The sequence below is a fragment of the Amphibalanus amphitrite genome, unplaced genomic scaffold (genome assembly GCF_019059575.1).
Source record: "Amphibalanus amphitrite isolate SeventyFive unplaced genomic scaffold, NRLGWU_Aamphi_draft 002054F_arrow, whole genome shotgun sequence".
In the NCBI taxonomy this organism is placed as follows: domain Eukaryota; kingdom Metazoa; phylum Arthropoda; class Thecostraca; order Balanomorpha; family Balanidae; genus Amphibalanus; species Amphibalanus amphitrite.
Window position 1 is genome coordinate 1 of NW_024883547.1, and position 70,877 is coordinate 70,877.

General features: G+C 48.7%; 3 protein-coding genes and 1 long non-coding RNA gene across 5 annotated transcripts; 2 read left to right on the forward strand and 2 right to left on the reverse strand.

Annotated features, from left to right (window-relative positions):
* Positions 1-4,158: 4,158 nt before the first annotated feature.
* LOC122376214 lies at positions 4,159-7,687 on the forward strand. The gene is made up of 4 exons (XR_006255554.1): positions 4,159-4,629; positions 5,719-5,882; positions 6,228-6,305; positions 7,032-7,687. It is a non-coding gene; the product is annotated as an uncharacterized LOC122376214 (long non-coding RNA).
* Positions 7,688-7,847: 160 nt separating this feature from the next.
* Positions 7,848-14,989, reverse strand: LOC122376212. The gene is made up of 5 exons (XM_043355993.1): positions 14,706-14,989; positions 13,808-14,157; positions 9,435-9,488; positions 8,766-8,899; positions 7,848-7,857 (listed from the first exon to the last, which is right to left on the reverse strand). Exons 1-5 carry the CDS (start codon positions 14,905-14,907, stop codon positions 7,848-7,850), a joined length of 750 nt encoding a protein of 249 aa, XP_043211928.1. The 5' UTR covers positions 14,908-14,989.
* A 455-nt stretch (positions 14,990-15,444) lies between these two features.
* On the reverse strand, positions 15,445-20,230 carry LOC122376213 (phosphate carrier protein, mitochondrial-like). The gene is made up of 6 exons (XM_043355994.1): positions 19,983-20,230; positions 18,233-18,377; positions 17,346-17,515; positions 16,727-16,963; positions 16,292-16,470; positions 15,445-15,932 (listed from the first exon to the last, which is right to left on the reverse strand). Exons 2-6 carry the CDS (start codon positions 18,366-18,368, stop codon positions 15,581-15,583), a joined length of 1,074 nt encoding a protein of 357 aa, XP_043211929.1. The 5' UTR covers positions 18,369-18,377; positions 19,983-20,230; the 3' UTR covers positions 15,445-15,580.
* An 18,695-nt stretch (positions 20,231-38,925) lies between these two features.
* Positions 38,926-68,516, forward strand: LOC122376215. Of its 2 annotated transcripts, none has more exons than XM_043355997.1 (4): positions 38,926-39,124; positions 54,893-55,075; positions 55,844-56,446; positions 66,767-68,516. In XM_043355997.1, exons 2-4 carry the CDS (start codon positions 54,952-54,954, stop codon positions 67,828-67,830), a joined length of 1,791 nt encoding a protein of 596 aa, XP_043211932.1. In that variant the 5' UTR covers positions 38,926-39,124; positions 54,893-54,951; the 3' UTR covers positions 67,831-68,516. The 2 variants fall into 2 exon arrangements, with proteins under 2 accessions (XP_043211932.1, XP_043211933.1); XM_043355998.1 differs by lacking the exon at positions 38,926-39,124 and adding an exon at positions 43,677-43,841.
* The last annotated feature ends 2,361 nt before the right edge of the window (positions 68,517-70,877 follow it).

A 70,877-nucleotide genomic window follows, 5' to 3' on the forward strand; every position in this document is an offset into this window, starting at 1 on the left:
AAAGAGTAGCAGGAGCTTGGCTGAAGGTATGAGAGGCAGTGAGTGAGGGAGTGAGCGAGTGAGTGAGTGAGTCAGTCAGGCAGTCAGTCAGTCAGTGTGCGCATGAGAGGAGAGGAGAGAGAGAGAGAGAGAGAGAGGAGAGAAGAGAGAGAGAGAGAGAGGAGGAGAGAGAGAGGAGGAGAGAGAGAGAGAGAGAGAGAGAGAGAGAGAGAGAGAGAGAGAGAGAGAGGAGAGAGAGGAAGGAGAGAGAGGAGAGAGAGAGAGGCGTTTGTCGGCGGGAGTGAGAAGAAGGAAGACAGAGACGTATAATATAGGTCTACCGATACGCGCCATGGACCCCATTACAGTCATTGATCGTATGTTATGCAATAGGCAATGAATGATGCATTAATTACATCAGATACCATATTCGCGACGATGTACATGCGTAGCTAGGAGATCGGAGAATGCACATGATTTTTTATGTATTTCTTCAGCTTATCGCTTAGCTTAGCTCGCTCCACCATGCCAAACTGCCCCTAACGCCACGCAGTTAGGATTCGTCATAGTGTTGGTTTGCGATGAATGTCTCGTCATTTTATACGGTAGGTATATCCAAGATTCTTACAGATAGGTATATCCTGTAGTGTATTGCTCTGCCTTGATGCTCTATTGCTCTGTCACGGATCGGTGAGGTCACGGCTTGCCGTGACGTCAGCGCGTATGTGTACTGCCGCCGCGTCTGCCCTGGGGCACGGTGGGGTCGGCCGCGGGCCGGTTGGGGCCGCGGGCCGGCAGGGTGCTGGGTGAGCCAATACAGTACAGACCAGTTCGTTACAGTGGCGACGAGAATCACTGGACTTGAAGAGGAGGTGGAACATTTGGCACAAGTATGGTACATGGAGCGTTGGGTGAGTTTGATCCGGGCAATGAAGGAATCGGAAGTTACTTGGAACGGTTTGATTTTTACTGTGAGGCAAATGGGATCTCAGCAGCGGAACGGAAGAAGGCTGTTTTTCTGTCAACTGTAGGCCATGGCACGTTTGATATAATTAAGGATCTGTTACACCCAGTGGGGCTTTCTGATGCGTCCTTGGCCGAAATAAGAGACAGTTTACTTCGGCATTTCAAGCCTCAAAGCGTGGAAATAGCGGAACGGTTCAAATTTTTCAAGCGGACACAACAGTCGAATGAGTCTGTGAGTGAGTATATTGCTACGCTGAGGAAAATGGCCAAGGAATGTAATTTCGGTGACTATTTGAATACGGCGCTCAGGGACCAGCTCGTATGTGGAATGAAAGATGTCAAGTGTCAGCGAGAGCTGTTGAGCAAGTCTGATCTGACATTGGAATCTGCCCTGCAGCAGGCCAAGGCCATGGAGGCGGTGCAGAGAGAGGCTTCTTGTTTCAGCGGAGAGGTGGCCGCGGCTGCTAACCGGGTGGCCAGTGGGCCGCAGCGGACCATCAGAAGCGCCCAGCCCGGGCACAGGGACGCGCCGACATCAGCTGACTCAGCTAAGTACGGCCGATCGTGCTGGCGCTGTGGCAATCGGCATGGTGGGAAATGCCGATTCGAGTCCGCCAAATGTTACGCATGTGGTCGTCAGGGTCACATTTCAAGATGCTGCCGGCAGCAGGCGTCTTCAGTTCACCACCAGGGAGTGTCTGGAGAGCAGCCTGATGATGACAGCGGCGCGGTGGAGCCGGTCCTGCTGGAGAACTTGTCGACTCCGAGTCAGCCGGTGTATGTGGTTAACCGCGCCCAGGTGAGCTCGCCACCTATTTGGTGCCCTGTTCAGATTTGTAGCACGCAGGTTAACATGGAGTTAGACACGGGCGCTGGTGTCACATTGATTGATGAACACACATACCGTCGTTTTCAAAAGCGTCCGAAGTTGAATAGCAGCCCCGTTAAACTGAGATCGTTTACTGGCAACACAATACCTGTACTGGGTGAATTCAGCACTGACGTGACGTACAATGGTCGGCTGTACAGGCAACTCCCGATCGTGGTCGTCCATGGATCGGCTCCATGCCTCCTGGGTCGGAACTGGCTGGAGAAGATGCAGATCTGCTGGTCTGACGTGCACGCGCTGAGGACTTCACATCTACAACGACTCAAAAGCAAGTATGGCTCTGTGTTTCGTGAGGGGCTGGGCACATTGAAAGGTGTAGAAGTCAGGCTTGATATCGACAGAAGTGTTGTTCCTAAGTTTTTCAAAGCTCGCTCTTTACCATTTGCGTACAAACAGAAGGTTGAGGATCAGTTAGACGCAGACATTGCTAGTGGTGTGCTGGTCCCAGTTAGGAACAGCCGCTGGGCAGCGCCCATTGTACCAGTCGTGCGGCCTGACGGGCGCATTCGTGTCTGTGCGAATTTTAAACTGACTGCAAACAGAGCTGTGAAACTTGACAAGTACCCACTGCCCAAGACAGAAGAAATGTTTGCAAAGCTAGGATCGAAGAAAGTCTGGTCCAAAATTGATTTAGCACAGGCCTACAATCAGGTTAAGATACATAAAGACTCACGAGATATTCTCACCATCAACACTTCTCGTGGGCTCCTGCAGTACACCAGGATGCCATTTGGAGTAAACTGTGCTGTAGGAGTTTTCCAGAGGGAGATAGAGCGCGTTTTGAGCGGCATTCCAGATGTGGTTGTTTACCTTGATGATGTGCTCGTTGGCAGCCAGTCAGAGGAAGAACACTGGAAGGTGCTGGGATCGATCTTCAGTCGACTGGAGGCTGCTGGACTCCGAGTTCGGGAGACCAAGTGCGCGTTCTTTCAAGACAGCGTGGAGTATCTGGGACATCACATGAGCAGGGATGGAATTCGGCCGACGTCAGACAAGGTGAAGGCTATCGTGGATGCCCCCCGCCCCGCTAATGTGACTGAGCTCAAGTCTTTCCTCGGACTTGTTACATACTACTCGCGATTTATAGCGCAGCGTGCCGAGGTCTTGTCTCCCCTGTATGACCTTTTAAGGGCAGGGGCCAGCTGGACATGGGGGCCTTCACAAGAGAAGAGTTTTAATTCTGTGAAAGACGCTCTGGCCTCCCACACTTTGTTGGTTCATTTTGATCCAGAAAAACAGCTGATTCTTACCACCGATGCATCATGCAGGGGGGTCGCTGCAGTATTGGCTCATCTCGATGATAATGGTGTAGAGGCGCCGATCGCTTTCGCCTCTAGAAGATTGTCTGTAGCAGAGCAAAAGTACAGTCAAATTGAGCGTGAGGGCTTGGCGGTCATCATGGGAGTAACCAAGTTCCACCAGTATCTGTGCGGGGTAACTCGACCATTCTTCCTCGTCACGGATCATAAGCCGCTCTTCAAGTTGTTTGGGCAGCATGAGGCGTTGCCTGAGATGGCGTCTGGGCGAATCAGGCGCTGGGCTCTCAAACTGTCTGGTTATAATTACCGCATTCAGTTCAAGCGAACACATGAGATTGCCAATGCCGATGCGCTGAGCAGGCTGCCCAGTCCTTACATTGAAGGAGCGCAGCCGGAGGAACTGGTTCTTCATGCAGATGAGGACTGGTCTGGTGCTGAGGTCGGGGAAGCAGGTCCTCAGCCTGAAGAGACCTCTGTACATACACCGTAGGGTGTACAGACAGAGGTCGAAGGTATACCTAATTTGGTTCTGATGATCCCATCAACCGCATGTCGATAGGGCGAACAATTGTTGTGGACTGTGAACTTGTGGAACATACAGCTTATTTTGAAATAGCATTATTCAGGACGTTTTAATCGGTCTTTGTATAATATGCATGTGTTAGCACTAATTGTTCAAGTCGGTGTATGAAATACACATAAAATGCGTCAACTAACGGCTTTTGTGCAGCAAATAAAACGAAACCATTACTGCCGGATGCATATGAATATTTAGGCAAAAGTCTATAAAATCTATACGTCATCAAAATATAGATTTAAACCACACAATGCGAAGTGTGTACCTATCAAGTAACAAGCAACACATTACTTGATACAACGGTTTGATAACAGTGCTTAAAGGAAAAGGGCCACCTTTAACATGGGGATTGAAACTGAGATAGCCATCTTGTAGCCCGTGTCCGAAAACCTCTCTGTCTACCTCCTTACGGCCGATTTCGGCCTCCATTCGTAGTTATCGGCAATTTTAAAAGAAAATATGCCAGGAATGCGTTCTTATCCCAGGAATGCGTTCTTATCCGACAATACAGCCACCCGCGGCGAGGCTTTGGTTTTTAACCAATCAGCTTGCAGCAGTACTGATCAGGCACGGATCCCTGTACTAGCGAGCAGACCACGAGCAGTTGCGTTATTTTTCGTTGTCTGTTCTGGCAATCGGCCGGCGGATGAACATCCGCAATCGAATCTTGAAATCCGTCGCGCTGATTGGTGATGAGTTTCATGAGCTACTTTTATGAGGTCTATGAAAGTAAACCTATGCTATGCCCTGAACAGATGACATCTCGTTTGGTAGCCAATTGCTAAAATGCATTTTTATCTTATGCAAGGCAGTATACCATATTTTATACCGTGGCTCTGATCCGAAATCAGGGCATTTTTGTTCGAACAAATACCTATAATAACGATGAAGAAGTGCGTGATCCGCGGAGCAAACGACCTACGTCGGGTCGGGACTGATATGCGTGTGACTGTGCACAAGTAAGTACCTAGGTACCTAGGTAGGTACCTAAATTCTTATTTATTGCAATGGCTCTTTTATTACTTTTGTTTTCACAGAACTCTCCCCTGGATTAGCAAACCCTTTTGAACTGTTCAGGCTTTCACAACTGAAATGCCAGACTGGATAAAAAAACGCAAGTTATGCCGAATATGTCATGCGAAGTGGCGTGATTGCGGCGTTGCCCCGAAAATTTCATCGCACATCCAGCATAATTTTGCATGCGTCAAATTCAGCGCATGGTGGCAGCTGAATTTTTAGGCGCAGGGTGACCGCATGGCGCATAATGTTTATGCAAATGGCTGTCACCGAATTTTTTGACACGCTGTGGTCAATCTAGCAGCAGACTTGCCCTGCGGGCGCTGGCAGGTCTGAAGAGAGTCGGAACTTCCGGCCTGGGCCTTGTTTCACCTTAAGATTCTACAGTGTGCCACACAAATTGTGGTATTGGGTTTTCATGGGAACATTAACTAATTCAGACGCTCAGAAAGGGAAGAGCGTCTGACTCCGAGGCCCCGGAACGATCTGTCTGGTTGATATAGCCTTGGTCGGTAGATATGCACATGTGCTTTATGTAAAAGTGGCTTAATTTTGGTGCAAACAGGCACCCAACTTTCAGTGGAAATCATGCACTGGAATTTCAGCTCAAAATTGCTTGCTTCAAATTTTGGCGCATGAGGGGCTCACGGGCATCCGGCGTAGTGTATGGATGTTTTCCAGTCTGGCTGAAAGGCAGAACTCAGACACATTTATCCAGCCCTTCAAATCCCATTTCCTGGTTGTGGTAACACCTACCTTTCCATGGGGGTTTGGTTCATCTCTTGTCTACACAGTTTTCTTTCACTTATGTGCTGACAAGAAAAGGAAACTCACCAGAGCCCAGTTTCACCAAGTGCAGTAAACTCAATTTGGGGTAAACTACCAAACTACCCCACTACTTAACTACAAAAACTACCCCAAAATTTAGTTTACCGCACTTGGTGAAACTGGGCTCAGTGGAGCTATTCAGCTTAATACACAGAGTATGTGTTGCATGGACTAAGCATGTGTTGACCCTTTTTTACTTTTAGGTTCCCGCTAAAAAAAGAAGTACAGAGAAAAGTGGATGAGGGTGTGTGGCATGACCAATGAGCCAAGACCACATGACCACTTAAACTTAACAAGAAGTGCGCACCATGATAAGCACAGTCAAAAACGTTTGCGTCTAAAGAACAGTGCTGTGCCGGATCAGAATGTAAGTATTTTTTAAAAGTGATGAAAATGCCTGCAAAGTTATCAAAAGACTTTGAATATTGTTTTTGTAACACTTCACTCTAAAGTTATTCCTAGTACCAGACATCACAGCTTTAGTGCAGAGTCTTTATTTGTGATATTTTTAGCCAAAAATTATTACTAGTACCGAGCCCTTACAGCTTTACAGCCCTAGTACCTTGCCCTTATTTTTTATATTTTTTAGCCATTTCAACCTAACCGAATATCTGTATGTTTGTATGTTATTGTTTTGATCTGTATTTTATGCTACCTCCCTATAGGTAAGTTTTATTAAAACATGTGGTAACGGTGTGCTGATTTTTTACAGATTCCGTATACGCCTTGGGTTGCTGTCGCTGCTCGGTCACCCACAGATGAAAGTGATCAAGAAATGGACATCACTCAGGTAAGATTCAAGCGTCCTTTATTTTACACATAATACACTAAGCAGTAGCACCCTAACCGCAACATATGGGAATGCATTGCCTGGTGGGTGCCTACTGCCTACCTGTATGCCAAGTTTCAGCTAAATCGCCCCAGTAATTACAGAGTTATTGAAATGGGAACAATTCGGCACCTCTTCTTTTTGCATTTTGCACGTGCAGTGGGGGTCACTCACATAGATCAAGAGCATCCGACCTTTGGTTGAAGGGGTGCAGCTACCCTACAAAATTTACCGCAAGACCGCCCAAGCGGCTGCTGAGATGAGCCTCTCAAAATCACTTCTTTTGCAACTTTTGACAAATAACACCCTTGACTTTTCACGTGGCACGTGCCACGACGGTCCCTGTAATGTATCAAGAGTAGTCAATTACGGGGTAGAGGGAATAGGGCTAGCCAACAAAAAAAAAAAGACCGCAGGCCAATCGGTCCAGCGGTTGCTGAGATATAAGCCTCTCAAAAGCGTTACAGGCCGGGCCGGGTCGGGCCGCTCATACTGAGCTTTTCCCGTGATATTGAAAAGACTTCGCTTCGCTCGCTCGCTCGTAATTAACAATTCATGGTTGACTATATGGATTAAGCTAAGTGATTGCGCTCTATTAGCACACTATCTAAGTAGCCCTTAATTGCTGCCGGTGCGTGGACTGTGAAAGTGAGCCGAGCTGTGACGCAAACCGTGCGCCTTTTTCAGGTGTGGGATCACTCGTGGAAGTTCACGGCGGATGCGGAGCCGTGCATGCAGCTCTGGTTCGATCCTGCTCAGGGAAGCCCCAATGACGCCGTGGCGCGCATCTGGGCTGAGCGGGTGGTGGCGGACGGTGCGCGGGCGCTGCCGCGTGGCTGGTGGCCGCGGCCCTGGCGGCAGCGGCCCGCTCCTGACCCGGTCGCCCTGTGCCGAGCACAGAGTGCCGACTGAGGTCAGTCTTGTGATCGAGCTTCCGCGCCGGAGGTGGAACAGGTGGAGCTGGCGGTCACCTGCGCGGGCTCGGCGGCCTGTAAGCCGTGCCGAGACGAACCGCGACACTCTTGCTAGATCTGCACCCCATTGTAATCTTCTGTAGTCGATATTCGGTAGGTACTCAATGCTCATTTTTCTGATATTAGACGAGTGGCGGGTTTTGATGTTACATTGGAGACTGCTGTCTCGGGTGTCCCGACAGTGTTCGATTGTGGTGTAATGTAGATACATAGACGGGATGCCGCGGCTCGGATTCGTAGCTGGACTACCATGTGCCTGTCGATTGAGATGCTTTGCCTGGCGATTGAGATGATTCGGGGCGCGGCCCCACACTGACGCCATGGTGCAATGAGTGACTGGCGACAACTAAGCAATTATGTACTTTTGTAGAACACATGTTTTCATGGATACGAGGCAGTCCTTTTTTCGCTAGCAGTCATTTGGTTCACGATACTTTCGATACCGACAAATATGTTCGGGCGGCCGGTCCGTCCGCAGCTAATGCGTGCTTGCCCGCCGATGCCTAACGGAGCGCTGTGCTGTCTACGCTCACTGGTCGCTGGCCCGAGAGCCGTTCGGTTGCTGCTGTTAAAACAGTTCTCACAAAAACACGCTGGCTGGCTGCCAGTTCTTCACCAATGAGAGGCCCAGTAGCATCAGCAGGTAGCATTGTTTAATATTACTATTCCATTTTGTTTACCCATATGTCCGACCTAGAGCCGACTGGTAAAAAGCGGCAACCGAGCAGCCCTCCGCAGCGCTGCAGATCATGTACGCTCGATTATACACAATATATGTGTCCTTCTTGCACACAGAGACATGACGTTTTGTAGAGCTTTTATATCGCTTGTGGCTGAAAGGAATATTGTACATTTTAGAGCTTTCATATACGCGAGAAAATATGGTGCAAAAAAACATTTATGAAGCCTGTTGAATTTTAAAGGTTGTTGGGGCATTTCACAGACTGTGTCGGTGGGCAGGGCAGCCCGGCCCCGGCCGCCGCCGCCGCCGCCTCCTTCACTGGTATGTGGCAGGGACGGAAGCTTCGTATTGATATACCGGGGTGCAACTCAAGCAGCATATCACCTATCAAACAACCTTCGGTTATGAAGTGAATGAAAACTAAATATTATGTATGACTGTGATCTGCGCTGCGGTGTTTCCAAAGTGGAGGAAGTACGGGGAGCTGGACCCGGACTCGATGAGCCCTCTACTACGGATCTGGGTCTTCGCAGCTGATCGTCTGTGAATGAGAGATCATATGATACCAATGCATACCGAACGGATCAAAAACAGTGCCATTATATATTTGCAATTCTACAGCTTTACGTAAGCCCATCCTAGTGAATGCATTAATACGCGTTGCTTTGACAACTGACATCCGGTTGAAGGCGTTTTTTTTCGGCCAACAGCCGGCCAGCAGTTGTTGCAGGCCGGCCTCGTTGGGAAGCAGGTTCATTTTCCGACAGCCACTGCGTGCGGAAGCACTCTCTGATGGCGCGGACGGCGCGCGCCGGCTCCTGTTTCTGTAACGTGTAGAGGCGGGTGTCGAGCAGCTGGGCGCGTAGCGGGCGGTCCTCGAGCACGCGGAACGCGGCCGGCTGGCGCGGGTACAGGCGCTCCCTAAACAGTACGCCCGAGTGGTGGCAGAGTCGAGCGTCGCGGCGCGGCAGAGCGCGCGGCGCGGCAGAGCGCGCGGCGCGGCAGAGCGCGCGGCGCGGCCGCCGTCTGTTCCAGCTCGGCGTCGGCGCGCCCCTCGGCGAACAGCAGGTGCAGCTGACGGTCGGCCAGGCAGAAGCCGCTGATGCCTGGTGTGCTGACGTCGCCGGGCCGGCGCGGCGCGGCGCCCTCGGCCGCCGCCGGGCTGGGCGGCTCGTTGAGCTGCTGGATGAGCTGCAGCACGCCGCTGCGCTGCAGGCCGCGCTGCGAGACGACGGCCAGCAGGCGGCCGTAGGCGCAGCGCGCCGGCGCCGGCCGCGGCAGCAGGTCCAGCGGCACGGCCAGCGACACGGAGACGGACAGCTGCGCCGCCGACTGCAGCAGCTGCAGCGGCCCGAACGGCGGCGGACACGTGCCGCGCTCAATGTCGGCCGCCGGAGAGGCAGCCGGTCCGGCCGGCACCGCTGTCAGCGGCACCTCCACACTGAGCAGACGCACGCCGCGCGTCAGGGCAGAGACGTCCACCACCACCTGCCGCGCACACAGAGGGCCGACAGTGGTGACAGCGCGCGGCGGGTCAGACCTCACAGTGGGGATAGCGGCAGCGGGTCAGACACCCTTATAGAACAGCACGGGGCGGAGCCGACAAAAGAGGACGAGGAGACGGTCATACAGCCGACTGAGGTCCGGGCACCGACTGACTCAAAGTGCTGAACATGTCACACATTTCTAAATGGCTTCTGTAGGACGGAATAGTGTCTCTTCCTTCCAAGGCTTACTTGCAAAATAATATGGAAAGACACAATTTTACAAGTTGTGTTTTTATGACATAAGTTCTTTATAACATTTCAACACGCAAACATCATACCTTGACAATTGTTCACGATGAAGATCATGCAGGAACATTTCATATTTAGTCACCCTTGATTATTTTGTTGATAGTGATGCGAAAGGCAAATTACCAAAGTATATATTTGCAATTATTTGAGTTAATAATTTCAACTTTTTTTGTGTTGAAAATTGACTTTTGAAACAATAAAGACAAATGAATTATCAGTGTCTGGAAAGGTGCAATGCTGAAAGCTTCTTATTACATTCTAATTTATATCTAAAGCTTTGTGATATCCAAACTCTCAGAAATAACCAAGGACGTAACCAAGGAGGGGGGAGGGGCACGGGAGCCATGCCCTCGTGCCCCTTCCCCCCTCGGTGATGGCGATTTTTTTAATAAAAACAGCTGTGACACCCCCCCCCCAAAAATAGTGGGCCTAATCAGAGAAATTTTCCTTTTTTGGAGGGGGTACAACACTAGGCCACAACCTGTGACCCCCCCCCCCTGAGCAAAATCCTGGCTACGTGCCTGGAAATAACAAAGCACATCCTATCCTTTGATGTTGGACGCAAGAGCCAAGTTGCTACGCGCCCTAACCCATAACAACAACAACATCCTATCCTTTGATGCCACTTACCAGCAGCTTTGCGCACTACCAAACAGCCACCTTTGGGCCTTTGTTGTTCTTGTTTTGGGCATTGTCAGTGGTAACTGGAAATAATCAGACATGATGGTCAGAGTAGGGAATGTGAGTTGTGACTACAACAAAAATCATTTCATTCCTATAAAATAGGCATGATTTAATAGAAGACCTTCTTCTTAAGAAAGTGTGTCATGGATACCAGCTAATCTGTATGGTATTTATCTCCAGTATTATCATATAGGTATAACAATATCACCACCCGCCACCATTGAATGTAGGTTTTAGGTTGTAGGTTTTAGGTGGTAGGTTGGGTATCGGTAAAGCTGGTGTCACCGTCAGCGCTAACCGGTAAATGTGTAGATAAAAGGAATCTTAAAAACAATCTAACTTAACCTAACCTTACCTACTGACCTGCAACCTACCTACCCACAACCTACCAAACTAATATACGCTGACAGTGATGCCAGCTTTACCAATGCCGTACGTTGTAGGTTGTAGGTAAGGCTAGGTCAGGTAAGATTATGTTTCATTATATATTTACTGAGAAGACGGCTGAATGCTCTTGAGACGTGGCTATACATTTACATTTTGTAAGTAATTTTCAGGTTTCAATGAATATTTCCTAGTGGAATGTTTTGAAAACCATTCTAAATGATGACCTTTAGCATTCCATAGTACTTTAAAGCTAATTAACCACATCGCCAATGCTAGGTCACATTGCATGCCTACTTCCACCGGCAGCTCCATGGGATATATGATAGGCAGGGGTAAATGGAATATTTTTTATTAATATTCTTGAAGAAAATTATAGGCATGAAAAGAAGATGATCTGCCTTTGAGATTGATATGTGATGCCTACTTTGGAGGAACATAATCATAATAATTACACAATCATAAAAAATGCAATGTAACCAAACAGCCGCTTATGCCGCAAAATGAGAATCAAGCCAATCACTGAGGACAAACAATTTCAAACCACCAAAACTATATTCTTGCTATTCACCAATAATCCTAAAATAGCGTTCCATGGCCATTATATCCATCTTTCACCCTTACCTTCGACAGATAACTAGCGCCACGGGCAGACACACGGGGCGACAAGTTGTTTACAACCGCTACAGTCCGACGAGTCTATCCTCCTCAAGGCTGATTGGCTTGAGTGTGACGTCATTGCTATGACATCATACAGTAGCTGCGGTAGAGAGTATAAACATAGTACCAATATGTTAAATAGTTTGAAATACTTTTTAGCGAATTATGCACTTCTGGCACCGGTTTTGAAAAGAAAATGGAAAATAATAATGTCAAAATAAAAACCAACGATATCTTCATATTTCAAGAAGGTGGCACTTTTCCTTTAAGTAACCAGTAAATACATTTTCCCACACATGTTCAAGCACAGGCCTCTGTATAGAGTGATGTATTGAGTAGCCAACTTCAAGGGAATGGCTGCAGAGCCGTGGTACCTAACTGGTAAGGCTGCCCCTAGGACAGTCGACTTCGTTTGAGTCATTGACCTCTAGAAGTCTTTTTTAGGTCAATGGTTTGAGTCGTTCGGCTGCAAACTTGATGGCCGACGAACAGGGCCGTTTTACAGGACGCTGCTATAAACCGACGCGCCGCTACGAAGCATTGGCGTCTCGGTTCCCATGAAAACGTATGCGAATAGGGGAGAGTGGGGTAATTTGGCCGGTGGTGTAAATTGGCCGCCCCCACCTGTACGAAAGCTAATAAAAGTGAATGAAATAACTTTAGTCTCTATTCATTTGTCATCGGCAGAAATAACTAGAGAACAAACGTCAAAACTTTCCCCCTCTTAGTTTTATTCAAAATTAATAAAACGTGAATTTCGTTAGAAAATGGTAACTTTTACTTCCGTTTAAAATTTTTGTATAACATGTAGTATTTGGGCTGTAAGCGAATTCCAACATTATAGCGCCATTCTTGAGGGTGTTCAGCGGTTCCAAGAGCAATTTCATCTAGTTCTGTACAGCCATGACGACTTTATAGACAAAAATTTTCAGAATGGCAATGTGGAGTTATTTGGCCGGGACTAGCGGGGCAACTTGGCCGGTGCGCTCAGAGTCACTTTGCTGGGACGGCCGAGTTGTCACGGTCAACTATACCATGAAGGACATAATTCATGACCAACTTTGACTACCTTGATGCCCGGACAGCTGTAAGGGCATGTGACGTCATCAACGGTTACCTAACGTTGTTTTGCTAATAAATACTTACAGAAAAAAGATACAGCCGCGCAAATGGTCTGATTGTGTTCAGCTCGTCAAAGCGCATCGAATGATATACATGGTGACCTTGAACTCACGTAACCTTGAGGTCAAGCGACCTGAGGTAACGTGACCTGAAGCCAACCTTTGGCCTTGACCTCTCGAGGTCAAGACATACATGTTTCGATGCGGAATGACGAGAGAATTACGATGGTATTTTTAGTTTTGGCCCAGCTTGAATACTTCAAAAGCTATTCGTAAAAAACTGTCATCGCATCTAGAGCCGTTATTTGACTATTTTCGACCCCTGTGACGGCTGAGTCAACCTCCAAAATGCTTCAAATGCGTCGTAGGACACGCGTCATTGCTGAATGTGGAGCTGACTTGCCGATAACAAAAATCATGGCCTCAAACTAACACCGGCCAAATTGCCTCACACCCCCGGCCAAATAACCCTGCTAGTGGGGCAATTTGGCCGCTTTGCAGATCTTTGTAATACGTCACAATTTCAATATAAGTAGTCACCCTATCATTTTAACTTTACTGTCCAGGAAAGTAAAATGTATGCCACACCTGTCAGCGTTGAGAAAATGCAGAAAGGTGTTGTCGATTTTTAGTTACATCGTTTTCTAAAAAAAGCGGCCAAATTACCCCACTCTCCCCTACTTGTTAACGTTTCCATAGAAAACGAAGCTCAAGTAGGTACCCACAGGCGGATCCAGAAAGACAGTCTCGAACTCTGCGCGGGAATACCACCAAATTTCTCCAAAACTTGCAAAAAACTCCTCAAATTTAGATTCTTTACGCACTGCTGTGTAGTTAAAGCAGAGTTTTCCCAATAAAAGTTGCTTATTTTTCTTCGTATTCTATAAAACGACAAAGTTTCGTCGATTTCGGACGCTGCGAGGGGGCACTTGCCCACAATACCCCTTCCCCGGATCCGCCAGTGTTAGTACCTGGTGGCGGCGCGGCGGGTCGCAGGTGCTATATAGGTAAGGCAGCACCCCGGAGTCAAGATTATTTCCCCGGAGTCAGAGGGAAAATAACAAAGATCAAAGGAGACGTAAGATTGAATAACAGATGGTGTTATTTACATATACCTGAATTGTGGAACACACCCCGAGGAGAATACCAACAGACAACTTGCCGGTGACTGATTCGGGAGCGTGCAGGGTCGGGTAGGTAGCAGAGCGGACTGATGCAGGGTCGGGTAGGGGCCAGAGCGGACTGATGCAGGGTCGGGTAGGGGCCACAGCGGACTGATGCAGGGTCGGGTAGGGGCCAGGGGCCAGAGCGGACTGATGCAGGGTCGGGTAGGGCCAGGGGCCAAAGCGGACTGACCCTGAGACATGCGGTTCACGAGCAGCCAGTCTCCATCGGCGGCCTCTGTGTTGTCAAGCGTGGCTGGCACCTGGAACAGACGGCACTCGGCCGACCCGCGACTGAACGCCACGCTTCGACAGGACGGACGGGCCTGGCACATGTTGCGGCACCAGTCTGTGGACAGGGGAGTGGGGACAGTATGGTACCAGTCTGTGGACGGTACCAGTCTGTGGAGAGGGGACAGTACAGTATCAGTCTGTGGACAGGGGACATTACGGTACCAGTCTGTGGACAGAGGACAGTACGGTACCAGTCTATGGACAGGGGACAGTACGGTACCATTCTGTGGACAGGGGACACTACGATACCAGTCTGAGGACAGGGGACAGTACGGTAACAGTCTGTGGACAGAGGACAGCACGGTATGTACCAGTTTGTGGACAGGGAACAGTACGGAACCAGTCTGTGAACAGCGGCCGCTATATGACTGAACGTGACTAGCTGCGCAATAAATTTGGAGCAGTCAGCCTAAGTTTGCCTATGGAAGCAGAACACCATTTAAATGTTTTTACTTTTACAGTCGGATATGTTGCAGCCGCCCTCAGCCGCCTCACTAAACGCCAATCTCGCCTCCGATAAGAGTGGTACATCCCCGCGCGTCCCCCGACTGATAGGAGCGGCAATCTGCTTTTATCGGCCCCGCAGAGGAGTGTGCTACTCACTCTCGTTGTCCGTGTCAGCAGTCATGAGCTGCAGGTCAGCACGGGGCAGCCGGCCGGCCGGCAGCGGCTCGGTCAGCCGGTTGAACTCGGCCGTCACGTCCTGGCACGGCTCGTCCGGCTCCTGGGGACCCTCGTACTGCGAGTACACCGCCGCCGCCGCCGCGACCAGCCAGGCCAGCCGCAGGCACACAGACAGCCCCATTGGCGGCTCAGAGGCGAGGGTTGAGCCGACAGCGGACGGTGCGCGACCGGACGCACGCACACCCCGAGCGGTGTGTGTGCCGTCAGCGGGTCGTTCGGGGGTCTCTCAATTTACCCTGGGTCACACCAGGGTTGTCAAGGAGACCGCACGACTGGGGAGACATCTTACGGCAAACGCCGGTACTACTGGTCTGGCCGCGGCATCGCGTCGGTCGCAGCTGGACTACACATGGGCAACGACCATGGTCAGCCGCTCATTTTCTGAGGAAGGCGCCCAGATGCCATCTGCAGAGCTAATAATACACACGGAAATTGTTGATCAGGGCGCAGCAACACCACAGCCAGAATAATTACATACTTTTGAGGTGGGATAGCCTGTATGCCCGCACGACCGGATCGCCGGCAAATCAAAAATATTTGCTTTCAAAATCAACAACTGCTCTGAACCAAGTAGTATCACGGAACGGGACATCGCCCTCCATGCCGATAGTCCATCTCGTTCCCACTCCCTCCTTGATACACCCCACCAAAGTCCGTGTGGTGTGGTCAGCCGTTCGGCTGTGTATATATTGCGGGGCGGGCCGATGCGACCCCGCGCCCGGCCACCGTCTATTCACCTAACGCTCTGTACAGCGGGCATTCCATCACACACACGGACGCCATCCGACCGCGCTCTACTGCTGCTTGGCCTCCAGCTTGAGCCGCAGCGACTCGGGCATGGAGGGCGGCGGCGGCCGCGGCACGCGCAGCGCCACCTTCACGCCGTCGTAGATGAACCACTGCAGCGCCGTCAGTGTGCCGATCATGATGATACGCGCCGTCAGGCCCTTCCACATGCCCATGAAGCCCAGGCTCTTGGCGACGTCGAGGGCCGACGAGCCCTTGGCCATGTTGAGCTTGCTGACGACGGTGTCAGCCGGGTGGGAGACGATGGCGCAGAACACGCCGGCGATGTAACCGGCGGCGAATGTCACCACCAGCTGCTCGCCCTTGGAGCACTCGGCGCGCGGCTTGGGCACCACGTACCTGCGGACGGGGCGGGCGCGGTCAGCCGAGGGAGACGAGCGGGACGGGGCGACAGGCATCCGCAGGCGGGGAAGGTCGGGATGGGCCGCTGCCCACACTGAGTCCAGATGGATCTATTAGGACGGCTCCAATCGGTTACAATGGGGATGATCTGTCATGCCACGTCGGCCAGACACCAGTTTTACAATAATTTGCATGGGGAAGGGGGAGGGGTTACACCGTTACGAGATTGATGAAGGTCGTTCGACCTACACACCACTCACTTTTGTCATTACTTTCCTCGTTCATTTTTCACACCATTGCCGACTGGCTGCCCGCACACACATCACAACTTCAGCACAAGACCCCTTGCTACTCACTGGTAGAGTGCCTCAACGGTGCGCTCGAAGCAGGCGAACTTCATCATCGTGTAGGGGATCTGACGAGCCCAGAGCGGCGCCACGCCCTTGTAGAAGCCCCACCAGCCCTCCTGCTGCATGATGATCGGGAAGCCGGCGCGCAGCGTCGCTGGGAAGCCCGGCATGGTCTGGATCCGCACCTGGCGACGGACAGAGCGCGTGAAAACCGCGGGAGTCGCACCAGTATCGACCGATCTGACCACTTCGGCGGTTGCATGTTACATATGCACAAGCAGCGATGGCCTTACGATTCTCGTATGATTTATTTTGTTCACCTATACTTGCCAGTAGCAAGTGACCGAAAAGTTATTAATTCATTTTATGGTATAATTTGAAGGCCAAGAAAAGGCTGAACAGCCCACGGGCAGTAAGCACAGAGCCGGCGACCCGCCGTACCTTGAGGGCCTCCATGGGCGCCAGCGCGATGTCGGCGAAGAACTCGGCCGACGCCGAGGCGGCCAGGTAGAGCGAGGTGCGCCACAGGTAGGCCTTCTCCTCGCCCAGGACGTTGGAGTAGACGTGCTTGAACAGCTCGTAGAAGCCGAACTTGCACAGGCCCTGCATCGAGTAGCCGATGAGGGTGGGCGCCCAGCCGCGCGCCAGGCCTCGCACTCCCTCCTCTTTCACGGTCACCTGGCGAGAGACGGTGGACGGGTCGGAGGTCAGCCTAGCCAGGTCGAGGGCTCGTCTCGCGCCTGGGTCGGAGGTGCTGGCCGAACTTGGCACACGACGAGGCGAGCCTGTTTGAGTATAATTTCGTGAAAACAACAATTGTGTGGGTTTCGACATTTTTCTCGCCTCAATTATTTCAATGGTTGAGCAGGAGGGGGATAGGAGCTCATATATGATCAGTAAGCAAGTCACATATTCAAATCAGTAAAGAGATACCACATTTTGTTGACATGTGATAGACAGTAGGCTGACCCCATAACATCAACCTTTTCAATCAAGCTACAAAACAACCTTCTCCAGTGGCCGTCTGTTGCGTCCGTCACCACCTGCCGGGTCTACCCACCTTGAATCCGTTGAAGATGCCCTTGTACTTGTCGGCGTTGGTCTGCAGGCGGCACTTGACCAGGTCGAGCGGCACGATGGCCGTATGCGTGATACCGCACGACAGGATACCGCCGAAGCCGGCGATGGCGAAGAACTTGGGCGAGCCATACTCGCAGCTGTACTCGGGCTCTGTCAACGCACGGCAGCGACGTCAGTGGGTCACTGCCGAGTGCCGTCCACGGACTGGCAAAAGGGTGGGGAGGCCGGGAGGGCATGCCATTGATAACAACCAATTCAGCTGAGTCAGTCAATGCTACTAGCACGCGCGCGGATGCTTGGGATGAGTGAGCACACAGTCTAGATACTGGTTAGTCTTTAATGACACTGCACTCGCAAGTCACACACTCACAGTCGAAGAGGCCACACTGGCGCCCCAAGAATGGTGTGGGTCACAGAATAGTTTCAACCCTGCGTCTGCCTGCTGCATGGACAATTGATCCAACTGTGATACCAGAAACTAATGTGGTGCTGAAAAACACTAGTTGTGACTTGTGATATAAATGACAAGAAGTTACTAAGGTAGGTGGTACCGCCAGGAAACAATCAAAGTTTACCTGTGGCTTTTGTTATCAGCATATCTCTCAAGTACCTATGTGCTTACTTTATGTATGTCAGCTATCTGTTTATCACGTATCAGTTGCCTTGTTTGCACTTTAAAAGGCTTATCTGTCATGGACAGCATTACCACTTAGTGACATCCCTGACTATTCTAAGACAAACACCCTAACCAAATTCATTTCCTCCTAGGTAAAACACAGATATGTTAAAGTGTTTATAAATAGAAAAGCATAGTCCACTACATATGTAAGAGGTTTATGGATCACCCTAGACTGACAACTAACATACCTGCTGTGCTGAAGGCGGCAATGTTGCGCCCGTGCACCAGCTGCTGCTGAGGCTGTTGGCTGGGAGCGCTAGGCTCACACTGGGCCACAGTCGGGAAGGGGCTGGAGCGGGCAGTGTCCCACAGGGAGCGAATCATGGCTGGGTCCTGTCAGTACAGTTAAATGCATACAATTAAATCAAACATTGCAGCAAGCATTGGGACACTCTGGCAACAGCATGCAGATCAAGCTTATTAGACAAATAACGACCTGATTTGATTTGAACAAAACTCAACAAGAATATTAGTTTCTACTTTCTACAACAGGTGAACATACAAGAACTCTTAAGCTGAGTTAGATCAGTCACTTTTTACATAGATAAATGCTAAAAATGTCAAACCATCTGCAATGTCACACTTGTTAGTAAAATCAAAGGCACACCAAAAAAAATTGCATAGGACCATCAACCAGGAATTCCCAAAATTTATCTTTTGGTAAAAGTGAAATATGATTATACTGATACAGCAAATGCATGGCAATTGGTAAAAAAATCAAGTGTGTCAGATTTGTTTGCATTAATGAGAGCCAACTTCAACTACCATTATGGGGCAATTCAATCAAATATTACATAACCATCAAATATAAGTTAAACTGCAGTCATAAAGTGCCTACAATTAAATCTGGTAAATTGACAAACACAAGAGAAATAAAGTAGTCATCACCTACTAAACATTACAAAAGCCAATTAATTACCATGTAATGAGCACCTGTTTTACTATTTTATACCCTAATATTGTTTTGCCTTGCCACAATTTTTTTTTAGCTGAGCCTGACACAAATAAAAATTGTCCTTTTTAGTCATTTGCTTCACATGCCTTATTGCTTACCCATAGCTCATACACTCAATCACCCCATAAATGAAAAATGAAGGCCAAATTCCAGCTATTCCTGCCCTAGCTTCAATCATTTATTTAAAAAGGTTCTCTACATCACATTTTTTATTACATCAAGTCAAGAGCTGAAAATGTTATGATAAAATCAATATATATTGTTGTCAATAGGAAAGCTTCATGGAAAACTCCATGCTCCTTGCACATAGTTTAATTATCTCATGAAGCTGCATCGTTCAGTTCTCTTACATATCTAGCTTATGTCACAATGAGTTCCTTCTTTTGCAACCTCTGAAAACTCGAGAAATTGACAAAATAAATCATGAAAGGAAGGAAACATTATTCTTAGCTTGAAAAGTGAAACCACACAACAATACTTGAATCTTTTCACACAGAGCGTTTATTAGTTTCGCCTGACCACATCTTGAGTCAGGTGCAACAGTTACATTAAAGGTAAAATTAGGTCCGGTTAGGTTGTATCATTTCTTCTTGAAGTGTACCTACCTGTTTTTCAAGAATTAATGATTTTATGAACAAATTGCCAGGTTGATACACAGTTTGTGACGATACGAGGTGGTTTTTATTCAATTTTAACCCTAGGGTGCAAAATAGGGATATTACAAATCCAGGAATAGCAATGTGAATATAACCAAATATCCTAGGGAAAAATCTTGAAGCCATAACCCTTCCTATCTAGCCTTTTGAGCGAAAAAAAAGCATGAAAGTCGAATTTTCGAATGCATGATGCATATATGACGCATAAGCGACGTTATGAAAATGTAAATCACTACGCTCAGTACCCATGACTAGCCACAAAATATCTATTATTATACTAATTTTAATGAATGACTAACAGGAACACATATTTATTCCTCTGCATACCTTTTCGCAGCTATTTGCAGCCAGTTAGTTGAGGAAATTCACCCAGCCAGTCAACCGGCGCTGGGGTCACACGGCAAGAGAAAGAAAATTTTTCTTGAACTATGGCGCTACCAAATGTTCAACTAGATAAATTCGACTGAGAACTGTAAAAGTACTTTTCAAAAGAAGTCTTAGCCCTTTCGTCCCATCAAATAGCCATTCAAGTAATAATCTTCAAAAATTCATCATATTCACGAGTGCTTTTCAACAAATAGCATACTGAGAAAACATTTTAGGATATGGTAGAATTGTGGTAGATAGTAGATACTATCTGCAAAGGCGTTCCCAGGCACTCCTGCATGGGAGGCTACAGCAAGGGGGTCATAGGCGGCGGAACGGGAAGGGCACTGGGACACCGTGCCCCCCTTTGGTTTTGGCATTTTAACATTAGCCCTATGGGCATTGCATGGAAAGAATGGGACCAAAAGTCGACAGTGCCCCCCTTAATTGAGGGTGTTCCGCCGCTACTGAAGGGGCTCCCAACCCATAATTTTCCATAATTTCACCACAGCAAATGCTAGCAATCATTCAACTAATCTTATGTATGGAGCAGATTGGATAACTGCTATTGACATAACAGCGGCTTTACTGTACCGCCGTTTCCTCGTACGACTGACGAGCCTCTCGGCTCTCGAGCACTTGTCCAATAAAATAAAATAAACAATGAACATCGATGTCTATCGTCCCTGACCTCCAATGCTTATTATCAGTTACAGCAGAATCATAACCGTACGGTAGATGTCCACTGCGAAATTTCGCTGCAGCTCTGACGGTTTGGAGGGCAAAGATCGTCTCACGTTGAATTTCCTGAACAGCCTGAACAACGTGAGTGCAGTTTCTCAGATTGAAAAAAAAATGCTGCTGAAGACGGACAATGAACCAAATTGCCCTAGTAGCTCAACCTTTGCACTCAGCCCCAAACAGACTTTTAAAAACAATTATGTGCTGCTGCCTATTACGTAGCTACCAAATAAATAAATATATAAATAAATAAATAAATAAATAAATAATCATCCTAGCTGGGCTAATCTTACATTTCCAGCAGTAGGCATACGTAATGGACAAGCTCAATGCAATCAATCAACAACACAAGAAATAATCACTACCAAAACACTCAATGAAATGAAAATAAAACTGTATTTGGCCACGCTTTCACATCTCTTAGCTTGAAACAATGTCTGACACAAATACATTTTGTACCATACCCATTTTCATGCTGAATGTCAAAATGAACATTTTTCTTCATGTCGACAAATTTCGACGCCAAAATAAGAATCAGCTATTAGCACGATGCAGGCTTGTCTCACAGCAAATGCCACGAGAATGACAGCAGAGAAACGTTTTTTGAAAGTGCCAATGAATCAGTCTTTCAAAGTCCAAAAAGACGCTAACATGGAGTAGCATGCAGCTCAGCTACCAGTTCGATGTCCTACAGTGAACGAAAACACACTAATCACGATAAAAGGACGGCGCACTGCTGACGGGAAACCGAACCGCACAGCCCAGAGTTTCAGTTCAGCGGTCCCGCCGCATGGCGCCTTCACCACATGCTCACCAATTCAGTCCCGGCTGTCTCCACAATTAAACACTCCCAGTCGCGACCGCACAGACGTGCCGCCCCCTCACTCTGGCACGCCCCACAGTTTGACGGTGCCCGCGTCGCGGTCGCGCTCGTCCTTATCGTCGCAGGCGAAGGCCAGCACGTAGCGGCTCGGGTGCCAGGCCACCGTGTACGTGGCCGCCTGGACTGGCACCGTGGTGACCCGCTCGCCGCTGCTGACGGCGCTGATGTCGATCAGCAGATCCTCAGAGGCGGCCGCCAGCAGCTCGCCGTCGTGGCTGAAGCTGAGCGTCCGCACTGGCCAGTCGAGCCTGCCGCCGCCACAGAGCAGCACGTGAGCGGAGCACACCAGCAGTGCACACGGTGACACACATTTACATACTCGTAACTGTAAAATTAAAAAATTTGAACTGCTGAAGCGGTAGAGAAATTCCATCCATTACCAATGCACCTTAGAAGATTCATTTGTTCAGACAAACAACAGATTTTTCATGATAGATAAAAAACGATAGAAAAAAGATAAACTTCTGAGGCGATTCTTAGGCATATTTCGTGACAAAAAAGTGATAATACCCCGAAGGGACGCGAGCTGAATGAAATAATGCATATTAATTGTATAATCTACCCTTTGAACGAAAACAGACCCATAAATGTGTGATTCATCATGCGTAAACAACCGGGATAAAATCCTCTTAGCCACGTGTAGCTGGTTTGTAAGTTGAAACTTGAAAGATGCATTGTTTTCGTGCATAAGTCGAATCCTGTGTCTGATGACGACGTACCATGATACCTTCATCATTATCCAGTATCCACGTTCGGTTGATCAACTGCTTCAGAAAGGTCGAACTTAAATGTTGCGATACATCGATTAGCTAGCAGCTACTCTTTGTTTTGATGGTGAAACATAATCGCACCTCACTGGATATTCACGCCAGACGCGTATTTTCTGATAGGTTTCGTCGTTTCGTTAATTATCTAAATCCAGAAAGTATGCCTGGACGCATTATCAGAGGATAATGTGAACACACCCAGAATAGCCTGGTTATCATAAAGTACTCGGGCATCACCAATTACACTATCGCCACTGCACTATCGGACTATCGCCGCTGCATTAACCTCCTCTTATATAATCGGGATTTCACCGCCTGTTTTGCCTTTGATCAGTTGGCTGGTTACCTTTCCATAAATAACAAAAGCCAAGCCAAAGGGTTGCACTAAGTATACCGTACAGCAGCTGGCAGTTCCGCGGCTGTTTTGCATCTTACTCCACTGCAATAGTATGCGAAAGAAAAACTAACAGAATAAACGAAAGAAATAAAAAGCTCGTCGTTTGGCGACATCGTTAGGCCTGAAACTCGATACCCTTCCCATCCACTGTTGCCAGCGGGCTCAGGATGCAGCAAACGGTACCCTTCGCCTTCAGTTCCCTCCGTCCCGCCCCCGAGCGCCGACCGCCCGGCCACCGACCTGGAGACGGTGTGGCGGCACATGAGCTGCTGGGCGTCCCAGACCGAGAGCAGGGCGTCCGCTGAGCCCACGGCGAAGTGGCGCCCGGTCGGGTCGAACTCGATACAGATACAGTTGGCTGGGTGCGCCACGATGTCGTGCTGCACCTCCAGGCTCGGGTAGCTGCCGCAGAGGGAGGGAGGCGGCTGGTCATCGGCGAGGAGAGAGAGAGGGGGATAGCAGTCACCTCGGTGCAGTCCTAGGTTCACGCAGCCAGAGATGACGCGAAAGCTGATGGATATGTGGTTTGGGTAGCCGGTAAAAAAACGACAAAAACAAACAAGCTAGTTAGGACCAGTAGATGACGCAAACACCGAAGAAAATATCTGTCTTCTTTTTATAAAAGGCCCATGCGTAAAAGCACACGAAAGTAGTTGATAAGCTCAATAAAAAACAACGTTACAATTGCGTGCACTTAATAACACATCAACAATTTTGTGACGGCTTCAGGTAGTGTGTTGGAGGAATACGTACAAGTTCGGCAAAAATGGGTTATGCCAACAGCCAAGCTTATGAGTTCCAAGAAAGACGGCTGCGTGACAAGAAGTCCACATTACTCAAGCAAGACGCGATGTATCGACGGTAAATGTTGGTTTAATGACACAGTGTCAAGCTACCAATGGAATGAAGGCAGGCAAGAATAGAGCATAACGTTGACCAAGTAAATAAATCTCAGACAGCCATTGTTAGTAGAGCCAGATTCCAGAATGTCACCCACGGATACCCGGAGCTCGTTACTGATCCAAACATTTGAGCACGACAATCGAAACAATTAGCTGTTACATGACAAGAGCCAGATAGGACGACGACAAAGGTGCTTACCGCACCCCAGACGACAAGCTACTCCATTTGACACAAAGGAATACAGTTTTCCAAAGTGGGAACATTACAAATGTTGCAACAACAGACCTAGTAAAAGATAACTATTACAGTTGTAATCAGAAGTGTAACTTCTTGAAAAATTCAATGGGGTTGCACTTAGTTGTTAAGAGCCCAATATGTGCCCCTCACCCCATAAGCGTAATGTTAAATTATCAAATCCTTGGGGTTGCAGCTACAACCCCACTTAGCAGTAAAGTTACACCCATGGTTGTAATTCAAACTGATGTTAAGCTACATTCTATGTGAGACGTGTAGGTAAATGACGCGAGAATATAAACAATAGCGTTTCAAGTAGCGAGTCATTTACCGTACTGCTAAACCCATGCCAAATAACCCACGCCTTTCCCAGATCCACGCAGTGCCTACCTCAACACGACGATGTGGCCGCTGCCCGACGTCATGAAGAACAGATTGTTCTCGCGGTTCCAGGTGATCTCGTTGACCTCGAAGCGGAACTGTTCGTCGCGGACAATCTTCCGCTGCCGCACGTCGATGAACGACACCAGGTCCTCCTTGTTTCCGACAGCGATCGTTTGACCATTTGGCGACCAGGAAATGTTGATGTTCTCTCCTGTTTGCATTAAAAGGACAGATTTTGAGCAATTAGTTTCCTAAAATCCATACAGTGGCTTATGGCTGGACTTTTCTCTCTCAAGCACAGCATATACAGAAATGCATTTTGGTGACTTTTACTTGGAACATTACAAATCAACATTGGTCAATTGGAAAATGGCCATGAACTTGTTATCAATGGAACCAAGAGCAATGTTCTTCTGCATTGTCTCAAACACTAGCTATCCATATCAGCCATAGGTACCTACTACCTACTAACTTGCAATATGCCACACCACTACCATACCAGATAAGTTACAATCAGAGATGTAGGTACTTAGGTACCACTTACTTGACTGGCTCAAACATATGAAGGAGAGCATCATGCAGGACATTGGTGATTGGCCAGTGGCCACAGAATATTAAAATGCATACCTTTAGTGGGTAGAGTAGCCACAAGCTTCTGAGCCCTGGCATCCCAGAGTCTGACAGTTTTGTCACCACTAGCAGTGGCCAGCTGATCCCCATGGCTGGGGTGCCAAGTTAGCTGGTCAACGCTGTCACTGTGCCCTCGGAAGGTGTGGTCCTTTATCTGAAATGAATTAACATTCACTGTGGGGTTATTCTCCTGCATACCACTAGATTATTCACATTTCATACTAATATTAATTATCTTAACTTATTGTTTAAAAATGACACTGACCTAAAAACCAAAAGTAAAAAGCAGTTTAAATCAGCAATCACCTGCCTCTTATCACAAAAAATACTGGCTAGCTTGTTAAGAGGTATGCATTCATAAATTAGTTTAGTCATTATATGAGGTACTTAAATGTGAATGATAAGCAGCAAGCACCAGTGGTCAGTTCCTCCTCTTGCACCCTTTGAAAACTGGGCAAGCAGCATGCTCCCCCGCATCCAGTGTTCCTTTTCCGTATCTTCTATCACATAAAAACTTACCAGTCTGTCTCGATCTAGAATAAAAACACAAACAGATTTGTCAAATGATCCTGAAGCAAGTCTCCTCCCATCACAGTTCCAGTCCACAGAGTGAACTTTTGCTCCATGACTTGGATAATCTCTTGGTCGACCAGCATTCTTCAAAAGGGCTTTGAGATCTTCAACATTTTTCAATCCCATGTTTGCCAGGTCTCAATTAATATAAAAATAATATATAAGTTACAACCTTCCACACAATACCTGTTGTGTGTGCCTCTCACTGAACTCTATAATGGTCCCTCCTCCAAGGCTATAGAACTCCGGTGCCTCCGGAGTTCTATAGGGCCTTGGGTGCCTCCTGTTTCGCGCGACGCGGCTCTTATGTTTGTTGTGTTCGCGTATTTACAAATTGCAACCGAGCTCCGCCGTAGGGTATTTTATTTCCGCCGTAGTGTATTTCACTTGGGGGATTTTCTACCATACATCTGCCTGAGCTTAGGGTAATTACAATTTGTCGGCGACGTTCAAAAATGATGCAACTTTTTTCGCAGTATAGGATATCGCATGTGTATGTTTCTGCCTTTTTGGGTGCGCTTTTCCCTCCATTGGTTTTTCGTGAGTAACTCGCGTAAAACCGTCCGATCGCGACGAAACTTTCAGTGCCCCCGATTTTATCAATTTTACACCTACCCTGAAAATTTCAGGACCCTGACCCAAATGACCTTTGACCTGTGACCTATTTCTCGAGACCATGTTTGGCCCGAATCGCGATTCGGCGTATGTGTAAGCGTCTAGCCCCGGCCGCTGGCATCAGAGGCACACGCCGAACTCGGAGCCAACCAAGCGTGTATTCAGCAGACAAACAAACAAACTGAAACGCCCTAGAAAGAAAAGACAAACAACTGTCACAATCCCGACACATACAAAGCCGGCACGAAATATCAAAACCCGTTATTAGAGAATGTGAATTAAAATAAACAGTAATTATCACGAAAGTTGAAACCCACCGTTCAAGCAGGCGCAATCCAAGCACATCTCGATCCTCGCCATGTCGCGGCGCACCGAATTCCCGCTCTGGACGCGACGGGGGCTCAACGGAAATTCGGCTGCTCTCTCATTGGTCAGAATAAGCGGTTACCTGATTGGCTCTCGCGTGGCGCGCAGCTACATCATTGGACGAAATCATTGCAGGAAGTCTAAAACTCTTCGGATAAGAAATATGACACATAACTAAAGAAACATTGGTACCGATCAATATCAAATAATAAAATAGTCATTACAAATCAGTATCATAACTAAATAGCACTAAACACGCGACAACAAACCAAGGACATTATTGCAGCACAGGACGAATTTAGAGTTGCCACTTTCACTTCTGGTAGGCCCAGTATCCGCTCGCATAACATGTAAGCGGAAATCCGCTTACACCCTTCCTCCCTAACGCGAAGAAACTTCTCGATTATTTACACGTACAATACAACGCATCGACCTACGAACAAAGGAACTTTTTTTTTTAACTGGACGGCTAAACATGTTCGGTCTCAACTGAATAACTCCGTATTGCAGCTCAGCTCGTGCGCTTCTCCATTCGCTAGAGAACTACCTAGGTGCCCATTGTACAGAGGTAACACTAAGGCTCGCTTGCAGCTGTTCTTACTACGATAGGAATCTCAAGTCAAGTTATCGCCCAATGTCATTGCCTTTCACCCAGTATTAAACATTAAAAACGACAGCAGCACACAGCAGCTCTGTGTGATAGGTACCCACAACGGAAAATCACGGCGAATACCTGTCGGGAGGAATGACTACTCGTGTTGACCTACGCAATTCGGGACTGCGCATATCTGCGGTAACCTGAGTGTTCGCCACGTCGGGCGGCACCTCTGCTGCTCCAGTCGGAGCTGAACCTGCTATCGGTTCTGTGACTCCCTCTGGCGTCTCACGTGTCTCACGCGCTGTCTCTGTCTGAACTGGGGGTGTCTGCGGGGCGAAAGATATGGCGAACGGATTCAGCAGGGACAGGGCCGGCGGTCCTGAGTCGTCAAGACTAGCGGCGTCAGCTGGTTGGCAACTAGGCCTACCTTCACACTGCGCACCACTTACCCGCTGATTGTCACTGACACCATCCATCCTCCTTCGGCCTGTCGGAAAGGTCACGCCTGCTGCTGTCCCGACAGCCGGCTGTGGTCTCGCGGCGGGGTCCGCCCGTGAGACGGACGCTGTCGGTGCGGTCACCGGTGACTCACCTTCTCCGGTATCCACTCGAGGCTTCAACCTGTTGTGGTGTACGATGAGCGTAGACCTAGCTCCTTCTAGTCTGATCCTATAGTTCAGAGGACCGACCTGATCTACTACTACTGCTCTCTTCCAAGGACGCAAAAACTTATAATACTGACCGCGCGGAACGATTCCCTTATGCAGATACACTTTGTCTCCAGGTAGGTAACTATTCTCATTTAGCTTTCTATCATAAATCTCCTTGTTCTTCTGATGACTTCTGTTCGAGTTCTCTAGTGCTACTTTGTGCAGAGCACGCAGATTGGTCTGCAGCCTCTCTAGATACTCCGTGATGGGTCGGGTCCTGCACCGAGTAGGACCGGCGTACTCGGCATCGGCGGGCAGCCTTGGCTCCCTGCCAAAAAGTACGCAGTACGGTGACACGCCGAGGGAGCGGTGCACCTGACTGCGGAGCCCGAGCATCAAAAGGGGCAGGTGGATGTCCCAGTCTGAGTGCTCGTGATCCTCAAGGAATTTAGACAGCATACCAAGCACCGTACGATTGATTCTTTCACAGATTGAATTACCCATCGGATGGAATGCCGTGGTATGTGACTGCTCTATCCCCAGTAACTGGCACGTGAGCTTCATAACTTCCCCGGTGAAGCAGCCACCCAAATCCGAATGGATCGTCTTTGGCACCCCATATCGAGACACAAACTCTCTGACAAACGCCTGAGCTACCTCAGTCGCCTCTTGTGTCTTCAACGGAATACACTCTACAAATCGCGAAAAATGATCAATAACTACGAGCAAGTGTCTGTGCCCCTGCGACGTCACTGGCAGGCCAGACAAAATGTCGAGCGCTACTACCTCCATGGGCGATGAGGCTGGCAGCTGGCCCAGGGACGCTCGCGGGGTGGGAACCGGCTTGTTCCGCTCGCCGCAGCGGTGACACGACTTACAGAACTTTTCTATATCTACAGCCATGCCGGGCCACCAGAACCTTAACCTAGCTTGAGCTAACAACTTATCACTAGCGAAATGACCTCCCGTGGGTCCGGCGTGCAGAGAAGTCAGCGCCCCTGAGATCAGACTCTTGGGCAGCACTACCTGTAGCTGATCAGAATCGCCAGGCCTTCTTCTGTACACGCGGAACAGAACTCCGCCTACCAGTCGCAATCTGGACCACTGCGACAAGTATTTGCGACACGACTGGGGTAGATCCTTAGCTTTAGGCTTGGTTCCCGCGGAGACGCACTTCGATATTTCCGCGATATCCTCATCCTTGTCTTGCTCCGAGCGAATGTAGCTGGTCGACCAATCGTCTGACCTTACCTGAAAGCAGTATTCAGTCTCTGGGTCCGTCTGACATGACTGATCAGTCTGCTCGTCTGGTCTGCGGGAGAGAGCGTCTGGCACTGTGTGGAGGGCGCCTGGGCGATACTCGATGGTGAAGTGGAACTGAGACAAGATCTGGAACCAGCGGGCAAGCATGCCAGTCGGGTTGCGGAAATTGAGCAGCCATCGGAGACTCGCGTGATCACTCCGTACTTTAAATTCCTTACCTTCCAGGTACGCAGAAAACTTTTGCACGAAGATCACTACCGCTAGCAGTTCTTTCTGAGTGGTACCGTAATTCATCTGCGATTTTGACAGCTTCTGACTCCCATACGCGATCACTTTCTCCACGCCACCCTGAACCTGTAGCAGCACGGCGCCCGCCTGGGTGTCAGAACTATCACAATCAAGAATAAAAGGACCTGCGTCTCGGCTGAAATCGGGCAGCGTCAGCACTGGGGCTTCACTGAGGGCTTTGCGAAGCTGGTCGAACGAGAACTGCGCCTCCTCTGACCACTGGAACTTCACGTCTTTCTGCAACAGCTTGAAGAGCGGTGCAGAGATGCTCGCAAAATTTTTGACAAATTTGCGCATGTAACCAGCCAGCCCTAGGAATGAGGAGAGCTGCTTGGCTGTCCGCGGAATCGGCCAGTCGCGCACTTTGCTCACACGGTCGGGGTCGAGAGACAAGCCACTCTCATCCACCACATGTCCCAAGAATTTGACACTCGAACGGAACAGGGAGCACTTTTCCAGATTGATCGTGAGACCGGCTCGGTGGAGCCTGTCTAGAACTAGCTCGAGCTTCTCAAGTGTCTCCTCGAACGTCTTACCACCCAAACAAACATCATCAAAGTAGGAATGACACGTGCCCTTGGGAAGATCGCGCAAAACAATATCGAGCATGCGGGCGCAGCTAGCCGCGGCACCATTGAGTCCCATCGGGAGCCGAAGGTGCTGCCAAGCGCCGAACGGGGTGACGATAGTCGTTTTAGGACGATCCTCTTCTCTCACACCGATTTGAAAATAACACATGCGAAGATCAAGCACACAGAACATTGAATTTCCACCCAGGGAATCTAGAATCGTGTCTATTCTGGGGACAGGATAAGCAGGCATCTTAGTCACAGCGTTAACCTTTCGGAGGTCAGCACAGATCCGGACTCGTCCATCTTTCTTTGCGACAAAGCATGCAGGACTACTCCAATATCCATTCGACTCTTCCAGAACCCCTAGATCCACCAAGCGTTGTATCTCGGCCCTTACCTTATCCTCCAGGAATGGTGGGACGCGATGGGGTGCTGAACGTATCGGCGGACTGTCACCTGTGTCGATGTGATGCTCCACCGCGGATGTGAAGCCCAACCGACCATCAAACATGTCACTATATTTGGTCAGCAGCTCGGTCACCTTCTCCTTCTGCTCCTTACTGAGGTCTGTGTCTGACAGGTCTATCTTTTCACGCCAATTGGGATCTGCGTCACCTGAAGGGACTGGAAACTCAGCCACGCCCACTTCCAGTCTACCGATCTCCGCACGCTTGGGGATCGTGACCGGCTCAGTTGTAATGTTTCTCACAATACACGGAACACTCTGACCGTTTACCTGCACCATGGAAGGAACCAACTCGAGTCCCGGGACTTCAAGCAATGGCTCGCACAGTGCTGGCCCTCTGAAGTCGACGTTTGGAACAAAACCTGGAAAGAAAACCTCGTGTCCGGCCGGAACCGCGATGTCTCTCTGACAAATCACCTTACCCACCGAGAAGACTGAAGCGGAGATGGTTCTGACCATTTTCGCAGAGCTGAGGATCAGCTGACTCTTGGTGAGATCCAGAACACACGGGCACACGCCAAAGAACTCCAATCCCAACAAAACAGTGCAGTCAATCTGATCCGAAACATAGAATGGAACCACCACTACTTCTCCAGCAACTTTAACGGCAATCTGTGTACGACCGATCAGTGGTAGGGGGTCCCTGCTAACCGTGTGTGCCACTGTGGCCGTAGTGAAAAGGGGAGGGGCCTTGGGGAGCACATCAAAAACGGATTTGTGAATGATATTAATGCTGCTGCCGGTGTCCAGCGTCACTGAACACGTCACACCTCCCACATCAGCGTCAAATGTCATGTCAGCATTCAAGTGGACTGTCCTCTCATCTGCTCGGGCTGCAACGACTGGGCCATCCGGGGCGGCTGCAACGGCTGCGGCCGCTGGTCCTGTGGTCTGGCATCCCACTGATGTGGACCTGGTCCCCGCTGGAACCCTGAGACTGGGGTCCGCTGCTGCTCGGGTCTGGGGTCGGGGCCGGGCCCAGCCCGCTGGGGGTTTACCTGCTGCGTGCACATCCGGGCCAAGTGTCCTTTGGTCCCACACACATGACACGGCAGGTGCCTTTGCCGACACCGCGCCTGGTTGTGACCGGGCCTCCCACAACAGAAGCAAGTACGGCCGCTGCTGGACACTGGGGGAGAACGAGCGCTTACCTGCGGACGCTCCAGTCGCGAGAGTTTCAACTCCAGCTCCTGAACTTTCCGACGAAGTAGGTCTGTCTCGTCTGTGGCCGCTACCTGCCGAACCGTCTGGCTCGCTGCCACCTTCGCGGCGCATGAGAGGTTTCTCACCTTTGCCACCGCACTGTCGAACGTCTGGATGCCCTCGCCTATTAGCGCTTGTTGATATGTCGGTGGCAGTGATTGGAGGAAGTAATTGTACAGCAAGGGGTCATGATCGGTATGTCGGGTGTCGGGAAATGCGCGACTGACTAGCCCTCGAAGCTTCACCACAAAAGCATCAAGGCTGTCATCTGTTGTGAGTCTCAAAGACCGGAGCTGGACCTGTGCCTCGACTTTGTCGCCGGAGGGGAAAGCCAGTTCCAATCTCTTGCACGCGTCGCCTACCTTCTTCTTGCACTCGGTCGGGAAGGCATCGTAGGCGTCCCTCGCAATGCCGGACAAGCACAGAGGCAGCAGAGCTACTTTTTTATCGTCATCCCATCCTTGTAGGACTGCAAACGTGTCAAAGTCCGCGATGAAACGAGAGACACTGCCCTTACCGGCGAAAGACGGCAGACCGACCGATAGTGACTGCGTCGCCATGCTGAATGTCAAATTTGGCACACTTCCAACGGAAAAAAAATCGGTGATGTAAGGGGAACCGCAGAGTCGTTAATACGGAAAGTAATTCAACAAGTTACGCTAAAATTAAATGCTCAAATTACTGCGAGAAAGGCGATGGAAAGGACGTTTTACAATGGAAAAAGAAATCGTAGAGCCAGTGTTACCTCGTTACAGTGAGACCGCAACACTTTACCAGCAACCAACATCACACCTTCCCAAACCAAGCACATACATGACACACAGTATCAATGAAACACCCTTGTCACCACTCATATCCCCAACCACCAAATGTTTATGTCCACGTCAGCCCAGTTTGGCACACCTCAGCTTCAAATGTCCACGTGCGTCTTCATACGGGGGGGGGGGGGGGTAGTGCGCGCATTGTCACCGGAGAATACCACGCACGGCGTCCTCGGCAGGGGGGGGGGAAGCACCTGAGTCTCCGGGGGTCAGAAGGTGCTCGTGTCCGCAACAGGGGGGAGTGCACTCGTCCCAGTCTCCATCGGGAGTGGCCGGTAGTCCTCGGACCGCGAGGCAGGATTACCCGCTCCAACAATGGTCAAAGGGCGATCGCTTAGATCGGGTGACACAAACGTTCAGACACATCCCGCTATCGGATTCAGGCACATCCCGCTATCGGATAAGTCCGAACTGGATAGGTCTCACCGGCGTGTAGACGCTGAGCAGTCAGCTGTCGCGCTCGGAGAATCTTATACTGACGCCAGGTGTAGGCCGTCGCGCTCGGAGAATCCTACTGACGCCAGATGCAGGCCGTCAAGCTTAGGCCGTCGAGCTCAGAGCATCCCACCGCTGCCACCAGATGTAAGCGTCTAGCCCCGGCCGCTGGCATCAGAGGCACACGCCGAACTCGGAGCCAACCAAGCGTGTATTCAGCAGACAAACAAACAAACTGAAACGCCCTAGAAAGAAAAGACAAACAACTGTCACAATCCCGACACATACAAAGCCGGCACGAAATATCAAAACCCGTTATTAGAGAATGTGAATTAAAATAAACAGTAATTATCACGAAAGTTGAAACCCACCGTTCAAGCAGGCGCAATCCAAGCACATCTCGATCCTCGCCATGTCGCGGCGCACCGAATTCCCGCTCTGGACGCGACGGGGGCTCAACGGAAATTCGGCTGCTCTCTCATTGGTCAGAATAAGCGGTTACCTGATTGGCTCTCGCGTGGCGCGCAGCTACATCATTGGACGAAATCATTGCAGGAAGTCTTCGGATAAGAAATATGACACATAACTAAAGAAACATTGGTACCGATCAATATCAAATAATAAAATAGTCATTACAAATCAGTATCATAACTAAATAGCACTAAACACGCGACAACAAACCAAGGACATTATTGCAGCACAGGACGAATTTAGAGTTGCCACTTTCACTTCTGGTAGGCCCAGTATCCGCTCGCATAACATGTAAGCGGAAATCCGCTTACATATGTCTGCTCGCATTAGCCGCGCGGTTGCTGTCTTTATGTGGTTTCAAGCGTTGAAACATGTGATATGATGATGGTCCCATGCATTAGGGTGGGTGTCAAAGTCACCTGAAGGTCAGGTCAGCTCAATGACCTTTGATGACCTCGGTTCACTTTTTCGAGTTTTACATGTTTCTAGGCTAGTTTTTGGAGCTGATTTCGAATTTAGCAACCATTTGAACATTACAGGGGGTGTAACGAAATTATCCGGACACCTTTCTTCCCGCTGTAATTAAAAAGCAAAACAATCTGGTACTTTTTCTTTTAACTGAGCATGTAGCCAACTTTCATAAAAACACAGTGGCGAATGTTCTGGAGCATTTCAGCCAATGGATTCTCCAGCACACTGGCTTTGATGCGGACAAACGCCGTCTAAACCTGTGCCTGCGGTTGAGCGGTGCTTTTGGCGGGTGGCTCTTCATACACCTCCTGCTGAGCAAGAGCCCACAGGTTTTCGTTTGAAACGGGATCGCGACTTTTTCCAAGTCATAAGCGTTAGCCCAGAATGATTGAAGGTTCTATCGGCATCACTTCCCGTTCTTTTAGGGACTTAAAAGTAGCGCGCCCGCCGCCGCCCCGCATGAAGGTATATAGGGCCTTGGCATGAAGACAGCGTGGCTTGAATCAGGCATCAGTGCGCGTTCAAAAACCGTGCCCTCCTATGCCGTCTGGTTGAGCGCCTCCAATCATTCATTGGCCAGTATGTTGCTCCGGTAATACTTGACGTTGATGGCGGTATTATGTGACACTATATCCAATTGGAGCATTGCTAGGCAGCTGAGATGCTTCAATCTGGATATTACCCGGATGTTTGACGGCGGCGAAGGCCAGTAAGTTCGAGCGGCTGGCCGCCCATTACCCATACATGGCCGATTTGACGGTTCAAAGGATAATACAGCTCAAACGGCTACCCATCCAACCAGACCCTCACCGTTATCTTTCTTCGACCAGTGGACGCGATCTGAAGTGAGGCGAAAGGTGGTGAACTGGTTGTTTTCCCGTCAGTGTAAGTTTCGTTGTCTTTTCCAGTTTGAAGGGCACTAGAACCAAGTTAAAGGGCGGGTAGCGGTGAACCATGATATGGGACCTCTTATTATCTGACTTGGTAAGAATTCGAGTCAATTTGCGGATTGATTGGTGCCGTTTCCTTGCCGCTATCTTGATGACTCTCCTCACCACTTGAAAAAGGGCGGCTTTTGTGGTCGCGACCGGGCTGAGTCTGCCACCGAAGTCCCAGCTTATTACGCCTCAGGCAGATGTGCAATTGGCTGCTGCTGATGTCCAGCTGCTGGCAGACCAGCTTCTGGCTCATGACGCCGTGGATGCCGCCATGCAATTTTACCACGAAAGGAGAGATTGTATCCCCTTCTCGCAACTGCCTTAGACGAAAACTACCATGTGAACCCGTCTGTGAATCGACTCCTACTCAGAGCAAGAGTCACATGACAAGGTCAGGTCACTGCTGAGTTGAAAGCCGATAGCAGAGGCACGTATTCATCCAATAGGTATTCCCACTTCTAACATCAGAAAGGATTAGGAAACTGTGCAGACAGATATGGCGAAAAAATGGATGTCCGGATAATTTCGTTACACCCTGTACCTAAGTAGTTTTGGTGCCTTCGTAACATGTTACGAAGCTGTCAGAGAAAAAATTAACGTTCTGCCCCTCCAAATTTTGCTGATTTGTAGAACTTCATTGCTTAGCAAACCAATCTTGTTCGCATTGAGGAGCTTTGAAATGTCTGTGTAATTCATAATGTTCGTTCTGTAATTAAAAAAATTGATTCAGTGTTGCACATTATCTAACTTAACAACTGGGCATCGCAGGTTTGACGGCTTTTGCTCCACCACCTTCCCTGGAAAAGCTCCACCCTTGCCTATGGGGCAAAACATAAGGGAAAAAACACAAAACAAGACAGATAAAAAACAAAGCAAAATTAACTCTTAACCTAATTACATTCAGGCTGGAGCAAAAACATAGGTAATAGGTTTCTATGTCAAATTAAAATGAAAGCATAAAATCAACCTGACCAGGCCTTATGGTCTGACCTGGCCCTAACCACCTTACTTCGCCTAACTTAACCCAATTCAACCTAGCCTAGTCCTACCACAACACCTGCAGAGGTACCTTCCTGGAAAAATGACGCCCAGGGAGATGACTGTCCAACTATTGGAATACTACCATGATTGCTTGTCATCATGCTCTTGTTTGACTAGTGATGTATGATAAATGTGATATTCAATAATTGTCTCCTGGCTGTTGACTGGAGTGATCAAAATATTCAAATAATCAGGGTACAATGCTGTGCATAGTGCACACTAATCATGTTGTTTTTGTGTAGGCCCACATTGTTGTGTGCACTACTATGTGCACCTTAAGTAAAAAAGTGACTGGTGGTACTGGGTACATGACAAAAGGTTGTGCACCTGTGAAATGCCCTTAGTCTTGCTGGTGCCAAATGCCTATAGCTATAGCAGGATCAGTGAGGGTTGTAGACATGCTACATACATTGTGCATTGAAGATATTGGCACAAAGTTCATCCGTAATTACTATGCTTAACACCTAATGTAAGAAGCAACATAAATGTCCAGATGATAAAGCTCTCTGGTCAACATCACACAAATTTATTGACATAGTTTGCAGGTACATATTTACATTCATAGCAAATACTTTCAATATGATTCAGAGACTAGGTGTTAGTAAGCTTGCATTTTTGTAGGTACAACAATGAACATATATTTTATCATAAAAAACCTTCTCATGGCATTCATTACATACCTTTTTACTGAACAAGTACCTACCTATCTACCATGCAATGATTCTAAATTTTGTCCGCAATCCATCTATATCTCAAACTGACACAATTAATTTGAAATATCCTTTAACAAAACCTATAACTGTACATAAGAAGAATGCAATATTACAAGAACTATGAATTTCTGAAGTTATTCTCCCATGCTGGAATGTTGAAACCAGGGATGCGGAGCCGTGGAAATTTCAGACGGCTCCGGCTCCGGCTCCGGCTCCGGAGAAAAAAATCGGCTCCGGCTCCGGCTCCGGCTCCGGGTGAAATGTTATGGCGGCTCCGGCTCCGGCTCCGGCTCCGAGTAAAATGGTCCGGCTCCGGCGGCTCCGGCTCCGACTCAGTACATCCCCTATGCAATCAATTAAATACGGGTGGAAGAAAAATTGGATTGGTTATACGCGTTACTCTTTGCCATGACCGGCTCATGACCGCGTCCCCGCGCAAACGCACCTCGGAGAGAACTGGCAGAACAAAGGACTAGGAAGCGATGGCATTGGAAACGCAGTCGCCGCGAATCGGAGTTCACTGAACCATCGTAAGCTGACACCCGTCTCGGCAGAGACGGTGCTGGGAGTCGCAGTCCACTGCACTGGCTTGAAAACAATGGCCGTCACCTGATGACCGGTCCTCATGTTCTGGGGATGCAGTAGACGTGGGGGGGGGGGGGGGGAGGAGCAGACAGGAAGTTGATTGCGTACTGTGGGATACTGGGGATATTCGGCTTTTTTCATTCACTTGATGGCCCATGACGTAAGTACATACCATATGTTTCACTGCCTTGTACTGTCAAACCGAACTAGGTCAATTATTTTTTTCCTCTTCAAAAAATAAAAAGGAGCCGGAGTCGCCCCCTTTTTTGGCGGCTCCGGCTCCGGCTCCGGCTCCGGTCTATATTGTTTCACGGCTCCGGCTCCGGCTCCGGCTCTGGGCAAAATATGCCGGCTCCGGCGGCTCCGGCTCCGGCTCCGACTCCGGCTCCGGCTCCGCATCCCTGGTTGAAACTCTACTTTTGTCATCCATTTCCACGTTTGATTGAGCCATCATATAGAACTGTTTTCACTCTTCAGTCACAAGCTTTCGCACAAATCTTGAATTTTTACACATCATCTTGAACCATGCTCCAGTCTTTCCAACAAGGTACTATGTAACATCAAAGCAATTTTGATTTGTTACAACAGCTTCAGATGATGATGGGCTTGAGGTTTGTTACACCATTTGCTAGACAAACCTCTACAAAATGTGTATCAATTCCCAAACTAAGTAATTGATCATATTAGTATTTGCAGTTTCCACACAATGTTTCATAATATTATTCTATGTTTATATAAAGAAACTCAAATAATCCACAAATTGTTATTGAAACACTCCCACTTCAAGAATTCACAGCAATTTCAGAAGCAAACAAACATTGCGCCAGATTTCGTATGAAACGCGCCATCACCCTGAAGTTTCTACCACAGACGGTAGTTCAACCGCAGCCGTAGTGCGAAAACCCCTGCCCACCTTACCCCACGGCGGAGCTCGGTTGCAATTTGTAAATACGCGTTGTGTTCTAAGTCTGTCGCTTACGATTGCAAGCGGACAAATCAAACGACCCTAGTATGAATAAAATCATCGCAATGCTTGGCATATTTGGCATTTTAAGCTCAATATATTCATAGAAGAATGAAAAAACTATTTTATTTGCAAACAATTACAAAGACTATGTTAAAAATAATGAAATAAAGGTGAGAAGCTGTTCATGGATAGCATCAATCATAGATACAGAACATAAAAGCTTCACTTTTCTTTCGCCCACAAATGCAACTGCTGCGTGATTTTTGTCACAAAAGTTACACTAATTTGCAGCAGGACGTAAGGAAATCAGATTCCATGTAGTCAAAGCGAAATATAAATTCAAACTTCTGATGAATTTTAATGGTTTATGGTGGTAGTAACAAATAACTATTAATAGCTTGAACAAATGATTGTTAAATCCTTTCGTCACTGTTCTTTTCGGGAGCATCATATTTTACTCATAAGTAATAAGTACTCTCAGCCAGTGGCTCAGCCTCAGCTTCAGAAAGGTGAGCCAATGCTGTTGCATGGCTGTTGCTCTACTACTATAAACAGCAGTGACCAATAATGACCACAGACCATGCCTACATACAGAAGTCTTTTTTTTTCTATGGCAGTGACAGTATGACAGTGAGTTTTCTATGGCAGTGACAGCAGCAGTGACAGCCACTCTAATGTCAGTTTCTCGGAACTCGCCACCCCCCCCCCCCCTCCCCGACTCTAAACTCTAAAGTCTACACCCAGGCCAAGAGAGGGACTAGTATCCCACCATCACACCCCGTCGGCACGTTTGCGGTTTGGAGTCACCTAGTGTGCCAGCCGCCAGGAGCGGTCACTGGATGCGCTGTGGGCGGATCTAGGGGGTCATGTCTGGCCCAGCGCCTCGGGGGAGGGGCGGCCGGAAATAGAACTGCTCGGCTGTCAGTCGGAGTAGGTCGTCGCGTGCCCGGCCTGGAGCTCCGGCCGGTCGAGAGGCGCAGTGAGTCGAGTGAAGCTCCCGCTGGTGGACCCCAGGGACCTCCGATAGACTGAACCTGACGGCCGAGGCGGTTATTTCATGGCACAAACAGCGGAGTTGGAAACTCAGCGGAGGAGTGGAACACCGAGGGGCAGTTCGGCACCCACCAAGTGAGATTTTAACCCGGCAGTTGCTGGGGTATTTCGCCACCCGCCGTTTGCTGGGGAGGGGCGTTAAACGCCCCCAGCCGATAACTCGAGAACCAAAAGGCGCAGCGAAACGCACGAGGCAGCAAACGAAAGAACGCGACGAGACGCTTCAGATGAGTACTTTAAAGTTGAATTTTGAGGTCACAGGTCGGGTCAAGGTCAGGTCAAACACCTGAAATCGGGCTTTCAGTAGCATGACTTCAGGACTTCGCAATGGGCGCCTCTCGTCATAAACTCTGTCAAAACGGTGCACAATCCATCATATAAGGCCTACAAGAGTGTCAGCTCCATGTAGGGGTCAGTCAAGCATAGGTCAGGGTCAAGGTCAGGTCAACCGGGTAGGCACATATCCCCGAAAATCAAAACTGATATTCGCAGCCTGTGACACATGTTTTATGGGTAATTTGGGGCGTAGAACACGATGATGACATTCATTTTATCATATATCTACGTGTTTGGCTCAAAAAGTTCAATTTAAGAAATGCATGTATCATGGTCGTGAAGTAGTCACGAGAAAGTTCCAAGATTCAGTTCAAGATTTTGGAAAATGCGGAACGATAATCAATAATCGAAGATAGCCATTTGATTGTTCATGGTATTGACAGTCTAATGGCGTTTACGGCATGACTGTATGTCTATTCTGTGATTTTATATGATTTTTTGAACATATACCGTTTTTGGTCGAAAACTCAGAAATCATGACGTCACTAAAACCTCGATATCTCAAAAAAATTCCGATCGATTTTTTTGAAACTTTGTCAAAATAAACTTCAATCGATTCCCTACAGGTACCCAAAATTTGGCGCGCCTGCGGCGCGCCGTTTTTATGCTATGGCCCGGCAAAAAAAGTGGGGGCGTTTAACGCCCCCCCCCCCCAGCAACTCGCGGGTTAAGGTGGATAGGACAGCGGTTAAACGCAGGCCTTTGTCAGTCCCGGCTCCTTTTTGACCACCACCGAATGGTCCGTTTCCGAGTCTCCGTATTTGCCATCTCCGAGTTTCCGGACTGACGGCGTGTCCCGGTTTCCGGAATTCTTGTTCCCGACTATTTCTTCAGGCTTCACGACTATCGGTTGACGTTCCTAAGTTCCGTGGCGTCCCCGTCTGTCCCCGGGTATCCAGACCACCCGTTGCCAAGTTCGGGCAACCAAGGAGGTCGTAAAAGTCACAGATCAAGATGACCATGACCGCTACCGATACATTCTCGGAACTGTTCTGTCTCACAAGGAGTCTAACAAGGGAATACCTAGATGCGGTCCCCTCTTCTTGGAGACTTGCCTCAGTCGACAGATGACACGGTGTTAGTGACGCCGAGTCCAGTCGTCGTGCATAGCGTTATTCAGATTAGTCGCCCGGTCACAGCGAGCGTAGCCCGCGTCTGTGCAAGGCGAGGCGCGAGACTTCGCATCACTTCGTCACCGATTCGTCTGCACCTTATTGGAACCGAAAACGTTGTGTGACACAGGATATAGAACAGCTGTGACAGACCTAACCTCAGTTAACTAAAATAAGATAAATTCGTAACAAGGAAGTATATCTCAATACTTAGGCTATATTCTCCAAAAGAGGCACTTTCGTTGCGCAACATTGTAGGCATAAAGTAAGATTCCCGCTATACAAACGTTGGTCCGCCGCGCAGCTCTGGAATATTCAGCCCACATTCAGCCGAGTGCCTTCTGCACTCTGCAGGGAGCATCTTCATCTGAAATTTCCGTCATGAATCATGATGGCTGGTGGGAACTATTTATAGTAAAGCAATCTTGGTGGGGACTAGGCCGAGCCCATAGACGTAAAAAACGACGAAAAGACGAGGATCTTCAATCCATAGATCTTAACGCTCATTATTTTCTTCATTATTTGCTTCGTAGTCCAGTTGCGGGGATAGTTTACTAGTGGTAATAAATAAAAACGCAATTGGAGTCTACCAAGACAAATGGTGCAATTGATAAGCGCGAGGGGCAGCATGAACATTTTTTAAACATTCTGAGCGATTTTTTTTTGCATTTGGTAGGCCAGGTAGGTAACCAAAAACACTAACATTATGCACTCCTATTGGCTATAAGTTTCACATTGAAAGGAATTGCGTATCTTTTGGTCACACTTTGTAAATGAATGACGATGAATGTCCAGCTATACACAATACACACATTCTATTGGACCGGCACCGCGTGTCGGTCACACGCGGCGTGTGACCGGGTCGCAGGCCATGGGCGGTGCTCTGTAAACCAGCCGCGAAAAACACAGACCGCACCGGTAATCTGTGGTCCTGTCCGGTCCGAACTTCCGCCGCCCGCGTGTCGTTTCCGCTACAATTGCGCACATATCAGCACAACTCTCCATCCATGGTCGGTAATTTATTTCCACTGGTCGAAACTTAGGATCGGTTCCGAATTTCGACATGACAGAGACAGAGATAGATATTTAGGTAACGGAGCTCAGATGACAGTTTTATTGTATCAGTGTTTCTCTGTAACTCATTCAGTGTGTTTCGCCTCGGCGGCTTTCTTTCTTGCTGACTGAACGAAGTGAATAATAAATAACGATGCTTGACGGATATGTCACATTTCGTGTAAGAATACTGTTGAGCACCTTTCATGTCACAGCCTACAACACATGGGCGGGAAGTGTTTTGCCGAAGCGGTCATATGCGTGTCAATGGACCGTACTCACTTTTGTAACCGACATCAAGAGGAGCACAACTTTTTGTCGGTGGCGTTAACCCTCGCCCCGTTGGGGGGGGGGCCATTTTGGCCCCCCCTGTGGTTTTTCCTGAATAGCAAGAAAACGGCGGCGCGCAGCGCCGCCAAATTTTCAGTACCTTTCCGGGCATCAATTTGACACCTTCACACCAAATTTCAAGTCTTAGGTCACCTTAGGTCAGGAGTTATTGAGGTCAAACTGAGGTCATGTTCGAGCAAAAATGAGCAAAAAACATGCAATCTTGAAACGCTCACCAAATCTACAGTTATCAAGCAATTTCAAAGTTCTTTATATGGTCTAATAGACAAAAAGCGGCGCTACAAAACTGCTATCTCGGATTTTCAAAATTTTGGGTTTTTGACCCAAAATTTTTTTCAAAAAATTGATTTTTTTAGAAAAACTAAAAAAAAAAATCCAAAATTTTTCCGAATTTCGAAAAAAACCGGAATATATGTGATAGTCCCTGCGCTCTTCTACATACATACCAAATTTCAGATCGATATCTCGTTTTTTGGCAAAGTTATAGCGAAAAAACTGTTCAAAAATGATGACGTCAAATTTTTGAACTCAATTTTTAGCGATTCTAGACCTCGTACGGCAAAACAAAGACCACCATTGAACTCCCCGTGACGAGCTGCATCGATTCGATACCCATTTTATGCAAAAATATCAACTTTGAAATTTGACCTTATTTGACCTGACCTTGACCTGACCTTGACCAAAACGTGACCTAAGCTGGCCCCAAAGGCTGCCTGACCCACATAATCGCATTTGTCATGTAAAATGGACCATAAAACATGTATCACACGACACTTTCATATTGTGACCCCCCAGTGACCTGACCTCAGTGACCTGACCTGGTATCAGTGACCTCAACTAGCAAAATATGTGTTTGAAGAACATTTCCCCATCGATGATTTTCAATGAAATGCATTTTACTCGATTTTACAACGCATTTCTTGAAATGCCTGTAAACGGTGAAAATTGGACCTTTGACCTGACCTGTGACGTCATCGGTTTGACCTAGGTCAATGAAATTGGGTCACAAGGTAGTTCCCTGTTAGGGCTATCCAACACCGTTTGCCGCTTGTCGCTACGTTGCGTGGTTCTCGAGATCTTAGGGGGGGGGGGCCAAAATGGCCCCCCAACGGGGCGCGTTGCTCGGCAGAGCCCAACGGGGCGCGGGTTAAAGCATGACACAAAGCCATTGCGCTAATTCCAACGAGCGATGGTCGGCCAAACTTTCAGACTGACTGGTCCGCTGGCTTTTGAGCCGATGGAGCACTCAGTTTCACATTCTGGCAAGCGGTGAACGTTCCCCGTAATTATTCTGGAAATGTGGTTACTGACCCGAACGGCCTATCGATCGAGTTACGTTATGGGCAACCCCACCCTCTCAATTGCTGCCACTCGGGACGCATTGACCACACAAACTTCGCCTGCCTGGCCCCTGCCACCCCTCTCTTCGCCCTTCCACTCCCCCCCCCCCACACACACACGCGCGCGAATGCCCCCCAGACTTCCCCGTGAATCCAATCACGTGCGTGCATTCGGTTCGGACGGACACTGCCCTGTCATTAGTCAGATACCGTGCACTCGCTAAAAGGCGTGATAGATACTGCCGACCTCATGAATATTGGTGCGTTCACCAGTCGTAGGTATCAGCGTTCGCCGGGGCCGGGGCGGGCGGTCGGCGTCGGGGTCGGGCCGCGTCCCTGCGCCGGCGGCGGTAACCCTGCCTGGACGGAGCGGCGCCGGCCGGCGCCCCGCGCCTGTACTGGGATCGTCTGTCGCCGGCAGTGGTCGGTCGGCGCTCGGGCGGCGCGGGGGTGCGGCGAGAGCGAGCAGCTGCAGTACACCGCACTGATAGCAAACCGGGATAGGCGGACGGTGGAATAGCGCCCATCGTGCGCCGAGTGCTCTGGTGTGCGAGCGACTCGCTGGGGCGGCAGCCGCGGACCTGCCCGGAATTACCGTGGGTGAGTGATCGTTTGGTGGGATTGCATATTTCTGCACATGAATAGCAGACGATCAAACGAACTGAGCACCGAACGTGCATATGTGCATCAAGTTTATGGCATAGTTGATTCTTCGGCAGAAATGGTTTTGCTTTCTTGCATTGGCATAAACGATGTAACTGCTTTCCTGCCAGGAACCTTTTTGATGCCTCAGTATTTTGTGATTGCTTAGCGAGAAACACACTGGGAGGAAACAACACGACGACCGGAGGAAGGAAGGGCAATGTGGGTAGGTACTGACTAGTGACTATGGTCCATGGGTGGAGAACCTGCCCCGGCCACCCCGGCCGTGGCCGGGGTAACTTTCAGCCTACCCCGGCGCGGCCGGGGTAACTTTGTACACTTTTGTAAATCCTAAAAGCTATCTCCATGCGAAAAACTGCCACCTATAAAAGTGTCTCTCATTATTCTTATCTACCTTGAAAGGTTTTTTAAAATTTACTTTATTTTCATTTTGGAGCTTCTATGCTCTCAATTTTTTTTTCATCGCGCAGCCCGACAAGTTTCATCTAACAACCCTAAATCATATTTAAGGGCCGTTATCGTAAGATGGCACTGCAATATCATCACAAGAGAGGACGAGGGTAATATCAGTGTCCAGTGAGATAGAAGGACGAGCTGTTGGGGGCTGGGGCTCAAGGCTCCTCCAACTTAACCCGCGCCAGGGTGGTGGCCCTATCGTAACACGTTGAGTCGAGCGGTCGGCGTTTCACGCTCCTTCTAACTCGGCTACTGGGCTACGAGGCGAAAAGCGGAACGACGTTTGAAAGAGGGACAAACGTGATCAGAGAAATCTGGTCAAGTTTTAGGCAAGCTCAATCATAAAATCACCATAGATAATAAAAGCCAAATTCCTCTGATTTTAGCGTTCTCCAACGACTTTTCTCAAAGTTCATAACATAAGTCTGTCCCGTAGCTCAGTTGGTAGAGGCAATGGACTCCCGAGAGCCTGGGTTCGAGTCGCTCCGGCGCTCGATATTTGAGACTCCTGAAGGTGATGGTCTGCGGTTGGTGGGAGCAGCCGCAGCCAGCTGAAGTCAGTTGAGTGGGACAGGCCGTGTCCGGCTTTGAAGGGCACGTTAAACTTTGGCATCTAAATTATCCCGTTACCCAGAATTGCGCGATCGGACGGTAGGGTTCGGGGTCTACCTACGCAACAAGCTCTGCTTAGCGTGGGCCCCCGGCTCTGTCAATCGGTCCATTAAAAAATTCGAGCTAAATCACTGCAAATAAAACATTGGATAACTCGTAATGGCAGACATCCATTGTTCCATGCCACAGAATAGGGGTTTGTTGACAACCGTTGACAAATATTTGTGCATCATCGTCTTTCTGACTTTCGGTCGCCGGCCGGGGTAACTTTTTCAAACATTCTCCACCCATGAATTGGTAACAGCACCTATTGTTTAATATAGACCGCACCTATTTCCTTACGAGGATGTGTGACATGTCACATATCGCGCAGTGCCCCAACTCCCAAATACCAAATCGCTTTTGGTCGCCGATGAAATTGGAGCTCATCTCCTCACGCATTTTACTTTACGCATTTTACCTTACGCATTTCGTATCACATTTGTTTCATAATTCACCCTCTGTTCTTGTAAAAGGCTGGCTAGGTATTTTGTAAAATGCCTAGGCATTTTGCAAAATGACATGGAGAGTCAGTCATTTTGTAAAATGCCTAGGCATTTTGCAAAATGCCTGATTTTCCAGGCTTTTTGCAAAAAGCCTAGGCATTTTACAAAATGACTGACTCTCCAGTCATTTTGCAAAATGCCTAGGCATTTTACAAAATACCTAGCCATTTTACAAAATGACTGAGCAGCGTGTTGTAGATACGAGTACCTAATTATATACGTTTTGGTAGCGTGTAGGTGGACCGAGGAGTCCAGCATTATGACCAGAGGAGTCCAGCAGTGGGAAGTCCATACCTACCTCTCTCTATTTTGAGAAGTGCAGGCCCGCGACATTTCCAACCCCCACGTCAGCTATACGCTGCTGGATTTAAAATGATCGATCTGGAGCGTCAACAAACGACTGGCCCTATGCCGGCCTGTATCTGTAAAACCATTAGAGGTCGCGAGGATTCGATCCCACACACTACTTAGGCGTTAGTGTCTTCTGAAACCAACGCTCTCGTCCTACGCCAAGCGACCTGATGATTCTCCCGATGTGGAGCTTGATATTTTTAACTGGGACCATGCAAGTAGGTACTCAAAGCTGTCAAACAAAGACACAACAAACAAAGACTACACTCATTCGTTTACATGTAATTGTACATCAACCGGGCCTGCCTATTGACTAGGGCCGGTCTCCGGATGGTTTTGTTAGGTCTAGTTTCAGGCAGAACATGAACGGCGTTGATGTACTTGGGAGTTTTTACAGCGTTAACTAAACAATGCTTTATGCCACAGCCGAGTCTGCAACTCAACCTGGTCGTTACTCAGCATTGTCGTCATCACAGAGATTCAAATCGATCAGCTACAGGCTGAACACGTACCTATATGGGTATAGGAAGACGTCCAAAAACTGTTGGCCATAGTATCTGTAGTGGGATCTACGTTCCATGCTGGTCAGGCATTTTGCAAAATGCCTAGTCATTTTGTAAAATGGCTAGCCATTTTGAAAAAAAAAACCTGGTTGCGTTCAGTCATTTTTCAAACAGCCGTCTTTTTGTAAAATGCCTAGGCATTTTACAAAATGAATGATTTTCTAAAGTGCCTGCAACATGTATATGTTAGCTGGCTCGCCTGGTAAATGGAGTTTCGACCGTTAAACGCAAGCTGCTTTCAGACCTCAGAAGTCGCGTAAATGCAGGTCAGACACGCATAGCCATATATAGACACGCATAGCTGTTGTTGCGTTTTTTGTCGTAAGCGTTTGTAAACGTGGTCGTTTTAAAGGTAGTGTGCCAGCTTTCCTGGACCGTATGGAGTTAATGGCCCAGATAAGGAGAACCGGATTTTTAGAACTTATCCATACCTTCATGACTCATGGAAACGTCTTAAATTCTTCAAATTTTGAGTACCCCAGTGCGAAATTCGCCCCGACGGGTTGTCGGTCGTACCCCAACCGCATTTCACACCACTATGAACAATAAATGCACACACTGAAATCGCTATTACCGATATGCTCATCCAATCAAGTTTCGATAAACCCGTTCATCATCAGCTCCTGCGGTTTCGAACACGCCTGTTAGGTGGTGCGGTAGACCGCGCCCAAAGCCAGGGCCCCGGTAACGTGAGGTAGCCGAGTCAGGGCAGCGTGCGCTGACCCAAGCCGGAGCCGCGCGTCCTCCCGGTGTCATGTGATAGCCCGGGGCTGCCCGCGGGGATGCGGTAGACCGCGCCCAAAGCTGCGGCCCCGGCTTGGGTCAGCGCACGCTGCCCCGACTCGGCTACTTCACGTTACCGGGGCCCTGGCTTTGGGCGCGGCTTCTGCTCATACTTTGTGGTGCGGTGGTGGTGCGTCGGGCTGCGCGCTCTGACTTCGGCCAAGAAAAATGCGTCAGCTGATCATTGTCATTTCTGCCACTTGCGTGTGGTGAAATGGAGTCATAACTTATGAGACGGCTTTTTCATATCAATTATTTTACATAAAATCATATTTCAAACCATAAATAATGTTCGACAGCCAAATAAAAGAAACAATACCAATACAGGCTTACAGTTTAAGGCTCGACATTGTGTTGTCTACGATTAGACAGCTGATAACTCATTCCCGTACGTCGTATGGTCGTAACACTATAATGACCTTTGCTTATTGTCACATGTGCGCCGCATTCGCGATTGTTGCCGACGCCTGTTTACAGGTGAGCCCACTACAGTTGTTATACATATCTAAAAACCGATAAACTTTTAGGCGAAAAAGGCACTATTCCAGGCCCATTTTTGATTTTTTTTTGCGATATTAGGTAAAAACAGAAGCTTCTTATCCTAGGAAAAATAAAATGGGAAATCTTTCAAAGGTGGCACACTACCTTTAAACTGAGCTCAATTACAAAAGCATCGAATATATTTTTTAATATAAGTTTTTTTACATAATTCCCACAGAAGCTGCTCAGTGCTCATAACCTACTATTCCTATCACAACGAAAAGCAAAATAGACTCATCAATGTCCGTATGGTTTTTATTTATGCTCACATGCTATGGATACAGAAATCGATCGGTAAAGCTTGCCGGAATTCACGGCAAGGTCGACTCAGTCCAGCGCCGCTGCCCAGACCGGCGGGGAGCAGCAAGGCGATAGAGGAGACAGGGGAAAAGCGGCCACCCTAATCTTCCTATGGCAACATGATCCTGATTAAATTGCCTTTCATTTCAACTTCGTTTCGATTCTAAAGGCGCTTACATATAGGAGATATTGGCTAAACTTTACACCTATGCATGTTAGTCACTTTGCCCCAACCCCTGGGGCGAAGTGGACGCCGGCGATTTATTTGTCCATACATGAGAAACAGGATAGTGTTCACATGCACGACTATGTAGAGTTGTTGATGGTAATGAAGTTTAAACAAGGATAAACGTTTATTTTGTCATCTTCCCGCCTGTAGGCTGTTGCTAAGCAATGCAAGGAAATTCATGGAAAAACAGTGTATTGCATTGCTTTTTTGGCAAATCATGTAAGCGAAAAGTGGCCAAAATAAACGCATGACGATAGATTTAAACATCAAATAACGTTTGTTGTTCAGATGGAGCAACTTATGGTCGGTTGGGAGCTGGCCTTGCCCCATCCACTTTGCCCCGCGCCTACCGTCCAAGATAAAAATAATGCAGCTCAGCTGTTAGGGGGTGGGCCGTGGGGGGGGGGGGGGCAAAAAGTATTAAAATTGACAGAAAACATGTTCAATTACTAACGTCTACAAATCCTACGAATAGTAAGATACTTGGGAAGAAATACTTTTCCGTGTATCACAGAACAATAGCGACGAGCCGAAAACCTCGGCGTGGCTCATTTGAACGACGCGAGAAGAACTATAATTGGCAACCACTAACTGAAGTTGACACCAGTTGTGAATGGCTAAAATACGGGTTGGGCACTTTGCCCCGGGAGGCCGATTTGCCCCAGTTTCTCTCATGTACTGCGTACTTACTTAGCCCTGTTTGTCGAATCTGCAATCAAAATGTTAACCAGTCATCTCTTCAGTACGTGCCTGCCCTCTCTGGGTCTAGCCTGCCCGCGAGCTCCTCAGACACACCCACAAACTTCACTATCTCCGAATTTGGACCGGTGCCCGTAACTTTAAATTTACACCACCATCACCTGTCTGTGCCGGAGCAAACCATTCGTCGCGGCTGCAGTGATGCGCCGCCTGTGATCGGCAGTCGGAGCTCGGGAATGGTCTATTAATTTGGCGGTGAGGTTCGGTGGTCGCTCGCAGAGGTCAACGGACCGCGCGCCCCGGGGCGGCCGGGCGGCCGGCGAACAGCGAGCCGCCTCTCACCGGTAGCTGCCGCTTCCTCTCCCCAGCGGCTGCCGCTCCCTCTCCCCAGCGGCTGCCGCTCCCTCTCCCCGGCGGCTACCGCTCCCTCTCCCCGGCGGCTGCCTGCCGCTCCCTCTCCCCGGCGGCTACCGCTCCCTCTCCCCGGCGGCTACCGCTCCCTCTCCCCGGTGGCTGCCGCTCCCTCTCCCCGGCGGCTACCGCTCCCTCTCCCCGGTGGCTACGGCCCCTCCCCAACAGATGCCTTACCCCAGCGGCTGCCATGGCCCTCCCCAACAGATGCCTTACCTACTCCAAGCGGCTGGTGGTCTTCCCCAACAGATGCCTTACCCCAGCGGCTGCCGGCCCTCCCCAGTGGCCTCCGGGAAGCCGAACGGACCTCGTCACTCTTCTCGGAGACGGCCCCCAGTGCTGAGGGAGCGAAAAGTGGCAGGACTGTGCGGTGTGTGGACTGGTGACTAGTAGAACACGATCGTTACTGGAAGTTGACTCAAGGAAATCAGACCGCCTACCAACAGACACTCGACGAGAATGGCCGGAACTATACATTATACAATATGTATGGAAAGGGGAATGCAGAAAAAGCCATGGTTATTGGAACCATTAGAACGAGTTACTAGATGAGAATGGAGTAACTACTTTGGCTAGGGAAAAATATGAGTGGTCTAACGTAGCGTTAGGGTAGTGGGGCAAAGCGCCCAGGGCGGATAAAACGCCCACCTCTCTTATTTATGAATGCTCTACTTTTCAAAGAATCCTTGATAGCCATTTTCAAGAACACGCAGGAATCTGCTCGTACTTCTGTTTTTGGTTCCACAGGTTTGAACATTTATTTGTGTACAACACACTCGGCACAGGCTTGAATCCGCTTGATATAACTTTATTTTGAATGTGCTATTGGAGTAACTGCCCACTTTGGTATGGGGCAAAGCGCCCATCAATGGGCCAATGGGAGTTGGTTGGGACTTATTCAGTGCGGGTAATTGCGAGCACTTTGGGCTCAAATTGAGTGACGGAATATGTTTCTAATGCTCAGGAAGCTGATTTAATATGCAATTTTCTGGTTAGTATCGTTAACGGCAGTCGGTGGGCCTCCCAACCACCTCCCGCGCGGTGGGGGGAGCATTTTTGCCCCCCCCCCCTCGTATCTCCGAAACTACTGGACGGATCCGTAAAATTCAAACGGCGTTCGATAGCCCTGTCAAATTTGTCGAGGTAACTATAATTTCATTGACCTCGGGATCACCGATGACGTCACAGGTCAGGTCAAGGATAAAATGTTCCGCTGCTCAAATTTCGGAACATGGGGAATCGACTACTTTTCTTTGAAAACCATCCCGTTTGGGCTGCCACTTGAATGGCAATAACTTTGTTTCGATGCTTTTATGTTTTTGCATATATTTCATTTAAGAATAAATTTAAAACGTGTTTTATATAACTATTCTATTTGTCAGAACCATATAGGTATTGCGACATTGACAAGTGTTTTAGCAGCTATGCAATGGTTATAAGGCACCACAACGATTAGGTAAAAGGTAGGTCGAAATAAGTTTAAGTAGACAGCATACAACATCATGACTCATGCGCAATTTGCGCATGCACGGGTACGCACACCGTTTCACGCCTCCTCCAGGCTTGGACATATAAGTAGGTAAGTACGTGCATCTGCATATAGCAGCGCCGGGCAACGCAGGTGGACTTGATGCCTCCCATCAGAGATTTATTACTGGATTACTCCCATGTTGCAGTATATAATGACTTATCTTATCGGAACGTTTATCGATTTTTTACCGATGCAAACGCGTTTCCCCGTAGTCTGTATTAGATTCCCGTGTGCCGTAGCCTTTCTTTTTTAGAGATTGGTCGCAGCTATTAAACTTCCCTAACATTTTAGCATAGATCATTATCATTGTGTGTTTCAATTAAAACAACTGTTTTATAGCATAATTTTACAACTTGCTATGAACTATCCGTGTGAAAGATGATAGTCCTCGATTAGCTTCTTGTCGATCATGGTATTTTCACACCAATGACTTTAAAACCCCCATGAGCTTTACCATAAAACGATAAGAACGGCGGGGCTTATCGTGTACCTATTATTTGCTACCATTTACGAGTATGCCTATTGCCTATAATGCCATCGGTATTGCCATCAGCCATGGCAAGGGCAATGGCATCTGTAATTGGCAGCCGCTATGCGCGTATCTTTTTGATTAGAAGCTTCTCATGTCGCTATGAGAACGCTATCTTTCGTTTGTTTCGTTACAGCCGGGGCAGGCAGCGAGTACATGTACAGCCGCTAGTCGCATCACGCAGACTTCTGAAATCGACTGTATCACTAGTATTTATACTCTTATGGCTGTATGTTCCATTTCTCTATGTGGAAAAGAAATTAAATCTATACAATTCCTAAAAAGAAACCGAATGAATATTAACATTGGTGGAAATATGCAGGATGATGTCGGTAAGTGCATTTGACTAATGTTAATCCTCGCATTTAAATGGGGTCGAACGGACCCCCCTCGGTTTTTCGCAAATAACTCGCGCAAAAAAGCGGCCGATCGCGACGAACCTACAGTACTTTCAAGTTGATCAATTTTGCACCCATCCTGTAAACAGAGGCGGATCCAGCTCAGAGTTTTGGGGAGGGGCAAACCATAACAATTTATCGATTCTTTCCATGCATCGTCCATAGGCGTAATGTTAACCCTCGCATGTGTAGGGGGGGGGGGGTCGGATGGACCCCCCCATGGTTTTTCGCGAATAACTCGCGTAAAAAGCGGCCGATCGCGACGAAACTTTCAGTACCTTCGCATTGATCAATTTGACACCTACCCTGAAAATTTCATGACCCTGACCCAAATGACCTTTGACCTGTGACCTCTTTTCCGAGACCATGTTTGGCCGGAATCGCGATTCGGCGTACGTCGGCTCGCATTAGCCGCGCGTTTGCAAGCTTTTCGTGGTTTCAAACGTTCAAACATGTGATTTGATGTTGCTCCCATGCATTATGGTGGGTGTCAAGGTCACCTGAAGGTCAGGTCAGGTCATTGACCTTTGATGACCTCGGGTGACCTCGGTTCACTTTTTCGAGTTTTACATGTTTCTAGGCTAGTTTTTGGAGCTGAATTCGAATTTAGCAACCATTTGAACATTTACGAAGTAGTTTTGGTGCCTTCGTAACATGTTACGAAGCTGTCAGAGGTGGTTGACACGTACTACGAATACCCGTCACGGCGCCTACTGATTGACCTGACCTGACCTGACCCGACCTGGTCCAAATGCTTAAAGACATCATCTGTGATCAAAACTAACACGATATTCGTGATCAGCACCCCGAAAAACCCCATAGCAGCCACACTTTACGACTTTCTAATAGGTCCCGATTTTCCCGACTTTGGGTCATTGACCTGACCTGGAAGGTCAACCAATGACCTAGGACCTTAAAATTGGGTATCATCGGCTTCCTCTCGTCACGGGCAACACGCTTGTTTTTTCCGCGAAGCTCTAGCTCGACCAGGGGCCAAACGGCAAGGGGGGGGGGGTCCAACCGACCCCCCCTACACATTAGAAGCTGGAAAACGCCGCACACATGCGAGGGTTAAAATTATGCCGTTTGGGGGGGGGCAAATGCCCATTCTGCCCCCCTGGATCCGCCACTGCTGTAAATTTCATGAACCTGACCCAAATGACCTTTGACCTGTGATTTATTTCTCGGTCGAGACCATGTTTGGCAGGAATCGCGATCCGGCGCATGTCAGCTCACATTATTCGCGCGCATCCAGTCTTTTTGTGATTGTAAACGTGTTCAAACATGTGAAATGATGTTGGCCCCATGCAATATGGTGGATGTCAAGGTCACGTGAAGGTCAGGTCAGGTCATTGACCCTTGATGACCTTGGTTCACTTTTCGATTTTACATGTTTCTCGGCTGGTTTTTCGAACTTATTTCGAATAAAGTAACATTCTGAATATTTACGAAGCAATTTTGGTGCCTTCGTAACATGTTACGAAGCTGTCAGTGGCTGACCTGACCTGACTTGACCTGACCCGACCTGGCCTAAATGCATGAAGACATCATCTGCGATCAAAACTAACATAAAATTAAGATCAACCAATGACCTAGGAGCATAAAATCGGAATCATCGGCTTCCTCTCGTCAGGGTTCAACCTGACCTGGAAGGTCAACCAATGACCTAGGACCATAAAATTAAAATCATCGGCTTCCTCTCGTCAGGGGCAATACGCTCGGTTTTCCACGAAGCCCTAGCTCGATCAGGGGCCGAACGGTAGGGAGGGGGGGGGGGGGGTCTAACGATCCCCCCCCACCATACGTTCGCGGCTGGCAAAACACCAATACGGTTAAGGTGGGATGGTCAGTGGTCACTTTAAATTCCTTGCATTAGCACGCTTAGGTATAACGAGTTACGATGTGTGAACTGTGAACTAGGGCAATAAAAACCCGTGTACTGTAGCACAATTCATACTACCATGACTTCCAGTAGGGCCCAGGTGTAATGGACTCGTACCAAATACTCGCATGTCACTGGTCCTTACCAAGCAAGTTGCATGTTCTTAAACCATTCTGACGCTCGCATGTGTCTGCAGTCTGCACCATACGAAGCTGCGAATCCCTTGCAAAAGAAATCGGCTGATAACTTTTTACTCAATGCTCACGTAACGTGAGTCGCGAATGGTAGGATATTGCATTTTATACGCCCGCTTTATAATTATGCTGTCGTGTGTAATGTAAGAAAATTGAAGTCGGCATATGCGGTCAGACCTTTCATCAATTTTTCGTGCTATGCGCGGTTCCACACTATCGGTCAATGCAACGTACATACATGCACGAAATCGGCGAAGTGGGGCTACGTGAATTTCGTGGGCATAGTTATCAACGGCTTTAGACGTTATTGCTTTACGACTATTTAATCACGGATTTTATTGTTAATGGCTAATAAATTAGAAATGAAATCAATTAACAAATGTTAAAATGAAATTTTAATAACAGACATCAAGACAAAACAAATTCGCCTTCACGTTTCTTTTTAGATCTCGTCTTGTCGTTACGTTTGACGCATTTAAAGTTTCGTAGTCTTGCTCTTATAACAACAAATGGCGTGACCTAACGTAATTAAAAGGTCATCATCTCAGCAATGTCAGGACGGATTTAATTGAAACGTCCAGGGAATACGTTAAATTAATGTATATGCATCAGGTACTTTCAGTGGCGATGTATAGTTAAGAAGTTATTTCCTGAACACCGGATAAATACATTCAACCCTCTACTACACAGTGGTACGCCTCACTTTATAGTCATTTCTATCATTTTATCATTCTGCTCAAGCCATTTCCTCTTTAGTCGTTTTTACCTTCTGAAGGGCATTCATAGCTGCCCTATAATAGTTTGCTCTTGCCTCTAGGTATAATAGGTACTTTACAACAATGCGTACTTTGCGATGGAAGTTTGATCAGCTGTGTGCTATTCTCACCCGGTTATGCCACATTTCTAATCTCCGCTGCTATCGGCTGGCCTGATCTGACTTCCTGTGACCTCATCTCTCGCTGCAGGCTATCGGCGAGCTGCGCGGGCGTCCTGCAGCGGCGTGTGACTGGTGCCTGCCGGCGGGATGGGGGCGCGGCGCCGGCTCTGCTGCTGCGCCCTGCTGCTGGCCGTGCTGGCCGGCCAGCTGCTGCTGATGGCGCGGCTGCGCGGACACCGGGCGCCCGACGACCACACGGCCGCCTCTCTGGGTACGCTACCGGCCGCCCGCGCCGGACCCCGCCCAGCGGAAACGGTGTTCGGGCCGCGCGCCGACCTCACTGAATGTGGCCGCCGCGCCCGGGCACCGTTAGCGCACAGCCCGGGGCGCCATCGTGGCTTCCATCCCATTCACTATTTGTGCCGACATCCATACTCCCATCGTTCGAGCGTCACAAATATCGCATAGCCAAGGCCAGCAATTACCGTACATCTCTCAATTCAGCTTTGAGCGTCACGCATAGGTGCCTCATCGTACGATCCCGTTACAAAAGTCCACTACCTACCTGTTTTGTAGACTTGTGATTGTGAATCATGAAAAGGGAACCATATCTGTCTGGCACAGTGGTCAATTATTGTTTAAAGATAACAAGCATAGTACGGAATTGGGCAACTATTTACTACTTTTTTCCTGTGCAAATTGCATATACCTCATGAACAATGAACGAAACTCACGCGGTAGTTATTTCTCCAATACACAGTGCATGCTTATTCTGAGCCTGTACAGTTTGCACAGTCAGTTTGTACCTACTCCGTTTGACTTTTTGGAGCAAACCTAGTTAGGTACAGCGGTCGGCGAGTGTGGCAAAGCGTAAAACAGCTGTGACTTTTCTCGAAAGGTTTCTTTGGTTTTGTTTTTGTTGGATAGGTTTCTCGCATTTGGCATTCAGAAATGTGAAAATACTCGGAAACGACTGTTTCAGGATCATTATCCTAACGATGTTCGCTGAGTCACTGACTTCGGGTTACTACCGTTACAGGTCGACTACACGGCGGCCTTCGGCAGCTGGTGAGCGCGCCAGAGTCGTCTCCAAGCAGCGATACTGCGCCAGGGTCGGCGCCAAGTGGCGATACTGCGCCAGAGTCGTCTCCAAGTAGCGATACTGCGCTAGATTCGTCTCCGAGCAGTAATACTGCGCCAGATTCGGCGCCAAGTGGCGTTCACAACTCCACGCCCGAGTCGGCGTTAAGCACCAGCGAAAGCTCAATATTTGAGCCGATATCCAGTGCTGGTGTGAGCTCAGCGCCCGAGTTGGTGCCAGACAGTGATGAAAACTCAGCACCGGAGTCGGTGTCGAACCGAGACCAGAACTCGGCGCCAATGTCGGCGTCAAACTCTGACCAGAACCCAGTGTCAGGTAACAACCAGGCTCCAAACGCGGCGTCCAAATCGACGCCCAGTGACGGCCGAGCGCCCAAATCGGTGCAAGGTGACACTCCTGCACGGAAGGTCGCGCCGGTGTCGCCCCCGGTCGCCGCGGCGCCCCTCGCCAGCGCCTCTCCGACGGAGGTCCTGGACGGGAGTCCGCCGCACCTCATCATCATCCTGTCTTCATCGCCTCGCAGCGGCTCTTCTTTGCTCGGTAGGTGCCTCGCAGCGGCTCTTCTTTGCTCGGTGGGTGCCAACATAAACAATCGGTTAACAATCCAGTGGAGTTACGTCTTGCCTTCATTTTTTCGTGCATTTTTTCTATCGTCTCTAAGCTATCTGTCTAATGTCCATCGCCCACCTGTGTGCGTCCCGCGGTGATGGCCGATGGGCGCAGCTCGGGGCGTCTGCGGCTCTGTGAGAGTTGGCCAGCTGGTGCGGGCTGCAGGTCCGATACGCCCGTCCTCCGCCGGTGCGGGCCGCGGGGGCATGACCTCACCGCCGCCGCCGAGATTGTGTATGCATGCACGGGCGGGAGATTGCGGCGAGCAGCTCTGTTTTTCTGCACGGGAGGACCACGGAGACGGACTGACCCGGTGGTGTGGCTGGAGGTGGGGTGCTGTGGTGATGGTGAGTGGTGACTGGGTGGTGACGGTGATGCGCGGTGAACGGGGTGGTGACCGACAGTGATGATGCAACCGGACGGTGACGGGCACGGCTACGAGGCTAATGACACGAGCGGTGACTTTGCTGACGGCATGGATGTTGAACAATGGCTAGCGATGCTAATGACTGGCACCAGTTGACGGCTGGCGGTCAGACCAATGTCGCAGCTGGCGCCGGGCCGCCGCCGTGGCACGGACACCCTGCGGCTGCGGATGGGCCGATGTCGCCGGCACGGGGCGCACGCACGCACGTATACGGCGGTCGGCCGTGCGACTCTCACAGCCAGGTCCGCTATCGATCAGTGGGGGCAGGTCCGCGCGACACGCCAGCGCCGGCCTTGAATAAACCACCGCCCGAACTGCCGCCCGCCGTCCGCTCACACCCCACTAATGCGTCCGTGCCGTATATCTATGCGGATCCTAGTCCGCACTATACCTTATGCAACCTTGTTCACAGTGCATTGCACCAAGCAGTCAAGTGCAGAGCCGCAGCAAAACCGATCAACAACTTCGTTCAGAGTAATTCCGCTCTACATACAGCCTGCGCTCGCAGATCTGTTTTCAGCAGTCTTGGCCCTTGCCAACAGTCCATCGCTCAACACGGAAACAGTCCGCAGCACATACCTATATGACGTGTTTTTCTTCCGGGTACAGTACCCATCTCTTCACATATACGGTAAACTCCTGCAGGCTTCACTGCAGTCCCGTGCTCCCCCCCCCCTGACCCGACATCTCCCCTTCTCTGAGAACCCAATACGTCCCAGCTTCCGAGTTCCAACCGTTCCCGGTGCTGCTCAGGATTCACCCCTCCGATCTGAACCCGACTCGGCTCATCCTGTCGTCGGCGCGTGGCCCCGGACCTCTGTCCCGTGACATCGCCTCCCCCCCTCTGCATGGTCTGACGACATCCCTCGAGACGCGCCGTGTCGGCCGTCCGTTCGCCGTGACGTGACGACGCTCGCCGTGACGTGACGTCGTGACCGGGCGTGTCAGAAGGCCGCCGGTGACGAGGCCCGTCCGTGGCCGGCGGATAGGCAGCAGCACGCCATTGGCGATGATAATTTGATGAGCCTTGGAATGGTACACCGTGCCGATGTCAGGGCCACTGAGGGCATGGCTTATTAGGTTTGCAAGAGCCGAGCATGTATTGCAGGTGCATGGTCAAAGGCACGAGCTTGGCAGCTGTGCAAGGCGCTGAAGTGACTGGCGAACGGAGCTGGCTACTCTGATTGGTTCTCATGGTCGGCTTCGTGTCGGCAGGGGGGGGGGGGGTCGAGGGGGAAGCTGGCGCTGAGAGGCCAGTGACTGTCTGGAAACTGTGACTGAGAGTGACTGAAGCCGAGCGCACTGCACACCGGCGACCGCCCGACTATCACTGCGGGCTTCCCTGACTGGCGGAGACTTGTTACCAGGGATTGGCGATTGACTGGTAGCCAACTGATGACATCAAACGTGACTGATATACCTCCTAGCCTAGAGTGTGCGCACTGTGCATGCCTACAATGCAATGCGGGACATTTTACCGTGAGTAATAATTATATATCAAGTCATAGTTGATTTAGTTTGGTCCTTGCTGGGCTAATGAAAGATACGGCATTTACGGACGTTTATGTGACCTCTGGCGATCTTTGGTGCCTGCGCAGTTAACTAGTTTGCACGGATGTTTGGATTTCTGTAATTAATGAGGTCATTTGTGATGTTATGTCCGAATGATCTTGAATTCTTGCAGCGGTCGTAGACTGCTACGAATGTCGTGCAGACACGATCATAATAATAATAAATACTCGATGTTATAGGCACGGCTGGCTCACCAAGAAATATGGATAGTACGTATCGAAATACATACATACCACTGGTATTTCGGCTAGGTATGCATTGGCGTGTCGACAATGGTTTGTTTGTAATTTCCACTTTGTACATTGCATGCGCATGAGTTGTTTGGCCTTGGTTGAGGTGTTTATAACGGGTTTAGAGAGTGACCCAAGATACCTATGAAACGAGTGACCCTTTTAACTATGCATAACTGAGCATTAATGAACTCAAAGCTGCCAAATCATCAGTTAATTGATATAATAATAATAATACAAGTTTCTTTCATACCATAAGTGGTACATACAGGGTGGACAAAAAAGGATGGAAACATTTTGAACTCGCATAAAATATGTGTTATTGCATGCAGGTGACTGAAAATGATACCAAACGAGAGTACATTTCGTGGAAATTCATAATGACATCTCTCTCATCTGCTTTCTCTCGTTTTCAGTCTCTCACAGCAAATGTTCGAAGAGGCCACCTTTGCGAGACAGGCACAGAGCGGCCCACCTGGCTGCTGACGCCATAGCCCGATGACACATGTCCTCTGGTATGACTCGCACAGCCTTAGTGATCGCTCTCTTCAGATAACAGAGGCCTACATAACTTTCCTTGTAGACCTAGCCCTTGAGATGACTCCACAGGAAAGGAATCCATAGGTCAGATGAGAAGACAGACAGGCCAGTTCCACTTCGGTTCGAGGATGGGAGCGACAACACCGTGGCTGACGACCAAAAGCGCTACCAAGCGACGCTAAAGAAGTTGTTGAAGTGAGCCCAAACGAAGTATGGCAGTCTCATGAACCTCATGTGATTCCAGCCAGACGGCGCGCCACCTCACATCGCGAAACAACGCTCAAGTGGAGCGAGACCCACTTTGGTGACCGGCTGATATCCCGCAGTGCCTGTCGGAACTGGCCTGTCTGATCACCTGACCTGACCCCGATGGATTTTTTCCTGTGGGGTCATCTCAAGGCCAGGTCTACAAGGAAGGCTCTAAAGGCATCTGTTACCTGAAGAGAGTGATCACCAAGGCTGTGCGAGCCAAACCAGCGGACATGTGTCGTCGGGCTATCGCGTCAGCAGCCAGGCGGACCGCTCTGTGCCCGTCTCGCAAAGGTGGCATCTTCGAACACTTGCTGTGGGAGACTGAAAACGAAAGAAAGCAGATGAGAGAGATGTCATTATGAATTTCCACGAAATGCACTCTCGTTTGGTATCATTTTCAGTCACCTGAATGCAACAACACATATTTTATGCGAGTTCAAAATGTTTCCATCCTTCTTGGTCCACCCTGTATACATAGGCAATACACTATTATGTAGGTACATAATCGCAACCCTTATATAGGTACGCACCCCGGCCCGATATATAACCATAACGCAACCATTCTGAACCAAACTAGTGGAGTTGAAAGTCAAACTGCTGTAGAATTGAGATCAACAAGTAAACTCACTATTTGCTTACAAAGACATACCCCATGAAAAATAAAGCCCGGCCTTTGGCGGTTGACCTGACCTCAAACGTCACCGCCTGACAAGGAAGTTGTAAAATTTGGTATCATTCGCTGCTTCCCGTGGAGACTAATTCACTTTTTCGCAAAGCTGTAGCTCAATTATAGGAAGAAAGGAAGAGTGGGTCGTGCGCCTTCCCTTCATCCGTAAAATAGGTATGTTTGACGAGGGTAATTATTTCTAACGTCCTTAACTAGTGGACGGCGGCTTTCAGACTAATTCCCTCGTATTTCGCATCGATCAATACCTTTTGTGGAAATACGGTACCTATATGTGTTTCGCTTTTATTGCGTGCGAAACAATCGCCCGAAGAACGTTTTATGAAAATGGCGTCTCCCTGGACTAGACAGCTCCATGTTCGGGTGACCCATCAAAACATGTTCATAATTGCAACATAATGACGGAGTGGCGGACCTGTCCAACGTGCTCGTAATTTAATATGCTGCTATGACGACCATTACGATAGCGCCACGGCACGCAATGCGCTAAGTGGCTAACAAACAGTAGTGGCGGACCACCTTCAATTAAGGGGGGGGGGGGAGGGGAGGCACTGCCGACTTTTGGTCCCATTCTTCCCATGCAACGCCCATAGGGCTAATGTTAACCTTCCATGCGGTGGGGGGCATTTTTTGCCCCCCTTTAGTTTTTTCGATATATCTCCAGAACCGCTGCGCCGATCGTCACCAAACTTTCAGTACCCTCCCGTGAATAGCTATTGCACATTGTGACCAATTTTCTTTCCAAAGGCTATGATAGGTTGGCCGCTATTGACGTCAGAGTGACGTCATTTCTTTTTCTGCCATTTTCCACCCGAAAAAAGGTTTCGCGGGAAGAGCTGTCAGGCCTACAGCTTTAGAGATACAGAAAAAATGTTTCAGACATAAAAGGTGTAGAATTAAAAGGACTACAAAACTCTAATATCAGATTTGTGAAATTTTTGGATTTTGACCTCCAAAATAAAAAATAGATTTTTTGAAAATCCCAAAAATCCAAAGTTTTTTTTTTGAATTTCGAAAAAACCGGCATATATGTGATAGTCCATACCGCCTTCTATCTACATACCAAATTTGAGATCGATACCTCTTTTTTTGGCCAAGTTATAGCGAAAAACCTTCAAAATTGATCACGTCAAATTTTCAAACTACATTTTTAGCAATTCTAGATCTCGTAGCGCAAAACAAAGACCACCATTAGACTCTCCGTGACGAGTTGCATCGAATCAATACCCATTTTATGCAAAACTATCAACTTTGAAATTTGACCTTTTTTTACCTGACCTTGACCTGACCTCCACCAGAAAGTGACCTAAACCGTACCTGATGGTCTTATAACCAACACCATTGAGTTGGAAATGGAAAATTGGCCATAAAACATGCATCGCACAACCTTAGTAAAGTTGGGTTCATGTGGTGACCCTTGGTGACCTGACCTGTGACCTGACCTGGTATGACCAGTGACCTCTAATAGCAACATATGTACTAGACAACTGACGCCATATCGCTGATTTTCGACAAAATGTGTTTTCCTCGGTGTTATAGCGCTTTCCCTAGAAGACCCATGAACGGTGAAACATTTTATCTTTGACATGACCTGTGACGTCATCGGTGACCCCGAGGTCAATGAATTTTGGTTTACTTCGACAAATTTGACAGGACTTTCGAACGCCGTTTGAATTTTCCGGATCCGTCCAGTAGTTTCGGAGATACGGGGGAGGGGGGGGGCAAAAAAATGCCCCCCTCACCGCGCGCAAGGTGGCCGGGAGGCCCACCGCTTGCCGGGTTAAAATGAGTAAATCAAAGGGAGGGGGGGGGGGGGGGGCACGGTGCTCCGGTGCCCTACCCGTTCCGCCGCCTATGCTAACAAATTTGTGTTTAGTGAAGCAGCAGTAGCTAATCTCGTTAACCCTATTCCTGGCGGGCTCCGCCGGGACAAGAAACTGGCGGGGGGGGGGGGAGATTCGGCCCCCTTCAGATCTAAAAAACTACACATCGCAGCGACAAACGGCAAACGGTGTTTGATAGGTCGTTTAAAGATCTACAACTTTTACATAAAACATTTTCAGGTCAGGTCAATATTGACTATTGAGGTCACCAGAGGTCATCAACGATAAAATGTTTTGGAATTAGTAACCAAACCAATATAACTTTTAAACTAAGAAACATAGAGACATAAAACCAATACATTTTTTGTTGCTCTCGCCGAGGCGATGCGAAATAAGTAGGTATGTGATTACCTTCACAGGTCAATTTGAAATTTGACCTGAGGTCAAGGTCAGGTCATTCATCAATGAGGTTGTGGGGTATGGTCATGCTGCATACCAAACGACGCGCCTTTACCAGGCGAGCAGTTTGGCACCACTTACAAGTCTTAAGCACCATCATGTCGTGATTTATTGACAGAAAAACGATTTATGACGTCACATGACCTCAGATGACCTTTGCCGGTGCCCCTGTCAATTAGCGGCACCAGGATCATCACCGATGAGATAATCTTCCATAATACTGAAAGAATTGGGTGGTTTTGGCTCGTTTCCACGAAGCAGGAGGCGTTTCAATATTTTCCCATAGGCTTGCAATGTAAAGGTCACGAGTCTGGCCTGACCTCAGGTCACAGATATGAAAATTCTGAGATATACAAATTGCACATACTGGTACCCTAACTAAAACCTGAAGAGAAGAAATTGATCGGTCAAAAATTCTAGCTCTGACGTCATTGCAAACTTTTCTGAGGTGGGGTCACCAAACCGCCTCTGGTGACCTGACCTGACCTGACCCGGCAACTTTTTTTTTGTCAAAATGTGCGCAATGAATGTTGAGAAAAAGTCACCGAGTATGAGCTTTCAGTCTTGCGGCGTTTGGCAATGGCACAAGAAAAACCTGAAGGGGGGAGGGCCTTAAAGGCCCCCCCCGCCAGGAATAGGGTTAAGGACTCAAAGACGCCGATACAGCGACCAAGGCCATATATAGCGAGTGCGACTGTTTAATTACTTCCGAACAGCACCCGCATCAATGTATAGCTTTGCGAAAAAAAATAAGCTTGCTGCCCGTTATTTAACAGTATGAAAAATAGCTGCCAGATGTTTTTAAGTCTGGTACCAGTTCACCTGAGATGTTTTAAAGTCTCAGATGAACTGGTCAAAACGAGTCTAAAAACATTAGGGGAAAGTGGGGTAAGACGGGCACCTTAACTTTGGAGCCATTTTTCGGCCGGTTAGAAACATCATAGAAACGGGAAACTGGGTGAAAACCTTTTTCAGACATTTTACTTTCATTTGCCAGAAGATGAGACTTAGACCTGATTCAACAAATAAACTGCAGCTATTTTTGCAAAACCTTGCAAAAACCCGTCTTACCCCACCCCATGGGGTAAGACGGTCACATGGGTAGGGCAAGACGGCCAGCTTCTTTCACCGATCAGCGCAGCTCGCAACAAATGCCCGAGATTAGCCGCATTTATACAGTCGCTCGTTGGTCTCAAGTGCTTCGGAAATGGCAGTATACGAGATTCGTGCAGAAGGCGTATGCTCCTATATAGGCCCTAGTTCAGAAGCCATGTAGAACCGTTTTTCACATTCATTATTCGAGAATAAACTGTGCCGAAGGAATATTGCTAACATGTCTGTGAGTATCGGAATCGAACATATTCTTATTAGAAATGCTTCTTTTTTCCTACAGCAACAAAAATATTTTCACCATTACAGACCCATTGGGTTCATAGTTGCCCGTCTTACCCCAAACTCAATGTCAGAAGTTCAGCACGATTTTTCGCTGTGGACAATTTGATGCAGACAAAGCAAATCCGCCGTAAATGAACACTGTTGGCATATGAGTGTACCACAAGTGATTGCGAGTTTTTAACTCTATAGTGCTGTACACAAAAGCTTGCACAATACATTATGGATGTTTTCAATGAAATGAGTGTTTTAAAGAAATCAAAATAAAAGATTATCGACTGAACACAAATTCACCAGACTTGAATGGTGGTGTGTAGTGGGAAAGGCAATTCTGGTCCTAACTTTTCTTGCTCGTAGCGCTATTGGTTTGGTCTGCAGAAGGGGTGCCCGTCTTACCTACCCTGACCGTCTTACCCCACTTTCCCCTACGACGAACAGAACATTTCGATGGGGAAGACGTCACTGCGGACTTCGCGACTCTCAACTGGCTAATGGGAGTAGGTACGGGGACCCGCAGTTGCTACTGTACACGAACCCCAAGTCTAACCGTCTGTCCTGTCCAGTAACAAGTGATAACATTGATATCGACTGCCCGTCCCTGTACAAGAGCAGCTGAGGTTTTCTGTGCGTGCCCTCTGACAGCTTATCGTTGTTCCCTGTGAGGGTGCTGGGACAATATAGGTACTCAGGGTCGCTGTACAGTAGCAACTGCGGTTCCCCGTACCTGAAGTTATTAAGCAGATTTTTAAACTATAGGCATCTATGGAGAAAATCCCTGAATTCAAGTGGCCACAATAAGCGGCTAGATTTATTGTCCGAGGAATTATTAAGCGGATTCTACTGTACTGCAGAACCCATGGGAACCAGGACCACTAGAAATCCTGAAAAAATGGGCTGTAGTGCTAGATGTGCTAGATGCCCCTGTCAAGATGTACTGATCTTACCAGGCATGGATTTGGCAAATTGTCAGGAACTCTATTTGTTTTTCAATAGAAAAACACAATTCTAATTTCTAGCAAATAGTGTTTTACTGTTGAATACAAACCCTCGGTTACAGACATTGGTAAAAAATCTCATCCCGTTCCCATAATCCAATGCAATGCTGACCTCCGGCTTCGTACATGAGGCGCTTTGTCACCTTTTGAATAACCAGTCACGAGGCGACAGCACCATACAATTCCATATGGATGATGTTACAGTATCCATGATGCTGTGGGACGTCAACCTTTGACTAGCTACCGACTTGGAGACCATTCCGCAGTCATGCCATTTTCATCATAGAAGCCAGAGTAAACAACCGGCACGGTGGGGTGTGGTGTAAAATAATCGATCCGGTATTCTGAACATATGCCGCGGGTAGAATTCGCTCATTTGTATTTGTACATACGGTCTCCATTGTATGGCGTTTTAGACCGCGATTGATGGTTCATAGCACACTTAGCCTATGGTTGTTACAATTGTTTTGTTCTTGATCCCATGCTAATCTATTCATTTGATTAATTTGTTCCCAATAGTTAATCCCATCACCCATGTATTTGTGTAGGCATCTGTCATGCATGCTTGTTACAAGTTCATGATTAACCAGCGCCCCACTGGGGTCTGCGTATAACACGCCCTACTGGGGGGGGGGGCTCTTCATAGCCCCCCTCCTAACTCCAAAACTACTCGGCCGATCGTCAAAATTCAAACGGCGTCAGATAGCCCCGGAAAAACTGTCGAACGAAACCTAATTTCATTCACCTCGAGGTCACCGATGACGTCACAGCTCAGGTCAAAGTAAAAATTATTAGCATTTTGGCTTGTTCACGTTTTGAGCTCTGGCCGCCGTCTTACAAGTCAAATCAGGCTCATTTTTGGTTCACACACTCGTGAACAGATGCTCTAAATACCCTGAAGGCACCAAACTTGTACTTTGATTTTCAGGTCAAGGTCAGGTCATCACAGGTCACGAAAATATTATATCATGCGTCCGTCACGTGACACATGTTTTATGGTCCATTGAGGCCAAACATTTCGAATTTGATGTCGTCTGTGTCATTTGAGGTCATTTTGAGTCGAATTTAGCTTAGGTCAGGTCACTTTCAGGTCAAAAAAGGTCAAATTTTGAAGTTATAATTTTTCAACAAAAAATGTGTCTATTGGATGCAGTTTGAGCTCAGGAACACGATGGTGCTATTAATATTGGCTTACGATGTCAAATAACTACGTGCTGAAAATGTGATTTGAAAAATTAATAATTGTGAATTTTTTGCAATAATGCGTATAACTTGGCCATTTTTGAAGATATTTAGCTAAAACTTGCTAGGGTTAGTCATAATAATGCGTTCTATCACATATATTCCGATTTTTTTCGAAAACTCAAAAACTTTTTGAAAAAAATGTAAAAACATAAATTTTGAATTTTATTATGTAAAATTTTCGAAATTTTCAAAATTTCGAAAATCCGAGATCGCAGTTTGATAGCGCAGTCTATTCTGAGTCCTCTCATGCAAAGAAATTGGATCTAGCTTAAAAACTGAGCTCTTGGGAGCGATTGCCGTGGTTCAATGTTTTGCGTCGAAATCGGCCGAACATGACGTCACTCTGACGTCATTTCCGGCCAACCTATGGTAGCTACGAAGTTCAAATTTTAACACAAGGTGTCAAATTGATGCAGCCGAAGGTACTGAAAGTTTGGCGTTGATACGTCCAGCGGTTTGGAAGTTATTGCAGAAAAACGGGAGGGGGGCTATGAATAGCCCCCCCCCCCCAGTGGGGCGCGGGTTAAGATATACATAACACGTCAATAGCGTCAGCAGCCTACCAGTGTCTATCATCCGTCACACGTCTGTCATGGTGCAACCATTGACCGATAACCTTCCCCTTCCGCAGGTGAGATCCTCAGCACCTCGCCCAACACGGCCTATTTCTTCGAGCCGTTCTACTACCACGTGAAGAACAACATCTCGGTGTCCCGGCTGCCGGCGGAGGAGGTGCAGCAGACGCTGCGCCAGCTGCTGACCTGCCAGCTGAATCGGACGGCCGTGCTGCGCGAGGCCAAGTACCGCCGCTTCATCTGGCGGCCGCCAGTGAAGCTGCGCGGCGCCACGCCCAGTGCCGACACCCTCGGCCGGCGCTGCGCCGCCGCCAGCACGCGCGTGGTGAAGCTGGTGCGGCCGCGGCTGCGGCAGCTGCTGCCGCTGCTGCAGGACGCCGAGCTGGGGCCGCACCTGCGGCTGGTGCACCTGGTGCGCGACCCGCGCGGCACGCTCAACTCGCAGCTGCACGCCACCACCGTCTGGAACCGGCTCGGCGAGAAGCTGACCACCTACTGCGACGGCGTGCGCGCGGACCTGGCGGCGGCGCGGCCGCTGCACGACGCGCGCTACCAGCGCGTCCACTACGAGCAGCTGGCGCTGCGGCCCGAACAGGTGGCCGTGCAGCTGTACCGCGGCATGCAGCTGCCGCAGCCGCCCATGCTGCACGCCTACTTTCAGCGGCACATGAACAGCAGCGGTCCGCCGCCGCCGCCTCGGCCGTTGGTGGTGCGCTCCCGCAGCTCGGGGAAGGCCGGCTGGCGCGGCCCGCAGCCGCCGGCCGACCGGCGCGCTGAGCTGGCCTCCCGACACACCGTCCTGAGCCGCGGGAAGCGGGCCGTCCCGGCCAAACGACCGCCGAAACAGCAGCCGGCACGGCCGAAGGAGCAGCAGCTGCAGAAACAGCTGCGGCAGCGGAAACAGCAGCTGCTGCAGCTGCGGAGGAGCCACGACCGCGAACAGAAGCAGCAGTATTTCAGCACGTACCGCGGACCCGACTTCGACCCGTACCATTGGCGAAAGGAGCTGAAACCGGAGTTGATCCACGAGCTGGAGCATTACTGCGCCGACGTGATAGCGGAGCTCGAGACGGAAGCGACAGCGTCACCGGAGCGGGACGCGGCCGGGCCCGCTCGGTGACAGACAGTCCGACCGGCCAGCTGGCGGTAATCGGATCCCCTTCCGGTCCTACAGACAGACGAACAGACGGACAGTAGGCGCGCCTGCCGCCTACATGAGGTAGCCAGAATAGAGGAAGGAACCGTGCCTGTCCGTCAGAGAGACGAAAACGCGGCATTGTGATAATAAAGTGTCGCTGCGTTGTAATTTGTCCTCTAGCAGGAAACGTATTGTTTGGTTTACTTGTGTTCCCATTGGTTGTGTACGGGTTTTGGAACGGCATTTTCGGAAAGTAGCTGTGATTCAAGGGGAATGCATGTCCGTGTCACGTGTGGGCATACGCCGCTCTTCCTTTAATTGATTTGGATGTATGTACCTACATTTTCAAAGGAATCAAACAACTGTTATACAGTTCTCGGAGAATGATTCAAGTGCCTATTGTGTTACGCGGCAATACGTTTCATGGCCTTCTTCATTGTGTGCTTTTCTGCACTATATGCCACGAGTGTGAGCGCTTTTTATTCCATGTACATGTAGGTGTGTTTGTATAATTACCTTATAATTATTTTACTTTCGACTTACCTATGTATGTGATTCGCTGATATCAATCGTGCAGAACTTCACTTGTACTTATCCAGGGTTTTACCTGATACACGTCCACCGCACATGTACCCTAGAAGATAATATACCTAACATATTTTATGACAGCGATGCTTCTCTTCGCCAGGGTGTGAACTGCGAATTGCTACGAATGATAATGTAGGTGTTAGGAACTGCTGCCGTTCACTTGTTCACTTGTCACTTGTTCTTTGGAGGTAAAGACGACCGACCAAAAGCATCAGGGTTCGGGATCGACCGCATTACTGGTTCTCACTGGTTTAGACCGGATCATTGTGGCGAGATTTCGAGCATAACAACGCACCCCTCGCATGCGGGGAAAACGGGCTTCCAGCAGACTAGCCGCTGAACCGACCCTGTCCAATGCCATTTCCATGAGGATATAGATCACCGGAAGCGTGGGGAGTCGAGAAACAATTTGTGAAAACAGGACCGCGTCTGAGGAGCTGGCGCGGTCGGGTGGGTGCAGCCGTCCGGCACCGCAGACACCGACAAACAGGCGTATTTTCCTTAGCAAAGGGGCAGGGGAATGTGCGGGAACCGGCGTAATCAATGGCTACCATAATCACTGAGGGATGGCGACCTTTTCCCACATCCCCATCGGTATCCCCTTTCGGATCGGTACATACTGCGCGGAGGGCGCCGGTAAAATCCGGTGAAATCCGGTGAAATCTGGCCAGGTAGGTAAACATCACCCAAACGACGTGTCCGCAGACTACCTGCCGGTGGGCGCTGGACATGGTCCCAGCAGAAAAAAAATGAGTGGTCCGCAAGTGGGGAAGGTGGAAGCAAAGTGCCATGCCCTTACGGCTTACCCCTTACACTTTAATTCATTGCGAGATTTGCCATTCATGCCAGGATAGATGGCTCGACGCATTTAGATACCTACATCCCTTTTCGATATTGTCACTGAAAATCTCAATGACTATAGGATTTAGGTCCCGAGATATGAGTTAATTCAAAAGGTAATGTCGGTGATCGTTTGTCAGGGTCCGTTGTATGCCTCCCAGCCAAATGCGACCGCCGACCACTTTATGAATCCCAGTTAATTGCACAAGAACTGCTCGCTTTATGCCTAGACATATCGGAAGTCATAAAGCAGGCGTCATTATTATTATTACATAGACGTTTACGAACGCCAGACAGGTCATGGATTCACAATCAATTCACTTGTCAACTTTTAAGTACTGTGAAAGAACAAGAAGGTGACACACTACAAATTACCCAACACCCGGCCACCTACCTGTCCTGGAGGTTTTTTTTTGTCCTCAGGGTTGTTAGGCATTGTTACGCTTCTTTGGTTTGCAATGCATTGTTCATATTCAGTTCCGAGCCCCGAGGCCGAGGTATGATTCATTTCAGACAGAACTGAATATTTTTGATAATTTTTGGTTCATGTGTCTCTTCTTTCTTGAAAAGGCTAAGTAGGAAACCCCTCAGACCTTTCCAGTCAGAAAACAAACGGTGATTGGCTATGCTAGGACCAAGGCCATGCTAGGACCATTGGCACCTTCGTGCGGCGTGCTGCCCTGGGCAGGTAATCACCGGAAGGTGACAGCACTGTCAGGCAGCTCTTCGGTTCGGTAAGGTGTCAGGCGGCTCTATTTTTTGGCTAGGTGGCGCTGGCAAGCACCGATCCCGACTCACAGGTGGCAGCACAGTAGCGGACAGCGAACTGTCCTTGCTCCAACTGAGAAATGCCGCCCAGGGGATGGCGCCATCTGGATTCAACGAAGTTCCAGGCAACTGAAACGTAGTATCTATGACCGTGCTGAAACGCAGCATCACGCCAGCCGCTTGCGGCTGTGGGTCGGCGTTTAGGCGGAGAAATTATCCGTACGAAGTTAGAGCATGGATGAGTACCTACCTACTAAGTCCAAAGCCTGCCGGCTTGGCTGTTGCGTTCCGGTAAAGCATATAGCCTTGGGTAAAGCCCTTTGAGCAAATAATGATTTAAAGGAACTGGAAAATTTGGATTGGATTGGCGGTTTCAGAAAGTCGGTTTGGACGCTCCGGCCTCCGGGGCCCGGGGAGGGGCATACTCGCCGTTATCTGATATCCACAACTTTCTTTGACCTGGCTACCTGATGCGCTGCCTGTTAATGGAAATTTATCTCCCTTTGATAATTAGATTATTATCTACCCAATTTAAACTCCCTTTTCAAATAACCTCCCCTCCTTATGACGTTCACAATTCATTTGCTAAACGCTGCTGCCTGAGCATGTAATTTTGAGGGTAAGCATAAGCAAGCATCAAAGCTATCGTCAGTCCTGCAGTCAGTGCTAGCCAGCTTGAGAGATGCTTGAGACATATATATATACATATATATATATATATTATATATATATATATATATATATATATTATATATATAATAATCTATAATATATATATATATATATATATATATATAGTATATAATCTATATATAATAATATATATAAATATA

What these genes read in the sequence shown, in the direction of transcription:
- LOC122376215 (XM_043355997.1), top strand. Translation starts at nt 54,952, where the DNA reads ATGGGGGCGCGGCGCCGGCTCTGCTGCTGCGCCCTGCTGCTGGCCGTG. An exon ending in CCACACGGCCGCCTCTCTGG is followed by an intron (nt 55,076 to 55,843) that starts GTACGCTACCGG and finishes CTACCGTTACAG; the next exon opens with GTCGACTACACGGCGGCCTT. An exon ending in CAGCGGCTCTTCTTTGCTCG is followed by an intron (nt 56,447 to 66,766) that starts GTAGGTGCCTCG and finishes CCCCTTCCGCAG; the next exon opens with GTGAGATCCTCAGCACCTCG.
- LOC122376213 (XM_043355994.1), bottom strand. Translation starts at nt 18,368, where the DNA reads ATGATTCGCTCCCTGTGGGACACTGCCCGCTCCAGCCCCTTCCCGACT. An exon ending in CGCCCATGGAGGCCCTCAAG is followed by an intron (nt 16,471 to 16,726) that starts GTACGGCGGGTC and finishes GTCCGTCGCCAG; the next exon opens with GTGCGGATCCAGACCATGCC. An exon ending in ACCGTTGAGGCACTCTACCA is followed by an intron (nt 15,933 to 16,291) that starts GTGAGTAGCAAG and finishes CCCCGTCCGCAG; the next exon opens with GTACGTGGTGCCCAAGCCGC.
- LOC122376212 (XM_043355993.1), bottom strand. Translation starts at nt 14,907, where the DNA reads ATGGGGCTGTCTGTGTGCCTGCGGCTGGCCTGGCTGGTCGCGGCGGCG. An exon ending in CGCTCCCGAATCAGTCACCG is followed by an intron (nt 9,489 to 13,807) that starts GCAAGTTGTCTG and finishes TGTGCGCGGCAG; the next exon opens with GTGGTGGTGGACGTCTCTGC. An exon ending in TGCGTCTGCTCAGTGTGGAG is followed by an intron (nt 8,900 to 9,434) that starts GTGCCGCTGACA and finishes TACCCGCGCCAG; the next exon opens with CCGGCCGCGTTCCGCGTGCT.